We start from the raw sequence: 72,089 nt of genomic DNA on the forward strand, positions 1-72,089 counted from the left end.
AGCACGTTTTTTTGCGGCGGCCTGCAATTCGGTGTGAGCTTTCCAGGAAGTGCTGCAAACGACGAAAACTGGCATGTGGCTTTCAGTTGGCAATTTCTGGTGGTTCTTGCTACAACGCTGTCAACCTTGCATCCTAACACAGCGGCTAGCTAGTTCCTCGGGGTTGACCGGGAACGCGCAAGGGGTGGGGAGGTCCATTAACAGGGCGGAAAGGCAGGCTTCGGGTTTGGACGGGAGGAGGCCAGGCGTCAGCCGTAAAATATAAGCACAACTGAGTAAAGAGGCGTCCGTCCGAGGCGGGACGGGGGCTGCCACCAACATGAGGGAAAAGCGGGGCACCGGGCCGGAAAGCGGCGAGGCGAGGGGCCGCGTTCCGAGGGTAAGGCGGCTCCCAGCGAGCCCAAGGCCAGGAAACAATGGCGCGAGCGTGACGTGGGGCTGGGGGCGTCGCCGCGGCGCCGAGCGATGGGCTGCTCCGAGGCGGGGGCTACCTGGCGCTGGAGGCGTGCGGGGTCCACGAGCTCGCAGGCGGGCGCCTGGACGAGCGGGGCCTGAGGGGCGTAGCGGCCGGGTAGGGCCGGGGCGGGGGCAGGAGGGGGGCCCTTGCCCAGGTCGCGCGCTCCACCGCTCACCCTCCCTCGCTCCCTCGCCCGCCCGCTCCTCCCCCTCCCTCCCGCGGGCCCCACCGAACTCACCGGCCCCACCGCACGGCAGCAAACCCAGAGCGCAACTGCCGCAGCCACCCGGGCGCGCGCCCTCCCAGCCCCCACCTTCCCGGCACCGCCCCCGGCTCGCGCCCGGCCAGGGACCAGCGCGCTGTTCCGTCCCCCAGCTCCGCCGCAGAACCCGGCCTCCGCGACGCTCCCTGGCCGCGCTGCGGGAGTGGAACCGCGAGGCGGGCCTGCGTCCCGGTCCCTTGCGTGGGTCTGGGGATCTTCAAACAACAGAACATTGCCCGCTGCTGAGCTATGGGGTGACGCACGTTGACAACCCTTCCATGTCCTTTAGGTCTCCATCCCTGGGCCTTCTGCAGGGCCCTGGACTACCTCACTTACACTCCTACGCTTTCTCTTAGGGGGGTGGGGGCATCCGTTTTCCCAGCCACAGAATCTTACAGTCGAACGGACCTCAAAAACCCTCTGGTCCAGACTCCCATAACACGCCTGAATCCCAATGATGACTGAAAGTACCGGCTTTGGAGTTTGTCAGAAAGGGTTAGAACCCCAGTTCCACAACACGCCAACTGTGTCACTTAGGGCGATACACCTGACTTCATCATACCTAGTTCCCTCATCTTCAATATAGGGATGGATAACAACAGTACCTACCTCATGGGGTGGTGACAGGATGAAATAAGATAACAGAGGTAAGATCCTCGGCACAGTCCTGGCACATGGCACTCAAGAAATGTTCATTATTATATCAACTCCCACCCACCCACCACCAACTTGCACCTGAAAGAAGACTCCTCGGTGACAGAAAGCCACTATTTCCAGAGCAATGCATTCCTTAGTCTCGGCAGCTCTGACTAGCCAGAAGGTGTTTCTTAAGCGTCCACTCTCTAGCCCAAGTCCTATCCCTTGCAGCCTCAGAGAACAAACAGGTCTAATCTCTCTCCCACCTTCCACTTTTCAGATACTTGAAGACTTCTGCCCAAGGTCTTCTCTCTTCCAGACCAGTATCTCCCATTCCTTCCATTGTTTCTCCTTTGTCCTCGTTTTGAGGGTCTTTGTCCTCATTCTTTTCCCGCACCTACTCGGTTTGATTGTGGCTACTTTAGAGTACATTGCCCAAGACTGGACCAAATGTTTGTGGTACCATCAGAGCAGAGCAGGACTGTAGCTTCCTCCTTGTACTGCCTTGCATTCAAGCAATAAAGTTCTTTGTACCTGCACTACTGACTCATTGAACTTACAGTCAGCTAAAACCTCCAAGACTTTTTAATACGTGCTCTGCTGGAGCATTTCTACCCTCTCGTGTTTTTGAGCCAACTTCAGGTCAGCTGAGGACAGGGCTTGGGGCTCTCACCTACTAGATTTTTCAAGGATATGTGGGGAGAAGAAATAGGAGTTGGAAGGTAGTCTGACACTACCTTTAAACCAAGGACACATGGAAAAAGGCCAGAGTTTGTGTCTAAAGACCATGGCACTAAGCAAATAGAAAAAAAATATATATGCAATGTGATCTCATCTGAGCAAAAACTGTGCATGCACACACACACACAAGACTAGAAAGAAATATGTAAATAATTGTGTTCATAGTGGTTTTCTTTCAGCGATAAGACTTGGGGTGGTTTCTTTTGTTCTTTATACTTTTTCATAAATTTCCCAGATTTTCTACATTGTTTATATTACTTTTTTTTTTTTCTCGAGGTACATGGGCCTCTCACTGTTGTGGCCTCTCCCGTTGCGGAGCACAGGCTCCGGACGCGCAGGCTTAGCGGCCATGGCTCACAGGCCCAGCCACTCTGCAGCATGTGGGATCTTCCCGGACCAGGGCACAAACCCGTGTCCCCTGCATCGGCAGGTGGACTCTAAACCACTGCGCCACCAGGGAAGCCCTGTTTATATTACTTTTATAATCAAGAACTTTGTTTCCAAAAGAAAGAAACCAGAAAAAAATTTTTTTTAATCAGAGAGATGAAATAACTTGAAAAGAATGGGAAAAAAAGTTAAGAGATAACAGACTAGGAGAAAAGATTTGTAATATATAAAACAAAGGATTTGTATGTGGAACATATAAAGGACTCAACAAATCAATAAGAAAAAAATTCACTAGAAAAATGGGCAAATGTAAATAGGCAGTTCACAGAAAAAAAATATAAATTGCCAATAAGAATACAAAAAGATGCCCAACCTCAGTAGTAACCAGGGAAATGGAAATTAAAACAGAAACTGGCAACAATTTTCAAGCTTCATGATATCAAAAGAATGTAAATTGTCACAGCCATTTAGAGGGCAATTGGACAACATCTATTAAATCCGTGTCTCAGCAATGCCGCTTCTAGTTATCTACCATAACTCCATGTTATGGAGGTATGTACAAGGATAATTACTATGATACTGCTAATAAAGAAAATTTGGAATTAGCCATAATGCCCAGCAATAGGGGAATGGCTAAATAAAATGTAGAATACTCATAAAATGGAATTCTGTAGAGAATTTTAAATAAATGACCTTGATCTACATATGTAAATATAGATCTATCTCAAAAGCATATTGGTTTTTTAAAATTTTTATTTATTTTTTAACATCTTTATTGGGGTATAATTGCTTTACAATGGTGTGTTAGTTTCTGCTTTATAACAAAGTGAATCAGTTATACATATACATATGTTCCCATACCTCTTCCCTCTTGCGTCTCCCTCCCTCCCACCCTCCCTATCCCACCCCACCAGGCGGTCACAAAGCACCGAGCTGATCTCCCTGTGCTATCAAAAGCATATTGTTGAATGAAAACAGCAAACTGCAGCATGAGATTGATTGACTGATTTGATATTTTTAAAAAACTCTCCCCAAAAATGAATAACTTTAGTTTAATCATGAAAAATCATCAGACAAGCCCAAATTGAGGGATATTCTACAAAATACCTGACCTGGACTCTTCAAAAGTGTTAAGGTCATGAAAGCCAAGAAAAGACTGAGAATTATTACAGATTGAAGGAGACTAAGGAGACAAGACAACTAAACACAACATGGGATCCTGGATTGGATCCTGGAAAAGAAAAGGGACATTAGTGGGAAAACTGGTGACGTTCTAATAAAGTCTATAGTTTAGTTAATAGTATTGTTCCAATGTTAACTTCTTCGTTTCGATGACTGAACTGGAGTTATGTAAGCTGCTAGCACTAGGACAGGCTGAGTGAAAGGTACACTGAAACTTTCTGTACTATCTTTGTAACTCTTCTGTAAATCTTAAATTATTTCAAAATAAAAAGTTAACATAAAACACAGAAATACCATTATTTCTTATCCTCCCTGCTATAGACAATATTTGTGTCCCCTCTAATTTCATATGCTGAAACCTCATCCCCAATGTGATGGTATCTGAAGGTGGGCCTTTGGGAGGTAATTAGGTCGGGAGGGCAGAGCTCTCATAAATGGAATTAGCGTCCTTATAAAAGAGATCCCAGAGAGCTGCCCACTCCGTTCTGCCCTGTGAGGACACAGCAAGAAGACAGCTGTCTCTGAACCAGGAAGTGGGCCTTCACCAAACACTGAATCTGCTAATACCTTGCTTTTGGGCTTCCCAGACTCTAGAACTGTGAGAAATAAATTTATGTTATTTATAGACCACCCAGTCTCTGGTATCCTGTTATAGCAGCCTGAACTAAGACCATTACATATTAAGTTTGTAAAAGATTTTCAAAACAGATTGTAAGGCTACCTGCCAAACTCTTTTATCAGAGGTTATCTTTAAGACAGGGATAAAAGACCAAGATTGTGGATAATGTTCAAAGGGAGTATTAGCTTTAGTTTTAATGTTTTAGAAGATAAATGTACTCATGCATTGCTTTTTAAAAAAAATAATAAATTTACTTATTTTGGTGGTATTGGGTGTTTGTTGCTGAGCGCGGGCTTTCTCCAGTTGCGGCGGGCGGGGGCTACTCTTCGTTGAGGTACGCGGGCTTCTCATTGCGGTGGCTTCTCTTGTTGCGAAGCACGGGCTCTAGGCGCACGGGCTTCAGTAGTTGTGGCGTGCGGGCTCAGTGGTTGTAGCACACAGGCTTAGTTGCTCTGCGGCATGTGGGATCTTCCCGGACCAGGGCTCGAATCCGTGTCCCCTGCTGCGCCACCAGGGAAGTCCCATGCATTGCTTTTTTAATCAAAAATTAATCTTACAAATGCAAAAGGACAAGATACCTGGTCTCATGACTTTCAGGAGTAAGACAAGCCATGCCAACTATGAAACAACCTTCTAACAGAGGGTTGGGGAGCCTGAGGAAGCAATGAAGAGCCTTAAGTGGCTTGCTTGGTGTCTCTGACTTGACATTGGCAGAAGGGCCCAGGCAGTACTTGGCAAGAAAGGCCATCCCACTGTGGCCTTGGATGGCTTCTCACCAAACTTTCTGCCCAAGCACCCACATGGCTACACTACCCCTCTGATTAACACAATTTCCCCCTAGAATACCATAAACTCTGAGTCACCCAGAATGTGAGCTGCGTTTACAGGTCACTCATCAGTTTTCTGCTTCTTGGCAGAATCCCTCAGAGAAACGCAAGCATTGCCCAATACCCTGCCCTATGGCCTAGAAACAGCCTGCCCCCAGATCTTTCTCCCAGGAAGTATTCAGTCATAGATCCAATCAGCCACCTTGGAAGTCCCCTCTCTTTTTCACCCATCTTTCTCTAACAGCATAGGGTCAGCACTTACTGTGATAATGCATTATTCGAGGAGACAATCAGAAAACATTTAGTCCAGCTACAAACATCTAGTCCAATTTGAGAGACAGGACATCCATGTAAGACTTAGGAGCACCTACATGTCTTCAAAAATGTGCACTGAACTCCTTCCATATGCCTAACACTGATCAATAAAGACATGAGTTTCTGCTCTCATGTAGGTTTCTGACTGCCTGGAAAGATGGACTTTAAACAAACAAATAATTATTTTACTACAATTAGTAAGTGCTATGCAGGAAAAGTAAAAGATGCTTTGAGGGAGAACAAAATAGGGGCTCGGCTTTGGGGTAGGGCGAGGGTCAGGAACATCTCAGCTGAGCCCTGAAGGATGAATAGGACTTTTTTAAGTAAAAAAAAAGTGAGAGAGGGGCTTACTTGGAAGAGTAGAGAATCCCTGAAAAAGAGACCAGTTGGCACAAAGTCCCTGAAGTAGGGATGAGCCTTGGATTATCTGCAGAATGATCAGCAGCCTAGAGGGAAAGGGGGAAAGTGGCCAAAAATGGTCCGTAAGGAGGCAGAACCAGACCTCACAGGGCACTATAGACCATATAAATCATCGGCAGCCTTATCTTAAGCGCAATGGAGAGTACTTGATGGCATAAAGCAGAGGAGGGGCAGAGATCAGGTCTGCAGTTCAAATGAATGGAATGTAACCAACCGATCAATTGCCTCATATACTCATGAAAATTAATTCATTTGAATCAAGCAAAGATCTCTGAGGTGCCTGTTGGAAACTTCCACTGGGTGTTTACAACATGAGAGAGATAAGATCTGCAACCTCTATCACAATTGTTCTATTTATCAAACATCTACCAGGTAGTAAATACTGGAAATCTAAATTGATCCCCCAGGACTTCCCTGGTGGCACAGTGGTTAAGAATCCGCCTGCCAATGCAGGGAACACAGGTTCGAGCCCTGGTCCGGGAAGATCCCACATGCCGCAGAGCAACTAAGCCTGTGCACCACAACTACTGAGCCTGTGCTCCCCGTGAGCCACAACTACTGAGTCCATGTGCCACAACTACTGAAGCCCATGCACCTAGAGCCCGTGCTCCGCAACAAGAGAAGCCACAGCAATGAGAAGCCCGCGCACCGCAACAAAGAGTAGCCCCTGCTTGCTGCAACTACAGAAAGCCCGCACACAGCAATGAAGACCCAACGCAGCCAAAAATAAATAAATAAATAAATAAATTGATTCCCCACCCACACTTTACCCCAGAGTTGCTGAATATCTATTTAGGAAATTAAACCCTTGGGTAAAAGAGGAAGGCAGGTCGTTATAAGCCCCATGCCAGATTAGTGGTCCCGAAAAACTTCCCGAGTTTTGGAAGAGATGGATTCCTGAGGAGACAGAAGAGTCAGAATCGAATACACAGAGATACTACTTCATACCTACTTTAAGGAAGAAAAAAAAAGGAGGTAAGTGTTGGCAAGGATGTAGAGAAACTGGAATCCTCCTGCATTGCTGGAAGGAAAGTAAAATGGTGCAGCCTCTGTGGTGGTTCCTCAAAAAGCTAAATATAGAATTACCATATGACCCAGCAATTCTACTTCTAGGTATATTCCCCAAAGAACTGAAAACAGGGATTCAAACGGACACTCATATGCCAACGTTCATAGTAGCATCATTCATAGTAGCCAAAAGGTGGTATCAACCCAAATGGCCATCAACACATAAATGGATAAACGAAGTATGGTACATCCATACAATGGACTATTACTCAGCCATACAAATAAATGAAGTTGTGGTACTGCTACAACATGGATAAACCTTGAAAACATTATGCCAGGCGAAATAAGCCAGACACAAAAGGACAAATATTATGTGATACTCCTTTTGTGAAGTACCTAAAATAGACAAATTCATAGAGACAGAAAGTAGATCAGAGGTTACCAGAGACTGGGGCAGTGGGGAGGAATGGGGAGTTATTGCTTAATGGGTCCAGAATTCCTGTTTGTGATGATGAAAAAAGTGTTGAAACAGGCAGTGGTGATGGTTGCACAACACTTTGAATGTACTCATGCCACTAAGTTGTACACTTAAAAATGGCTAAAATGGCAAATTTTCTGTTATATATATTTAACCACAGTAAAAAAAATTCAAGGGAGGGTGGGCTGGAAGTTTGGGATTAGCAGATGCAAACAATTACATATAGAATGGATGAACAACAAGGTCCTACTATATAGCACAGGGAACTATATTCAATATCCTAAGATAAACCATAATGGAAAAGAAAAAAAATAAGTGTCTATTACACAGATAAAAAATTATTTTAAATAAAATGGAAAAAAAATTCAAAAAAAATTAAAAGAAATCAAATACATAAATAGGACCATTTCCTCCATGTTCACTGAGCTCCTTCCAAATTGCCACTTTTCAGTTGCTGGCCCCCATGTCCCTCTATAAAAGCTCTTTTTACGTTTGGACTCTATTCATCCTTTCGGCCTTAGCTCAAATGTAACTCAGAGAGGGCTTCCCAATCTCCCTACCCCAGTATTCTTTCATGTTGCCCGCACCTTCCCTTCCCTTCCCTTCCCATCCCACAATTGCAATTAAATAAATATTTGTGTTATTATGTCTTTAATATCTGCCTTTTCATTAGGTTGTAAGCTCCAGAGGAGCAGGGACAGTCTTGTCCACTGTGTCTGTCTCATCCCCTGAGAGAGGATACAGCACATAGCCCAGGGTCTGGCACATTGGGGATTCCATATATATTTTTACATAAATTAATTAATAACTAAATGAATGTGTGGTAGGATTATTTTTAATTTTAATGCCTTTCACAATGCTTTGAGTTTGATTAAATTATTTAAAAACCAAAAAAAAAGTACATCAGGGCTTATATCCCTGTGTTCTACCTTGCAAAGTTGTCAGCAGTCTCTTGGAGCAGGAACCTGAGTGAGACAGTAGTACAATTCGTTTCCAGGTAGATCTGCTACAACACCAACCATTCCAATCTTGGTCTCTAAGTGGTAAGTTGTTGGGCTTACGATGGAACCCCTCTTCACTGTGGGACCAGACCTGCCAGCCCCCTATAGAGCATTTCACGTGTTCAGGTTAAGCAGCATCTATATTAGGACCAAAAAGTAAGGCATACTAATGTCAGAATGAGAAAGAGCGTTCACTCGTTTATTGGGAAAGCCACTTCTCTGATAAGCCTAGGTAAGTTTAGGCTTTATGCCATTAGTCAATGAAGGCACTTCCTACCTGAATGTCCCCATCTTAGCACTCTGCATCAACCTCAGTAAACAACATTCTGTGCTAAAAGGAAGCTAGACACATATAATTAATTTTGAGACAAGAAATACAAAAAGAAAAAAAAAGAAACTGATTTAATGAATTTGTCTTCTGGATGTGGACACCTGTGGGAACTGAAAGGCGTGATAATACAGGAAGAAGCACACAACTCACAACAGCTTTTATATAAACAAATTTTGTCCCACAGATCATTATTCTCTCAGCCCACAATCTAATCTTCTTTCTTTTTACTTTTTTACGTGTTACATATAAAATGCATAAACCAGAGAGTACAAAGCAAACAAGCAACTGTAGGCATTAGGAGATTTTTTGACCATAAGTAACAGAAAACCCAGTTAAAACAGGATTAAACAATAAGAAAATCCAGAGGTATTGTGGACTCCAGGGTACACGATTCAGTCACTGACATTGCCACAAGGAACAGGTTTCATTTCTCTGTCCTGCAACCTTCAGGATTGCCTTCATCCTAAAACATGTTCCCCTCATTGCTTGTAGGATGGCTACAAGTATCCTTGTTTGTGTCAACAAAAGATTCTAAGTCCTTCCCTTCAACCGCACTGGGATGAATTAGGATACATGCAGACCCCCAGGACCAATAATCATTGCCGAGGAAGGATCATACACTGATTAATCAGATTTGTCCCTGGGTTTTGGGGACGGAGAGGATATCTGAGCAAAACTGGGATTTTTGACAGGGAGAAGGGGTGGGGAATGGATGCTAGGTAGGCAGTCAAGAGTGTTCACTACAACTAGCAAATCAGAATTTGCCCACACCTTGAGTTACAAGTATTGCAGTAGTATTAGAGAAATATAAAACACTTTGAATTTCACACATCCACTAATCCACTTGTTCTTAACTCATGTAAGGGATAAGAACACATTCTCATCAGCAACAGTGGCTCATGACAGCAGTGATTCTTGGAAAAATCAGGAAGCCTGTGTGGTGTTCTTTATGTATACGTGATAGTCCCAGCTTCCTAGAGAAAGAATGGTATCTCTCCATCATATTAGAGGCCCAGTCCTGCATCTTAGCCATCCTCTCCAGTCCTGGGTTCATATCGAAACCTGCTTGGCTCCCACCCTAGTCCTTCCCAGTGGTCAGCATTTCACCCGTTTGGGAAATTTATTTTGGGAGTCCCAAAGTATATTTTGACATGACTAGTTCTGTGAGATGTTACTAGCTGTTCCTTGGGGGGAAAAAAAAGTTCCATTCTTGCAGAAATCATGAAAGGATTATTTAAACTCTTAGCACTTGCAAAACTTGGGCATTTGTCATTATCAATTCCTGGGACAGCACATCTACTTTGTCTTTTGAAGATTGGGCCTTCGTAAGCAAGAAAGTGGCTCTGGTTTTCACAGCAAAGAGGTGAGGCCTCATCCAACGATACACAACAAGGGTTTGTATAGGGACTTGTAACAGGGATGCATTATTTTCTTCAATCAATGGTTCTTAAGCTACAATCAAGAATAAGGGTTGGGCTTCCCTGGTGGCACAGTGGTTAAGGATTCGCCTGCCAATGCAGGGGACACGGGTTCGAGCCCTGGTCTGGGAAGATCCCACATGCCACGGAGCAACTAAGCCTGTGTGCCACAACTACTGAGCTTGTGCTCTAGAGCCCATGAGCCACAACTACTGAGCCCGTACACCATAACGACTGAGACCGCGCACCACATCTACTGAAGCCTGCACACCTAGAGCCCGTGCTCTGAAGCAAGAGAAGCCACCGCAATGAGAAGCCCGTGCACCGCAACGAAGAGTAGCCCCTACTCGATGCAACTAGAGAAAGCCTGCGCACAGCAACAAAGACCCAACACAGCCAAAAATAAAATAAATAAATTGAAAGAAAAAAAAAAGAATAGGGGGTTGCCTTTCAAAAAGGCAGACTCCAGATCTCATCCCAATCTCTGGCTGTGCAGCCTGGGAATTCATATTTAAACGAACTCTCCAGGTAATCCTGATGCAGGTGGTCCATGTGTTCTCTGAAGTTGCTATCTACCTACCACATGCCTGCCTGTGACGGTAATCAATGTTGCCATAGCAGCAGCCAGTCTGAGCCACCTCCTGCTGCCTGCTGCCTGGGCAACAGCTGACTTTTTGGGTCTCTTCCTTCTCTGCTAGTCCAAGGAGCCACTGTGAACAGCAGTTTTTCAATACTGTGGAAATTATTCAACTGACCCAAACAAGGAAACTGACTCATACTTGTACGATCAGGGATTACAAACTATGTCACCCCACCTTCAGAGCACCAGTCTTTTAATCCCCTTTCTTGGCTCCACTTCAGATGTCAGATACTAGCCCTCAATGATTACATTTCATTGGCACGAAGAGGGTGCAGTCCCTAAGACCCACACAGTTTTCCAAGCCTGCCACAAACTGGGGTCCTCCCTTATCTGGCATCTATAGCACTCTTGTAACAAGTGTCCTATTGGATTAAAAGTAAATAAATCTCTCATTTGAGTGACGGATAGTTGAGTTCATTACTTTTACTTTCAGCAAACCCAAAACAATTATTTTCAACTAATTTTTTGGTCAGATGCTAACTATCTGAAAGAAAACCCATGCTAATAGAAGAGAGAATAGGTTAAGTACTAGGATCTGTATCTAATCCCTTAGCAGGTGTGGTAAACAGAATAACGGCCTAATCCCTAGAACCTGTGACTGTGTCGCAATTATAGAGCAAAGGAGAATTAAAGTAGCAGATGGAATTAAGTTTGCTAATCAGCTGACCTTAAATAGGGAGTACATGCCGCAGGGCAACTAAGCCCAGGCACCACAACTACTGAGCTCTCGGGCCTCTACTAGAAAGCCCATGTGCTGCAAATTACAGAGCCCACAGGCCACAAATACAGAGTCCATGCACCCTTGAGCCTGTGTGCCACAACTAGAGAAGAGAAAACCAGTATTCCACAACTAGAGAGAAGCCCACGCACCACAACGAAGGATCCAGCGTCCCTCAACAAAGACCCCCGCGTGTGCAACTAAGACCTGACGCAGCAAAAAATAAATAAGATAAATAAATAATAAATAAATCTTTAAAAGAAAATAAATGTAGAAGAGAGAAGGACAAGAGTCAGCGTCAGTGATGCGATGTGAGAAAGAGTTAGCCGGCCATTGCTAGCTATGAAGATGGAAGGGGACCATGAGCCAAGGAATACCTGCAGCCTCTAGAAGCTGAAGAAGGCGAGAAGACTGATTTTCCCCAAGAGCCTCCAGAAGGAATGTAGGAACATAGCTGGATAAGACCTTGATTTTAATCTGCTGAAACCCGATTCAGACTTCTCTGATCTCCAGAATTTAGATAATACTTTTGTGTTGCTTTAAGCCACGAAATTTGTGATAATTAGTTACATCAGCAATAGGAAACTAGTACACAGGGAATTAGGAATGAAGACCAGAAACAGATACACACTAGAGAGTCAAATAAATGTGGGCCTCCTTGCTCAGTGCATACTATAATACCTTTTCTCTAGTGGTGGTCCAGGGGAAACCCTTCATCCTATGAGTTTTCCAGGAGGCCTGCCTTTGAACCAGATAACCTGATTCAGAGAACCTGCAGTATTAAAAATATATATATATATATTTTTTTTTTATGAGTTAAATTCATGTACATTTCTTTTTTGGTACCTTCAATGTTGGTACTTCGTTTGCTTTTCCCTTTTTTTCCCTGAAGCATAACATAAACATATATATGCACAAATCATTTTCATGAAGTAAACACACTTATGTAACCACCACCCAAATCAAGATATAAAATATAACCAGAAGCTTCAAAACTCATCTCACGCCCCCTTCCATGCGCTATGTCGCCTCCCACCTCATACAGTATACATGCCTTTGTGTCTGGCTTCTTTCACTTACTAGTATGTAGTAAGATGCATCCATATGTAGCAATTGTTCGTCTATTTTCATTGCTCTATAGTATTGCACTGTGTAAATATAAAATGATTCACCCATTTTTTTTCAATTCATCCACTTTTTTAAGAGGAAAATTGTGGATTCAAAGTGGTTTCACCCCCTTCCAGATTTTTCAGACTCTTTACCCACTAATAAGTAACTGTAAATCACAAAGCAAGGATGAAACAACCTGGGCTTCCCAAATGTATTTGACCATGAAACTTTTTTTTTCCTACAAAGCATCTTACAAGACTAATATTTTGTAGGACACGCTCCAGGAAACCATGGTCTGGAGCAATGGCTTTCAAACTGTGCTCCTCAAAGCTCTAAGTTCCCAGATAGTGACTCAATACTGCATAAGGGATCAGAGTAAGATCAACTGTATCCCCACTTCTGCTTCAACACACCCTCCACTTGTATCTGCTTTAAGAAGGGATTTCACATAGATGGGGTGTATGTGTATATGTATTAACTGCCCATGTGTCTATGATTGAGAAAAGTGTTTGGTTGCTTTAAAAAATGTGTTTGAGGGGCTTCCCTGGTGGCACAGTGGTTGAGAGTCTGCCTGCTGATGCAGGGGACACAGGTTCGTGCCCCGGTCCGGGAAGATCCCACATGCTGCGGAGCGGCTGGGCCCGTGAGCCATGGCCGCAGAGCCTGCGCGTCCGGAGCCTGTGCTCCACAACGGGAGAGGCCATGGCAGTGAGAGGCCCGCGTACCGCAAAAAAAAAAAAAAAAAAAATGTGTTTGAAAACCACATGTCTAAGCTCTAGGGGACCTTTCAGAAGGCCTTTGCACAGACCCAGGTTCCAAGCTACAAGGACTTCCTGACCTTATCCAAAGTTCACTGCTTTCACAGTTGCTTACTTGCCAGGCTCTGTCCAAGAGCCATCTGCCCACTGCTTCTGCCAGTGGTGTTGTGGAAGGGCTCAAAAGAGATCACTGACAGCTGCTCAATACAGATCAGGCAGCTTAGTCCACAGGCAGCTTCTGTCTATGGAGTCAGAGGCTGAAAATAGATCATTACATGCCACAAAAGTCTGAAATTGCTTCTAACCAGGCAGCATGCTTTAGGGATTAAGAGCATGGACTCCAGAGCCAAACCCCCTGGCTTAGACTTCTGGCTCTGCTGCTAAGTAGCTGTGACCTTGGGCAAGTTTCTCAATGCCCTCACATTTCAATTTCCTCATCTTTAAAATGGAAGTGAAGATAATAATAGCATGTACCTCAAAGGCTTGATGAGGATGAAATGAGATCATGTTTGTGCAGCACTTGAGACTGGGCTGGGCATCTAGGAGGCACGATGTAAATGTCTGTTAAATAAAACCAAAGTGGTTCTGCGAACTTATAGGTGGCAAAGCCCAATTCCAGGCATTTTACTGTTCAATTTTTACCACCGCCCTCGAGGTGAGGCGCTCTCTGTGGCCCCCCACGCCCCTGAAGAGTTGAGATCGCATGGCCCTCCAAAATGGTGAGTGTTACCAAACTCAGGATTCCTTGGATCGATAACATTTCAAAAGCAATTTTGGGAATCCACATAGGGTGGCTATTTTAACTATGCCATTCAGGACATTAAAATAAACTGCCATCTACCATTACCACTATTTTATGAAAGGTAATTTTAAGACCAAAAAAAGTAGGAAAGACATAATCTCAGAAAAAAAAGACGGGGCTTTAAATTAAATTGAGCTTAGTTAAAAAAAAAAAAAAATCACTACCCTGTTCTGGTTTTCCCATTTCATCTCGAGCCAGTGGCCAAGGGCCAACCCCTGTCTGTGACCCAGCATTTGCATTTGACTAACAGTGCTCTACAGACCCTTGTGAGTGTCCCTGGACACATGGGCCATTATAACTAAACACCTCCCTGAGTGTCCAAGCCTCAAAGCTAGTACTGAACACCCCAAACTGCAGAACTGAAGGCATTTGCTAATGATCCCATTTAACACTGCTATGCTCAGAGGCGAGGGATCACAGGGGAATTGGGCAGAGTTATGTCAGTTATTCGCGGTAGCATTTGATGGGGCCTTTTAGAACCACAGCTCCAACTCCAAGGAGCCAAGAAAGACTGAGCTACCTGGGTGTTTTAGATAAAACCTCAGTCTTTCCACCTGTGCTTCATTGCTCTCACACCACTACCACACTCACAACACTTCTGACACCACAGGTGTGGGGTTTTCCCCCACGCCAAGCAATTCTCTGTGACACACCAGGGTGTTCTACAATTTAACTCAATCCTGACACCATCTACTAGAGACAGCGTCAGATACCACAGGTTAAGGGCTCAGTCCCACGAGACTTCCCCCTCCCCCCATCCCCACAACCAAGATTCAGATGCCAATCACAAGTAGTAGGCCACCAGGATACCCATATCTTCTGTCTGACTTGGCTACAAATTGGAGGTTCCCATGACGTCTTCCTCCTTGGATTCAATTATTTGCTAGGGTAGCTCACAGAACTCAGAGACACACTTACTTACATTTACCAATTTATTAAAGGATACAGATGAACAGCCAGATGAAGAGATACATAAGGTGAGGTCTGGGAGGGTCCGAGCACAGAAGCTTCTGTCCCAGTGAATGCGGGGTGTATCACCCTCCTAGTACTTGCATGTGTTCACCAAACTGGAAGCTCCCTGAGCTCCATACCTTTGGGATTTTTATGGAGACTTCATCACATAGGCATAGCTGGTCATTAACTCCACTACCAGCTCTTCTCCCTTCTTGAGGGAATGAGAGGCAGGGCTGAAAATTCCAAGCTTCTACTCATGGCTTGGTCTTTCCAGCTAGGTCATCCAGTCAGGTCATCCAGGAGCCACTCAGGACCCCACCCAGAGTCGCCTCATTAGAACAAAAAACACTCCCATCACCCAGGAAACTCCAAGGGTTTCGGGAGCTCTGTGCCAGGAACCAGGAGAAGAGACCAATATTTGTTTTCTATTATCTCACACTGGGTGTGCAGACATAGTGAGAGAGGCCAGCTTGGGGAGTCAGGACACAGGGGCTGTCATGCTGGTCCTGCTGCTAACCCAACCGTGTAATTTTTGGTGAAGTCCTCAACCATTTAGAGACTTGTTTTTCTCTTCTACAAAATGGGGGCAGTAATGCCTGCTTTGTATTTCTCAAGGTTGTTCTGGGAATCATATAAGTAGTGGCTGTGAATGTGGTGTTAAAGCACCCTAAAGGAATGCATATTTGTGACTCTCAGCCTCCACCCCCTTCTAGTCAGGGCCCCAAGTTTCCCCACTAAGTTTATACCAAGGATCTTTCCCTCCAGCCTGACGAGGACTCCACAGTACAGCATTCCAGGGTAGACTCCAGGGCCTTGGTTTAGAGCAGTGGGGTAAGGAGAAGCCAATTTTTTTCCTTCTCAGAGCTCTGGTCCCCCAGGTCACTCCAGGATGGAGGGAGCTGCTAAGTATAAACACTCAGGAATCCACAAATACTCTTGGAATTCCAGCTTAGTGAGCCTGTTCAGTAATGCTTCCTGCTAAACTAACAAAGAGTGATAGCAGAAGAATGCTGGGAGACATTCCATCCCCTGGCCTCCAAAGAATCCTGGCAGCTCAACTTGTTATATCAACGTGTTATATCTGGAAGAAACTTTAGATCAGTGGTTCTTAATTCTGGCTAAACATTAGAATCACCAGGGGAGCTTTTAAAAGATACCCTTGCCCGGCTGTACCTCACACCAATTAAATCAGCATATTTGGGAGAGGGACCTAGACATCAGTATTTTTAAAGCTCCCCAGATGATTGCAATGTGCAGCCTAGTTTGAGAACCACTGCTATAGAGGATCCAGGTCAAACACCTCACTTTACAGAAGGAAAAACTGAGGCCCTGGGAGTTTAAGAATTTTGTCTGAAGTCATACAACTGATTAGAGCTTGAGATATCAATTCAACAAGTTGATGATAATAACAGCTCTTTTTTTGTTGAGCTTTTACTCTGGGCCAGAGTAAGCACCAAGCACCTTACAAATATAATGTCAATAAATCCTAACGATTTTATGAGAAAATTGAGACCCAGGGAGTTTAACTAGTTTTCTCAAGGTCAAAACAACTGAACAGTGGCAGAGATTCCAGTTCAATTGTTCAACTTAGTTTGAGCAGCACGCAGATGACAAGACAGGGATAGAGCCCTGCCCTTAAGGAACTTACAGTCTACCTGGAGGGACAGGACACAGGTGAGCCAACATTTAAAACACATTCTGATAAGTGTTACAGTAAAAGTCAACAATGGAAAGACAAGGAAGGCACCTAACTCTGGGAAAAGTCAAAGAAGTCTTCTTAGAGGAGGAGGTATTGAAGAAGTCTTAAAAGGTGAATGAAAGGTAGTTTAGTGAAAAACGAAGAGGGAGAGAAAGTGGAACCAGCCAGTGTAAAGAATGGTGAATGCTCAGAGCTATGCAGTAATTCATAGTGACTTGATAAGTATATTTGGGTGGAGCTACTGCCAAGAGGTGAGATTGAAGAAGTACAGAGACTAGATCATTAAGGAGTTTAAAAGAGGGAACCATAGCAGGATTATAAACGGACAGTGGAAGGATATAAATGTATGTATTTAAAAGGTTATTGGAGGATATGATAACAAAATCACAGGCAACAAAAGAAAAAAACAGATAAAGTGGACTACATCAAAATTGAAAACTTCTGTGCATCAAAGTACACTCTTAACAGAGAAAAAGGGCAACTCATGCAATGGGACAACAAAAAACAATCTGATTCAAAAATGGGCAAAGGACTTGAATCGATCTCTCTCCAAAGAAGATATACAAATGGCCAATAGGCACATGAAAACATGTTCAACATCACTAATCATTAGGGAAATTCAAACCAAAACCACAATGAGGTATCACCTCATAGCCAGTAGGATGGCTATAATCAAAAAAATAGAAAATAATAAGTGTTGATGAGAACGTGGAAAAATTGGAACACTTGTGTACTGCTGGTGGGAGTGTAAAATGGTGCAGTTGCCGTGGAAGACAGTAGGGCAGTTCCTCAAAAAAGTAAAAATAGAATTACCATATGGTCCAGCAATTCCACTTCTGGGTATGTACCTAAAGGAATTAAATGCAGGGTCTCGGGCTTCCCTGGTGGCACAGTGGTTGAGAGTTCGCCGGCCCATGCAGGGGACACAGGTTCGTGCCCCGGTCCGGGAAGATCCCACATGCCGTGGAGTGGCTGGGCCCATGAGCCATGGCTGCTGAGCCTGCGCGTCCAGAGCCTGTGCTCCGCAACGGGAGAGGCCACAACAGTGAGAGGCCCGTGTACCGCAAAAAATAAATAAATAAAATAAAAGCAGGGTCTCAAAGAGATATTTGTCTACTCATGTTTATAGCAACATTATTCATAATAGCTGAAAGGTAAAAGCAACCCAAGTGACGAACGAATAAATAATCAAAATGTGGTGTACATATATACAATGGAACGTTATTCAGCCTTAAAAAGGAAGAAAATTCTGGTACATGTTACAAGGTGGAACCTTATTGTGGTAAGTGAAATAAACCACCCACAAAAGGACAAATACTGTATGAAGTACCTAGAGTAGACAAATTTACAGAGACAGAAAGTAGAATTATGGCTACCAGGAAGGAGCCAGGGAGATGGGTAACGGAGTGTTACTGTTTAATGGGTACAGAGTTTCAGTTTGGGAAGATGAAAAAGTTTTAGAGGTGGATGGTGGTAGTGATTTCATAACAATGTGAATATACTTGATGCCACTTACCTATACGGGTTAAAATGGTAAATTTTATGTTATGTGGATTTTACCACAAAAAAATTATGGCAATAGCATTAAAAGATTAGTGGGTGAAAACTCAATGAGGAGACCAGTTAAAAAGCTAATGCCCAAAAAAAAAAAAAAAAAAAAAAAAAAAAAAAAAAAAAGCTAATGCCCAGGGGCAAAGAACCCAATAAGAGCCTGATAATGTAAGACAGTGGCAGGGGAGACGTAGGGGACAGACACTAGAGATCTCTAGGAGGTGAGTGGCTAGCTAGATGGGGCGTCAGGAAGAATGAGGAGCCCCAAAACGCTACTCCCAAAGTCCTGACCTGAGGGAGTGATGAACAGTGGTGTCCATCACCAAGACAGGGCCCACAGAGTTGGTGGGGGAGGAACAGGTTTCTGAGAAGGTGGTGAGTTCAGCTTTTTTTTTTTTTTTTTTTTTTTTTTTATGCGTTACGCGGGCCTCTCACTGTTGTGGCCTCTCCCGTTGCGGAGGACAGGCTCCGGACGCGCAGGCTCAGCGGCCATGGCTCACGGGCCCAGCCGCTCCGCGGCATGTGGGATCCTCCCAGACCGGGGCACGAACCCGTGTCCCCTGCATCGGCAGGCGGACTCTCAACCACTGCGCCACCAGGGAAGCCCGGTGAGTTCAGCTTTGAACAAGCTGAGTTTGAAGTACCTGGAGAATATCCAGGTGGCAATATCTTAAAGGAATCAGATACACTACAAATTGATCTCAGAAGGTTGGATATTTTTTTAAGTATGATAATAGTATTATGGTTATTTTTTAAAGTTTGTATCTTTTGTAGAAAATATGGGTGAATGGGGCAGGGCTGGCCATGGGGCAATGGTTGTTAGGGCTGAGGCATGGTACACAGAGGTTCTTTGTGCAATTCTGTCTACTCTGGGGACCAGTCAAAATTCACCATAATAAGAAGTTTAAAAAACAATAATAGCCCTGCTCGCCATTCCCGTAATGGCTGCTTCCTTGAAGGTGCTGTCACATGGAACCTCTTAGCCTCAGCATCCTGAACTGATAGAATTAAACAGATACTACTTTCTTTGAAACCTTCAGCCTTTAAGAACCAGTCACCTCAAGATCTCAACATCATGATCTCAGTTTCAACCCAATTGTTCCTAGTTCTCTTTTCATTGCTTTTGGTGCTGCCTGTTGTTGAAGCAGTAGAAGCCGGAGATGCAATCGCTCTCTGCTCGGTGTGGTTCTCAGCATTACAGGCATTTGTGCTTGTTTGGGGGTGTATGCATGAAAGAGAAATGGACAGATGAGACTTTGAAGGGCCTCCCGAATCAAACCTTGCCCTGAAAACCTTCGTGCTATTGAGGTTCAGAACTGAGTTTTGGTCACTGAAAGTTCCCAAGAAACAGTAAATAGGGTAGTTCATAGTCTTGGTTATTTCCCTATAAATAGGAACAAACTGATATACTATGTTAAATGGAAAACAAAACGTTTTCTTCACAACAAATAATGCACTGAAAAATGCCTTAGAAAGAAGGTCAAAGAAGTGAGATGGCTGAACTTTGCATATTTCATAGTTTCAGAATTCTCAATAGGAAGAAGAAAACTCTTGCCCAGAATCCTGGGAAATTGCCACTGTTTAAGTTATAATCACTGCCTCCTGCATCATTGAGGAGTCTTTTCTCCATATTTTTAATGGATTTTTGTGTTGTTATCTCCCAAGTTAATATTGTACCTAGATATTAAATACAGTAGGTCAAAAATTAAAACTTATGTCTTTGGGCTTCCCTGGTGGCACAGTGGTTGAGAGTCCACCTGCCGATGCAGGGGACACGGGTTTGTGCCCTGGTCCGGGAAGATCCCACATGCCGCGGAGCGGCTGGGCCCATGCGCCATGGTCGCTGAGCCTGCGTGTCCGGAGCCTGTGCTCCGCAACGGGAGAGGCCACAACAGTGAGAGGCCCACGCACTGCAAAAAAAACAAAAAAACAAAAAAAACAAATCTCTTTGTGGGGGAAACGTTTAGAAAATGTATTCGATGTATCTAACGTTGAAATGGAGAAAAGATTTAATGTAAAAAAAATACTTTATATTGACATTGAAATGGAGAAGAGATTTAATGTTTAACAAAACCAAAAAAATCTTTATATTAACTGGTAACATCTCCATGGTGAGAAGTACTATATATCAAATATAAACCCATTAGGTAAGTTAAAAAAATAATAATAATAAAGAGATGTAAACCTATAGGGCAGAGATAAAGACATTATTTTATTATTAACAATAATAATACAAAGGACTACCATTTAGGGAGTCTCTACTCTGTGGCAGGCACTTTGCTGAGCCCTTTGCATGCCTATGTTGTACTTTTCATGACAACTCTCATTTTACTAAAGTTCAGATGTCTTGCATACCAAGTGGCAAGCTTCAGATTATATGAGGTATATCAGAGGGAACGAATAAAACAAGAAGCTAGAAGGGCTAAACAAGGAGAGGTATGGACTGCTGACGTCTGAGAATAGGAAAAGGACCCCATAAAGACGGTGGTAGGTAGAGTGCTTTGCAAACCGAGGAAGAACAGAGATTCAAGAAGAAAGGAGTGGGCTTCCCTGGTGGCGCAGTGGTTGGGAGTCCGCCTGCCGATGCAGGGGACGCGGGTTCGTGCCCCGGTCCGGGAAGATCCCACGTGCCGCGGAGCGGCTGGGCCCGTGAGCCATGGCCGCTGGGCCTGCGCGTCCGGAGCCTGTGCTCTGCAGCGGGAGAGGCCACAACGGTGAGAGGCCCGCGTACCGCAAAAAAAAAAAAAAAAAAAAAAGAAGAAGAAAGGAGAGGCTCCTTGTGTCAAATGCCACACAAAGTGCAGGCAAAATAGCAACTAAAAACTGCTCAGTGAATTTTACAGTTAGGAGGCTGGGAGTACCTGGGGTCTTGGAAAGAACCACTGGAATGGTGGGGACAGAAACTGGGTTGGGAATGAGTGGGTAGCAAATTAGGCCTACTCTTGATAAGCTATGCTGTGAAGGGAACTTGAAAGATTGCTGTGATATTGTGATTTATAATAAGAAATATATATTTGGTCTTCATATGTTTCTGGCAGAGCTTCTAAAGCCCGTGGAATTTCCTAAGTGATGAAAGTGATAAAGATGTCTTTTGTTAATGAGGTCTCTTGGACCACACCTAAGGATGGGGCTGGCTGCCAGGAGAATCAACCATGTTTTTAGAGGGGTGGAAACTTTCCACGCCCCTGACCTCTGGGGATGGGAGAGGGGCTGGAGGTTGAATCAATCACCAATGGCCAGTGATTTAATCAATCACGCCTATACAATGAAGCCTCCATAAAAACCCAAAAGGATGGGGTTTAGAGCACTTCCAGGTTGGTGAACATCTCTTTCTATCTGGCTATCCATGAGTTACATCCTTTTAAAATAAACGGGTAATCTAATAAGTAAAATGTGTCTCTGAGTTCTGTGAGCCACTCTAGCAAATTAATCAAACCCAAGGAAGGAGGGGGTCATGGGAACCTCTGACTTACAGCCAGTTGGACAGAAGCACAGGGCACAACCTGGGCTTTCGATTGGCATCTGAAGGTGGGTGGGCAGTCTTGTGGGACTGAGCCCTTAACCTGTGGGATCTGATGCTATCTCTGGGTAGATAGGGTCAGAACTGAGTTGAATTGTAAGACACCAGCAAGAATTGCTTTGTGGTGTGGGGAAACCTCCACACAATCAGAACTGGTCCCAGGCCTTAACTGACTAATAGCTAGAGGAAGGTAGCCACAAAGGTGAGAGGAGCTTGACTGTGTTGATGTGTGGTAGGAAAACAGCAGGGGAGAGACTGAAGATGGAGGAAAGGGAGGTGACGACACGACGCAGTGCTGAGGGATTGGGAGGGATGCAGTCCAGCGCCCAGATGATGGATTGCCTGGGATGGGAGCAGGGGCACCTCCCTGTGGAAGGGGAAGAAGAAAGGCGGCTACTTGTGGGTTGGGGCTTAGGAAAGAGATCAGGGAGTCATGATGTCAGAGAGCAGGTGAACTGGGAGTGGGGGAAGTGAGTAAGCTGAAGACAAGGAAGGTCTGGCCAGAGACTGGCATGGTGGCATTTCTGAGCTGAAGCAGTCATGACAAGGTCCAGGGTGTGCCTGGCTGAGGTGGCAGGTATGGCACTAGAGTTAAAAGGTCAAGAATTATGAGATGGATGATCCTGAAGAACAGATCTGAAGTGGAGAAAAAGTCCGGTGAGTTCTATCCTCAAAGCGATCAGGAGAGAGCAGTTCCTTGGCTTAAGACAGAATCACATTTTGAGATTTAAAAAAAAATAGTAATTCTCAGTCTTAACTCATGGCTAATCTAAATAGCTCTTGCCAAAACGTAAATCTGTAGCTTCCTCAAGAGCAGACCAAATATTTAGACCAAGAAACAGACTGAAACTGTGAAGCAGGAAACCTGCACGATTAATCCTGACTCTGTCAGTTACAAAATGGGTTAAATATACCTTTCTGAGTTCGACTGGAGCCTGGTCTCCATTCATTCACATTCATCCAGCAAACATGCTTTCTGTCTGCCAGGTACTTTGCTAGGTCTCGGGAATTCAAAAACGAATTATCTATGGTCTTTATGGAACTCACAAACAAGCAGAGGAACCAACCCTGACAGTATGAAAATTCTAGGGCAGAGGTAGGTAGAAAGTGCAGTGGGGTTGTGTGAGCACAAAGAAAGGAACCTAGATTTGGGGTGAAGGAGCACAAAAGAGCTAACATGAGATAAACCTTAAAGAAGGAGCAGAGTGCACCCGCCTGGGAAGGAGAGGAAGGGCATTCTAGGAAGAGGAACAGCATGAGAAAGGGCACTGAGGGCCCAGATAGTCATGAAATAACAATCTGGTTTGGCAGAGCAGTGGTTCTTAAATGGCAGTCTGCACAAGAATCAGCCTCGGTATCATTAAAAAGTAGGTTCCCAGGCCCCGGGAGCAATGGATCTGGTAGGCCTAGGAATCTGCATTTTTAAAAACAAGTGTGCTCGGGCTTCCCTGGTGGCACAGTGGTTGAGAATCCGCCTGCCAATGCAGGGGACACGGGTTCAAGCCCTGGTCCGGGAAGATCCCACATGCCGCGGAGCAACTAAGCCCGTGCGCCACAACTACTGAGCCCGTGAGCCACAACTACTGAGCCCGCGAGCCACCAACTACTGAAGCCAGCACTCCTAGAGCCCGTGCTCCACAACAAGAGAAGCCATGACGATGAGAAGCTCGCGCACAGCAATGAAGAGCATCCCCCGCTCACTGCAATTAAAGAAAGCCCGCGTGCAGCAACGAAGACCCAACATAGCCAAAAATAAATAAATAAATTTATTTTTTAAAAAAACAAGAAAACAAGTGTCCTCGATGCTTCTGAGGACAGTTCATGCTGCAAAACCCTGGGCTAAACGAAATTGAGCTATTTGTAATGAGGTGGATGGATCTAGAGTCTGTCATACAGAGTGAGGTAAGTCAGAAAGAGAAAGACAAATACCGTATGCTAACACATATATATGGAATTTAAGGGGAAAAAAATGTCATGAAGAACCTAGGGGTAAGACAGGAATAAAGACACAGACCTACTAGAGAATGGACTTGAGGATATGGGGAGGGGGAAGGGTAAGCTGTGACAAAGCGAGAGAGAGGCATGGACATATATACACTACCAAATGTAAGGTAGATAGCTAGTGAGAAGCAGCCGCATAGCACTGGGAGATCAGCTCGGTGGCTCTGTGACCACCTAGAGGGGTGGGATGGGAGGGTAGGAGGGAGGGAGACCCAAGAGGGAAGAGATATGGGAACATATGTATATGTATAACTGATTCACTTTGTTATAAAGCAGAAACTAACACCACTGTAAAGCAATTATACTCCAATAAAGATGTAAAAAAAACCAAAAAAACCCCTGGGCTATAGTACAGGGTACCTGGTGGGATGAAGGAGTGGGGGTTGTGATGAGGCAGAAATTTTGGTCAGGACCACATTGTGCTAAGGATGACAGCTCAATTTACAAGCAGTGAGGCATCTTTTGGGAGTGCCCTGATGACACCTGTTCTAGAAATCCCAGTCTGGAGATGGCACTGACAAGAGCCTGCAGAGAAGGAGGGTTGCGTATCCAGACAAAACATGAAGGGCTTCTTCAAGGGAAAGTACATTATTTAGAGATGAAACCATAACGAGGACCCTGGTCCTACCACCCACTTATTAGCTGGGGGGTGGCCAGGACATCCTCGGGCTCCTAGGAGACAAAACCTCCCCTCAGGAGACCTACAGTAACAGCCACGGTGGCCCACATAGTGCACACAGGCCTACGCAGAATCCAGGCTGCGGGACACTCCCTGTGGTTCTGAGGCCTGTGCTGAGTCACCTCTCACTGGAACAAGCTTCTCAGAGCCCCTGGGATCTTGCTTCACATGGCGCTGCTTGGATTCCCCTTGGTTTCCAGCCCAAGGAAGGAGAAAGAATAAACATCAACCAAAGGTGTTGCTAGGGCTAGGTGCCCAGAGCCCCTCCCCTTGCCTCTCTCGCCTCACTCCCTACCCTAGAAGCTAGGATAAACAGCTGATTTCCCAGTTTCACGATCCTCTTGGCTGCTCCTGCAGAAAAAGGGCAGAGGCGAGTGCCTCTCAGAACAAACCCAAGGCTGGAAGGGACTTGATGACAACCTGTTTTCTGGGAGAGGCCCCAGGCTGGCTCATGTGAAGCTCGATCATCGCCACCCAGGCCTGGCTCCAGGGGCGGGGCTCTCGCCCCCAGACTCCTTCTCAGGGTAACTTCCTGGCTGACTGACACAAAGGGTGACCTCGCACAAAACTACTCCCTTTCTTGGGCTTTGGCTTCCTCTGTAAAATGATGGAGTTGGACTCAAAGAAGCTTATCCAGTCCTATCATTCCTGGACTGATTGGGCTAAACTGATTGGGACAGAATATCCTCCCTCTAACGTGCCCAGGAGGGCCAGGAGCCATTTCAGGTACTCTCAAGACACATCGATCCATTTACTTATTATTTTCTGAACACACTACTATGTGCAAATAATAAGAACGGCCATCATTTTCAAGTGCTTACTACGCATCGGCATTATGCTAAGCATTTTACACTTCTTTGCCCATCGCAACAACCCTATGAAGAGGGTACTATTATTATCCTTATTGCATCAGTGAGAAAATGGAGGCTCAGAGAGATTAAGTATCTTGCCCAAGAACATGCAGCTGGTAAAGCAGCAGAGCCCATATCCGCTCCAGGTGGGTCAGTTTCAAAGACCATGGCCTTTCCACTCCATCACAATTTAAAATGCTGGTCAAACAAGGATTAGTTAGGTGCAGATCATAGCCTATACTGGAGTTGTTGTGGAGGAGGGAGGGAGGAAGGACAGACCAAGTGATGAAATTATTTTATTTTATTTTTTGGCCGCACCGCACAGCTTGCAGGATCCTAGTTCCCCCAGCCAGGGATGGAACACGTGAGAGCGCGGAGTTCTAACCACTGGACTGTCAGGGAACTCCCAAAATTCTTTGTTAAATGGGAATAAGAATAGTACCTGCCTCAACTGGTGGTTGTGAGAATTAAATGATTAACACCTTCATAAGTGCTTTAAAAAGACAGCTACTAATATATAACATTAACTACTGTTATTAATGAATGTTTTAAAATTGTGGTAACATATGCATAACATAAAATTTACCATTTTAACCATTTTTAAGTGAACAGTTCAGTAGCATTAAGCACATAACATACTGTTGTGCAACCATCACCACTATCCATCTCCGGAACTTTTTCATCTTCTCCAACTGAAATTCTGCCATTGGTTTTTAATAATTATTAATACAACTCATTATTATGCTAAATATCTATATGTTCCTATCCCCTTGACAAAAGGCTGTAGGTTGTAGCAGAGGGCACGGGTTGGAGATCGTAGCCCTGAGTTTAAATTCAGACTCCCTCACAGCCGGTTTGAATTTAAACCCCTCAACATCAGTTCCTCCACGGGGATGAGACAAATACACGGAGATCACACAGGATTGTGATTAGTATTAGATGAGATCACCGAGGAAAAGGTACATTGCAACCTCCATGCAAAGAGCTCCACAAACGTTAGACCCTTAGATTGGTGGATAGATACTTTTAAGCTCCCAGCTCAGCTCCTGGCACAAAATAGGAACTCAGAAAAAGTTCTAAACGAACCGGAGAAGCTCTAAGTTGTTGAGCCATACTGCCCCCTGGTGGTAGCCCAAAACGGTGCAGCGTCTCTGGCCTCCCCGGTGCTCTTTGGGGCTAATTGGGTAAGACCATGGGGGCCGTCTGGGAACGCAAGGGAAACCAAAGGTTACTGCCTGGAGGGGCTTTTCCTGAAGACTCTCGTTATCCCAAGACATCCTCCAGGCTCAACTCTATGTTCCAAATGGGCTGGTCTCCTTTTTGTACTGCTGACTTTCTCTTACCGCTTTTGCTCATGTTGCACCACCTTCCCACCGGTGGCTCTTTCAAACCCTAAATCTCCCACAGACCTGCTCAAATCTCACCTCCTCCAGAAGGCCGCCCTGTAGAACTCCAGCCAGGCTCTCCTTCACTCCTTTTTTTAACCTCTACAGAACTCACAGCCTGTACTTAATTATGTGCTGTGTGTATTTCTCTCCAAACTTTGGTTCCTTGATATAATTTCCTTGTTTTCTAATGTTTCCCAGGTCTACAGAGCAAGAACTGAAGTGATGGATAGAGCTCCTTAAAAGCTATATATTTTTTTGGAGATACAGTTGATTTACAATATTAGTTTCAGGTATGCAACATAGTGATTCAAAATTTTTATAGATTATACTCCATTTAAAGTTATTAAAAAATATCAGCTATATTCCCTGTGCCGTACAATATATATCCTTATTTATTTATACATGGTAGTTTGTACCTCTTAAGCCCTTGCCCCTGTCTTGACCCCCGCCTTCCCTCTCCCCACTGGTAATCACTAGTTTGTTCTCTATATCTGTGAGTGTTTCTGTTTTGCTATATTCATTCACTTGTTTTTATTTTTTTAGATTCCACATAGAAGTGATAACATACACTTTTTCTCTGTCTGACTTATTTCATAATACCCTCCAGGTCCATCCATCCATGTTGTTGCGAATGGCAAAATTTCATTCTTTTTTTATGGCTGAGTAGTATTCCAGCGTGTGTGTGTGTGTGTGTGTGTGTGTGTGTGTGTGTGTATCATATCTTCTTCATCCATTCATCTGTTGATGGACACTCAGGTTGCTTCCATATCTTGGCTATTGTAAATGATGCTGCTATGAATATTGGAGTGCACATAGCTTTTCAAATGAGTGTTTTTGGTTTTTTTCAGATATATACCCAGGAGTGGAATTGCTGGATCACTGGGAGTTCTATTTTTAATTGTTTTAAGGAATCTCCACACTGTTTTCCATAGTGGCTGCACCAACTTACATTCCTACCAAGAGTGCATAAGGATTCCCTTTTCTCCACATCCTCACCAACATTTGTTATTTATTGTTTTTTGTTTTTTTTTTTTTGCGGTACGCGGGCCTACTCACTGTTGCGGCCTCTCCCGTTGCAGAGCACAAGCTCTGGACGTGCAGGCCCAGCGGCCATGGCTCACGGGCTTAGTTGCTCTGTGGCATGTGGGATCTTCCCGGACCGGGGCACGAACCCGTGTCCCCTGCATCGGCAGGCGGACTCTCAACCACTGCGCCACCAGGGAAGCCCCTATTTATTGTTTTTTTGATGATAGCCTTCCTGACAGATATGAGGTGATACCTCATTGTGGTTTTGATTTATCAATACATTTTTCTTATGATTAGCAATGTTGAGCATCAAAAGCTATACATTTTTGAGTTCAAAATACAGACCAGGTACAGCACTGGGTACCTGGTACTTTTACAAACATAACAATCCCATGATAATTCTAATGCAACTCTAGTGCAAATTACATGTTATTTCAATTTATAGGTAATAAAACTGAACCTCAGAAAGGTTAAGTGACTTGCCCAAAGTCATACAGCTAGCAAGCAGTAGAGTATGGGTTTGAACCTATGTGTGCCTGCTTACAAATTCACAGAATAAATTTTATCTCCCCTGTTGACTCCTCTCAGGTTGTTGGCACATGCCTGGAACAGTGACTTGGGAAAGAATTCAAAACACCTAGGCTTGGAGGGTTACATGGTGGGTTTGATTAGCAATGTCTGCCGTGAGTGACGAATGGTGAGTGGTGACGTGTGCACCTTGTACTTGCCATCCTTTCATTACCCCATGCTGGATGGGTCTACGTGAGGATACTCCACCTTATTCTGAACATGGTTTTAAGAAGGCATACTATGTTGAATAAGCATGTGCTTTTTTTTTTTTTTTTTTTGCTGTACGCGGGCCTCTCACTGCTGTGGCCTCTCCCGTTGCGGAGCACAGGCTCCGGACGCGCAGGCCCAGCGGCCACGGCTCACGGGCCCAGCCGCTCCACGGCATGTGGGATCCTCCCGGACCGGGGCACGAAGCCGTATCCCCTGCATTGGCAGGCGGACTCTCAACCACTGCGCCACCAGGGAAGCCCAAGCATGTGCTTTAAAGTAAGACTGACCTGTATTAAAATTAAGCTCCCTCCGTTTCTGGAACTTTGAAACGTTAGTTGGTCCTTTCTTTATGCCTTAGATTCCATATGTGTGAAATGTTTATAATAACCCCTGAGTTGTTATGAGGGTTTAATGGGATTAATTCTGTAAACACCCTTGGCATGGTGTCTGGAATACAGTAAGTGCTCAACTGGTGTTACTTCTCTCTCCCTTCCTATTAGAAATAGAGAGCCCGATTCCTCTTAGGCAGTAGTTTGGAGGGCACTGTCCTTCCTAGGAAATAATAATTGTATGTCAAAACTGTCACAGGATAAAAGTTTTAACCTGATGAGACCATCTGGTATCACTAGCCTCCAAACGTGATGCACCAGGAAGGACATAACATTGTCTATGTAGTACTCCTGCCCAAAGTGTCTAACTTGAATCTAAACACAAGGAAAGAATCAGACAAAGACAAAACAACTGGCCTAGATGCTTCAACAAGATCAATGTAAGAAAAAAAAACAAACAACATTCTAGATTGAAGAAAATATAAGAGATATATTAACCAAATGCAATGTATGATCCAAAACCAAAACAAAACAAAAAAAAAACAGCTATAAAGGACAATCAGGGGAATTAGAATATGGATATATCTTAAATATAGCCTTGTATCAATATTAAATTTCCCAAGGGTGATAATTATGTTTCAGCTACATAGGAGAACGTCCATGTTCTTAGGAGATACTTGCTAAAGTATTTGGAGTGAAGTGTCATGATGCCTACAACTAACTCAATGGTTTGGGGAAAGCTGTATGTATGTATATGTGTCTGTATAAACAGTTAAAGCAAATATGGCAAAATGTTAACAATTTAATCTTAAGGAAAGGGCATCCAGTGTTCATTGTATTACTCATAACTTTTCAGAAGATTTGAAATATTTCAAAATAAAAAGTCAAGAATAAAATATATATTCTAGTTAGCAAAGTTTTAAAAGTATAATGCTTCATGTTGGTCAGGGCATGGTAAAATAAACACACTAATAAATTCCAGACGATACACTAGCACAACCATCTTAGAAAACAAGTTTGCAACAAATGTCTGTGCACTTCATTAACACAGTGATTCTGCTTCTGGGAGTCTGCCTTAAGCAAGTAATTGAAAAGAAAAAAAAATGGGGAAAAGTATTCACTGCAGTGTTTTTTACAATGGTAAAAACTGAAGAACAAAAAAACCTAAATGTCTAGCTACTGAGGAATGACTAAGTAAACTATACCAATCTGATGGGCTACAATGCAGCTATTAAAAGTGAAAATTATGAATAATAATCTTAAAATATTTGAAGACTATACAGCAACATGAGAAATAGGAAGTACAAGTTAAATTTTTAAAAAGCAGAAGAGAGAATTAGAACAAAGAAATGGGAGGAAAAAATAAACTTTTGTTCTTTTCATAAGACTGGGCGGAAGCTCAGTTTGAGACTTATTTCTCTAATTATCACAAGAGCCCTGGGAGTCCCCCGTGGTCTAATGGTTGTTAGGATTCTGGGCTTTCACTGCCGTGGCCCCGGTTCATCCCCTGGTCAGGAAACAGATTCCGCAAGCCACGTGGCGCAGCCAAAAGAGAAAAAAAAAAAAAAAAAAAAAGCCCTAATTCTGAGAGAGTCTTTGAAGGAGTAGCTACAATCTACTTATGACTTTGAACCTATTTTTATGAGAGAGAGAGAGGGAATACATTGTTATAAATGAAGAAACAGAGGGGAAAAAAGCTTTTGAATTAGAGCCTGACACTGCCTGCATGTGCAGGACTTTAAATGCACCAAGTCATTAATCATGAGCTCCTAGTGCAGGAATAATCCATCCTAATTAATTTCTTAAAAAATGAATTTATTTGAGCAATAGAAATGATGGATCACTAAACATTCATTACAGGCCACTAAGCACGTGTCCACCTATGGGGACTGAGAAGAAGCAATGAGGATGAAAAGGCTAGGAAGCAAACTGTCTCAGATGATGAGAAAATCACATCCGTGGTGAGTGGGAAGGGGGCGCAGTCACATTTTACCGGATACTAAGATACACGGGGGCAGTCCTCTCTGAAGGATAAGGGCCCTTCTATTCACTTTAGAATTCTGGTTTTCCACTATCCTAGCCCTGTTCTCCGAAGAAACAAGGAAAGAAATAATGACAAAAGATACGAAGCAACTGTGTCTCAGAAGCCCAGCTTGAATTTATGGAACCAGCATAACCTGAAACAGCCAGAATCACCAGCCTGGAAGACACATAAGGTCACATGTTTTCTACTTTTCAAAAGAAAACCAGCTTGATTACCCACATGCCAGACAAACAGAAAGTCCAATATCCCTTTCTCCCTTTGAATTGTCCTGTATCCCCGGTTCTACACAAACCAAAGAGGCCAGTGTTGCTAAGGACAGAGAATGGAAGACACATTTCCATTCACCAGAGAACCTGTTTGGGGGAGCAGCTGCCTCTGTCACTGCTACACGTGTGGCTGATGAAAACCCTCCATGCACAGCCTGACACATGCCTGCCTCTTCCTGCTGCAGGGAGCTTGCTGCTCCGGATCTCTGTGGTGTTCCGTGCCGGGCTCCCAAGGTCACCCTCACATACTGAAGTGTGCACCCCTTCCCCACAATTCATGTATTGAAGTCCTAACCCCCAGTACCTCAGAATGTGCCTGTATTTGGAGATAGGATCTTTACAGAGGTAATTAAGGTTAAATGACATCATTGTTGTGGGCCCTAATCCAATATGACCGGCCTCCTTATAAGAAGAGGAGATAATAAAACAGGGACGCATATAGGGAAAACAGAGGGAGAAGATAGCCATCTACAAGCCAAGGAGAGAAGAAATCTACTCTGCCAACATCTTGATCTTAGACTTCTAGCCTCCAGAACTGTGAAAAAATACATTTCTGTTGTGTGAAGACATCCAGGCTGTACTATTTGTTATAGCAGCCCTAGCAAACTAATACAGGTCAGCTTTGTCCTTTTGTATGCATCTATACAGTAGACCCAAAATCACTTGTTGAAAAGACTATTCTTTCCCCATTGAATGGTCTTGTCAAAATCAAGTGACCTGAGATGTATGCGATTATTTCTGGACACAATTCTAGTCCACTGATTTATAAGTCTATCTTATGCCAGTACCACACTGTTCTAGTTACTGTAGTTTTGTAGTAAGTTTTGAAATAGGGAACCATGAGTCCTCCAACTTGGTTCTTCTCTTTCAGAATTGGTTTGGCTATTCAGGGTTCCTTGTAATTTCATATGAATTTTAGAATCAGTTTGTCCACATCCAGCTGCAAAAAAGGCAGCTGACATTTTGATAAGGATTGCATTAAACCTGTGGATCAGTTCAGGGAGTATTGCCATCGTAACAATGTTAAGACCTCGAATACATGAACATGGGATATCTTTTCATTTATTTAGATCTTTAATTTCCTCCCATGATGTTTTGTAGTTTTCAGTGTCCTGAATTTCTTCTGTTAAATTTATCTCTAGGTACAGTTGACCCTTGAACATGGGTTTGAGCTACATGGATCCACTTACATATGGATTTTTTTCAATAAGTACTACAGTACTATACAATCCACAGCTGACTGAATTTGTGGATGTGTAACCCCATGGGGCCAACTATAAAATTATACATGGATTTCCAACTGTGTGCTTGGGGCAGGGGTTGGCACCCCTAACCTCCATGTTGTTCAAGGGTAAACTGTATTTATTCTTTTTAATGCTATTATAAGTGACATTTTTAAAATTTAATTTTCAGATTGTTCATTGCTGGTTTATAGAAGTACAAGTGATTTTTGTACATTGATCTTATATCCTGCAACCTTGCCAAACTTGTTTAGTAACTCTAATAGGTATTTTGTAGATTCTTTCAGATTTTTCATATCTGAGATTATGTCATCAGTGAATAGGAATAGCTTTACTTCTTCCTTTCTAATCTGAAGGCTTTTAAATTTCTTTTTTCTTGCCTAATTCCTTGGCTAGAACTTCCAGTACATGTTGGATAGACATGGCAAGAGTGGATATCCTTGTCTTGTACTTGATCTTTGGTGGAAAGCTTTCAGTCTTTCACCATTGTGGTGTTAGCTATGAGTTTTTGTAGATGGTTTTATAGGCTGAGCAAGTTCCTTTCTATTTCTAGTCTGTTGAGTATTTTTATCATGAAACGGTGTTAGATTTTGACAAATACTTTTTCTGCATTTATTGAAATGATCACATGTAGTTTTTGTCCTTTATTCCATTAATGTAGTGTATTACATTGACTGATTTTCATATGTTGAGCCACCACTGCATTGCTGGGATAAATCTCACTTGGTCTTGAGGAGTAGTCTTAATGTACTGCTTGAATCAGTTTGCTAGTATTCTGTAGAGGGTTTTTGCATGGGTATTCATATGGGATATTGGTCTGTAGTTTTCTTTTTATGTGTTATCTCTGGCATGGTATCAGGACAATACTGGCCTCATATAATGAGTTAGGAAGTGTTCTCTCCTTTTCTATTTTTTGCAAGAGTTTGAGAAGAATTAGTGCTGATTCTTCCTTAGATATTTGATGGGACTCACCAGTGAAGCCATTTGGTCCTGGGATTTTGTTGTTGTTAAGAGTTTTTTTGATTACTGATTCGATCTCATTATTTATAGGTCTATTCAGATTTTCTATTTCTTCTTGAATCAATTGAGATAGTTTGTGTGTTTCTAGGAATTTTCCCAATTATTCTAAGTTATCTAATTTGTGGGACTACTCTTGTTCACAGTATTCTCTTAAAATCCTTTTTATTTCTATATAGTCAATAGTAATGTCCCTGCTTTCACATCTAATTTTAGTAATTTGAGCATTCCCTTTTTTTCTTGGTTAGTCTAGCTAAATGTTTGTCAGTTTTGTGAATCTTTTTGAAGAACAAAATTTTGGTTTTGTTAGTTTTCTCTGTTGTTTTTCTGTTCCCTATTTTATTCAAGTCCCCTGTAATATTTATTATTTCATTCCTTCTGTTGCTTTGGGTTTAGTTTGCTGTTCTTTTTGTAGTTTATTAAGGTAGAAATTTAGATTATTGATCTGATATCATTCTTCTTTAATGTATGTATTCACAGCTATAAATTTCTTTCTGAGAACTGCTTTTGTTACATACCATAAGTTTTGGTATGTTGTGTTTTCTTCTTTGTTCATCTCAAAGGATCTTCTAATTTACCTAGCGATTTAGCTTTTTGTTATTTAGGAGTGTGTCATGTAATTTCCACATATTTGTGAATTTTCCAAACTTCCTTCTGCTATTGATTCTAGCTTAATTCTATTATGGTTGGAAAAGATACTTTATATGATTTCAATTTTTAAAAACTTTACTGAGATTTGTTTTCTGGCCTAACATTTGGTCTATCCTGGAGAATACTCCATGTGCACCTGTCTAGTTGTTCTATTCATTATTGAAAATGGGGATAATAAATCATCCAACTATTATTATTGAACTATTTTTCCTTCCAATATGGTCAGTATTTGCTTCATTTAGTTTGAGGCTCTGTTGTTAAGCGCATATATTTTTATAAGTGTTATATCTTTATATCATTATATAATGTCCTTCTTTGTCTCTTGTAACAATTTTTGTCTTAAAGTCTATTTTATATGATGTTAGAATAGCCATTCCAGCTCTCTTTTAGTTATTATTTGCATGGAATATGTTTTCCATTCTTTTAGTTTCTACCTATTCCTGTCTTTGAATCTAAAGTGAGTCTCTTGTAGATAGCATACAGTTGAATCACTTTTTAAAAATCCACTATAGCACTCTCTGCCCTTTCATTGGATTTACATTTAATGTAATTGGTCACAAGGTAGGAATTTTATCTGTTATTTTTCTATTTGTTTTTTATATGTTGTATATCTTTTCTGTTTCTCTTATTTCTCCATTACTGTCTTCTTTCTTGTTGATTAGCTATGTCCTAGTGTACCATTTTAATTCCCTTGTTTACTATATTTTTGGGTTAATTTCTTAGTCATTGTTGTTTGACCATGGACAATGTATAACTAGACAGTTATAATTGGAATTACAATGAACATCTTAACTAATAACAATTTGGTTCTGATTAATGCCAACCAATTTCACTATTATACAAAAATTTTGCCCCCATATACCTCTGTTCCCTCTCCCCTTCTTTGTACTATTGTTGTCATACAGACTACACTCTTAATATGTTGTGTGCCCATCAATGCAAAGTTATTATTATTGCTTTATGTAGTTATCTTTTAAATAACATAGTAGAAAATAAAGAGTTACAAAAAATACATTTGTACTGTCTTTTGTATTTACCTATGGAGTTACCTTTAATGGTATTCTTTATTTTTTCACGTGGTTTCAAATTAAGGTAAGTCCTTTGAGCCAATTCTTGAGGGAGCCACCAGATAGGTCAAAACAAACAACGACAATTTCTTGTGAATGAGATCCATTCTGTTCTTTCTGTTCCCAATACCTGTATGGGGAATGCAGCTATTTTCTTCAAGGCCACTGCCAACCCTGGATGGGACCAGGATAAGTTAAAACACCACAAAGGGGCTTCCCTGGCGGTACAGTGGTTGAGAACCCGCCTGCCAATGCAGGGAACACGGGTTCGAGCCCTGGCCTGGGAAGATCCCACATGCTGCAGAGCAACTAAGCCCATGCACCACAACTACTGAGCCTGCGCTCTAGAGCCTGCAAGCCACAATTACTGAAGCCCGCGTGCCTAGAGCCCGTGCTCCGCAACAAGAGAAGCCACTGCAATGAGAAACCCACGCACCGCAACAAAGAGTAGCCCCTGCTCACCGCAACTAGAGAAAGCCCGCACGCAGCAATGAAGATGCAACACAACCAAAAATAAATAAATAAATAAAAATAACAAAATAAAATAAAATTTTAAAAAAACAAAAAAACACCGCAAAGGGGCTTCCCTGGTAGCACAGTGGTTAAGAATCTGCCTGCCAATGCAGGGGTCACAGGTTCGAGCCCTGGCCTGGGAAGATGCCACATCACACAGAGCAACTAAGCCCGTGCGCCACAACTACTGACCCTGCGCTCTAGAGCCCGCGAGCCACAACTACTGAAGCCCGAGCACCTAGAGCCCGAGCTCCGCAAGAAGAGAAGCCACCGCAATGAGAAGCCCAAGCACCACAGCAAAGAGTAGCCCCTGCTTGCCGTAAATAAAGCAAGCCCAAGCGCAGCAATGAAGACCCAACGCAGCCATAAATAAATTTAAAAAGAGAAACACCACACAAAGCTTGCTATTCTTACTGAAATTCAGCTGGTTTTTCTTGAAAACGTTCCCGATTGTTGGAGGCTTTCAGTTAGTGTCCAGTGTTCTGAAAAAGTTGATCCTGACAGTTTTTGCTGCATTTTTTGTTACTATTATGAAGGGATCAACTTTTGGTGTTCTTCCTTTGCTGCTCTGCTGACACCACTTCAATATGACTTATTACTGGCAATGTTAACCTTGATTATTTGGTTAAGGTGGGGTCTGCCAGGTTTCTCCACTGCAAAGTTACTATTTTTTCCTTTCCATGCATTATTCCAGAGGTCAGCAAACTATGGCTGGAAGGCCAAATCAAGCCCACTGACTGTTTTTGTAAATAAAGTTTTATTAGTACACAGCTGCACTCATTTTTTTAAAACATATTTTCTGTGGCTGCTTTCATGCTACACCACCAGAGGTGAGTTGCTGTGCAAAAGGCTGTATGGCTCACAGAGACTAATATAGTTCCTCTTTGGTTCTTCGCTGGTTCTTGCTCTATTTGTTAGAAACATATCACTAAACCTAGCCCACATCCAAGGGGAGAGGAATTAAGCTTTACCTTATGGAGGGAGCAGTATCCAAGCATTTTTGGACATATGTTAAAATCAAGATAATTAAATGTTTGGGAGTCTATACTTTGAGGCCATGCAAATATCATGTTTCTCCTTAAACTTTTGCTCACTAATATTTCCTTCATCAGTAGGTCTCACCTACAGCAATTATTACTGTGGTGCTTTAATCATGATTTGCTGTTTCTCTCATTCCTTTTACATGTCTTAATTTGAATTCTTCTGTAAGGGAGATTTGTTCCTTCTTCCCCACTTATTTATTTACTCAATCTTTTAATTACATCAGTATGGGCTCACAGATACTTATTTTGTTCTTTGGGTCATAACCATTACTATCATAATTTACTTCATGGCATGGGAGTTGAGGTACTTTCTCTTGTTGGAGGTTTTATGTTAGAGCCCTGAATGTGATTTTTAGGCAAGTCCCTTGACCTCTCCTTCTTTTTATCATCATCAGAATAAAAATATTAATAGCCACCTCACAGCGTTCTTGTGAAAATGCTGTTTGAACTAGGAGGTAGGATATAACTGTTAGATTCTTTGGTAATGTACTTCCTTTACTCCCATTTCCTTCTTCACTTTCCTTCTCTCCCTCTTTCCTTCCCCTTTTCTCATTCCTCCTTTTTCCTCCTCAGCCTGTGTGTTGCACCCACCAGGGGTCCCCTGTGGCACTAGGGCTGAAGCCAGTGGGGTCTGAGTCACAGCACTTCTTTGAAGGAGGGCTGTACCAAGGTCAGCCCAAATAACCAGTTTCCCTTTGCTGTGTCCCCAGAAAGCCACTTCAAGGACTCCTTTGCTGTTCTAAGCAGACCTCTTCCTGCACACATGGGCCCTGCACCCTTCATCCCCTGGAGGGCAGGGACCTTGCCTTACACCTTTCATAACTTCCTTACATCCCTTACTGCACAATGACTTTCAGATAGTCTTTCATCAACCTTGAATGCAAATCTGAACATACACATAGTCTGCATGTTTCCACCATGCAGAACATGGGCGTGCTAACTGCCAAACATCATCACTGAAATTCACTGGGTGGTTTCTATCACTTTCTTAGGGTTTCATTCCTAGTTTGGAGATATTTGATGTTCTATGTCAATAGTCGTTAACTGTGTGGGAGGCTATAAAGTGAGTCAGACATGCATGGTTCTGAAACTCGAGGAGCCCACAGTACAGTTGCGGGGAGAGAGCTCTGCACAAATAACCAACCATAGATAATCAAGGACTTCAAATGTCAGACATCACATGGATTTTGTTCAGTAGGCAGTGGGCAGTTAGTGAAGGCTTTTGAGGAAGAAGATGACATAATCTATAGTGAAAAACTAGGAAGGCTGAAATGCATGAGCCTGGAGACATGGGTAGGGAGGGGGCAATTAGAAGGCTTTTGGAATAACCTGAGTGAGAAATAATATACCTCAATGGCAGTAAGAATGGAAAGAAATGGACAGAAACCTCTCCCAGGAGAAGTCAACAGGACATGGTCAGCTAGCAATCAGAGAATCTTAGAAGGCGACCTTTGAGACTATCTGGGGCAAGCTGAAGGTTTGTGGCAACCCTGCATCAAGCCAGCCTACCGGTACCATTTTTCCAACAGCATTTGCTTGCTTCATGTCTCTGTGTCACATATTGGTAATTCTCACAATATTTAAAACCTCCCATCAGCAAAAAGACTGTGATTCACTGAAGCCTCAGATGATGATTAGCATTTTTTAGCAATATATTTTTTATTACTTTATTTTTTTAAAATATTTATTCATTTATTTGGTTGCACCAGGTCTTAGTTGCAGCAGGCGGGCTCCTTAGTTGTGGCTCACTGGCTCCTTAGTTGTGGCATGCAAACTCTTCATTGCGGCACGCATGTGGAATCTAGTTCCCTGACCAGGGATCGAACCCAGAACCCCTGCATTAGGAGCACAGAGTCCTAACCACTGCACCACCAGGGAAGTCCCTAGCAATTTTTTTTTTTTTTTCTCGGTACGCAGGCCTCTCACTGTTGTGGCCTCTCCCATTGCGGAGCACAGGCTCCGGATGCGCGGCCATGGCTCACGGGCGCAGCCGCTCCACGGCATGTGGGATCTTCCCAGACCGGGGCACGAACCCGTGTCCCCTGCATCGGCAGGCAGACTCTCAACCACTGCGCCACCAGGGAACCCCAGCAATATTTTTAATTAAGGTATGTACATTGTTTTTTTTTTAGACAAAATGCTATTGCACATTTAATAGACTACAGTATAGTGTAAATGTAACTTTTATATGCACAGGAAAACCAAAAAATTCGTGTGACTTGCTTTATTGTGATATTAGTTTTAGATAGTCACTTTATTACAGTGTTCTGGAACTGAACCCCCAATATCTCTGAGCTATGCCTGTATATTCTAAAAGTATGTGTAGAAATATCTGCATAGTACACATTAACCCAGACATTTACACCTCTGATCCATGACTTGAGAAGTCACAGAAGTAGATGCAGGCCATAGGGTTAAAGTACAATAGACAGCTCCACAGCAGAGTGTGAGAGAGCTGATGTAGAAGAATTAAGTCAATGATTCTCTGGGTGCCTGCCTGCGGTGCTCTCAACCTCCTCCTGAGAGATGCAGGGCTTTACCATTAAGAACCATAGTTTAATAGCACGTGACTTATCATGCTGGCCACAAGTGATCAGAGCAGGGGAAGATGCTTGACTCAAGGGCAGCTAATTTCTGGGCAGGCAGGTGGCTTATGAGATATGAGATGATTGGAGACTAACAAGGCCAACAGAAAAGAGAATCAGATTTTTGGAGAAAGCTTGTCCGTTGACAGTGGGCACAGGAGATGAAGGTCACAGAGGGATAAAAGACAGCATATCACTGAAGTGGTAGAAATCTGGAGTCAGCAAAAGCCTGAGCATTGCTTTTCAGAGAGTAAGCAGCTGGTGGTTCGTAGTGCCAGACCATACAGGAGCTGTGGAAGCAGATTGCTAAGGTGGCAAAATGGCCAAGTATCAGAAAACAGCAAACTCCTGTCACTATCGGGGCAGTAAGATATTTTGGTCCCTAGAGCTGTGCTGATCAGATCCTAAATTGTATTTAAGTCCAGAGTAAGCCCAGCCATATGGCTGTTCCTGAACTTCTAGCCTGTGGCTGAGATTTCTGTCTTCCTTAATTCTATAACGTTGCTTACAATAACCTCTCATTACTCCTGGTGGCCTGAGTGAATCTGTCCTTTGCAACCACAAGACCTTATTAGGCCATAAAAAGAAACGGAACTCTGGTGACTGCTACAACACTGATGAACCTTGAAAACATTACACTAAATAAAATAAGCCAGGTATGAAAGAACAAATATTCTATCATTCCACTTATATAAGGTACTTAGAATAGTCAAAATCAAAGAGACAAAACATAGAAGTTACCAGAGGCTGGAGTCTGGGAGGTGGCAAGGGGAGCTATTATTTAATGGTTACAGAGTTTCTGTTTGGAGTGATGAAAAAGTTTTAGAAATAGATCGTTGTGATGATTACACAACATTGTGAATGTAATTAATGCCACTGAATTGTACACTTTAAAATGGCTAAAACAGTAGAATTCACGTAAAACAGTAAAATTCATGTTATATATATTTTACCACAAGCACACAAAGACCCTGTTAGAGATGCGGTGTCATGGAAAGAACACCAGCTTGGAGTCAGAGAAACTGAGTTCAAGACCCAGCTCTGCATTTTCCAGCTGTGTCACTTTGGGCAAGTTACCCAACCTCTCAGGGTCTCAGTTTATTCATTTGAAAAATGCAAATAATAAAACCCTTTCTAGGGTTTCCCTGGTGGCACAGTAGATAAGAATCTGCCTGCCAATACAGGTGACACAGGTTCGATCCCTAGTCTGGGAAGATCCCACATGCCGCGGAGCAACTAAGCCCGTGTGCCACAACTACTGAGCCTGCGCTCTAGAGGCCACGAGCCACAACAACTGAAGCCCGGGTACCTAGATTCCGTGCTCTGCAACAAGAGAAGCCACCGCAATATGAAGCCCACACACCACACCAAAGAGTAGCCCCTGGTCGCTGCAACTAGGGAAAGCCCGTGTGCAGCAACGAAGGCCCAACGCAGCCAAAAATAAATAAATAAATAAATTTTAAAACCCAAAACAAACCCTTTCTAAGTTTATTGTGAGGAACAATGAAGACAAAAATGCATTAAATCATTACATAAATATCTTTTGAAAAGGAGTCTGGTGACTTTTGCTATGTGTATTTGGAAGAGGAGACAACAGGCCTCTGTATTCTTCTTAAGAAAGTGTGAGGCTTCTCCTTGGACTGTGTGTTCAGGGTACACTTGGGGCCAACAGTGTGAAGCTCACCACATCTGCCCAGACTTCTCTGAATGCCCCTCTTCTTGACTTCCTCCTGCCACTTCCTCTCCAGCCCCTTTTGGGCTCCCAATGCTCTGGGCTCTCTCTTCCTTTAGTACCCTTCGAGACAAGCCCTCAGGAGGGATTATTTTCTCATTCAAACTGGAGTCCCTCTGTTCCCCTTCCCACAGCATATCTGTATTTAGGCCATACCTCTTTCCAGGGAGGAAAAAGCTTGATCCACATAATTTTGCTGAGTTGAACTGAAGGATTTTTTTAGGCATCAGCAGACATGTAGATACAGGAAATGCCGGGGGTGTGGGAGCCCTCCAACCCCTTTGTATCTCCCACAGCCAGGCAGTTAATAATCCTGAAACATTTGCTGAGTGGGATCCTTTCTCTAGGCATCATCAAAAGGCGGGGGTGGGGTGGGGACCAAATGGCTTCTCAAACTTGATTGCCTTCTGACGTTCTGTGAGGTCTAAAAAAGTAGGCGCCCACACCAGGAAGGCTGAGGAGCTGTCCTAGGTCCTGAAGTGCAACTGAGCTGGCAAGCCTCCCTGTTTCTCCTAACCCTGGGGCTCTGGCAACTCTGGTTCAGCCTGAACTCGGATTTAGAAGAGGTAAACAAAGAGCTAATTCTGGGAAGGGGGAAAGGATGAGAGAGAGAAGTATGCAAACACACAGAGCCTTCTGGATCAGCTTAAGCATGGAGAGATTGCTAAGGCCAAAACATAGAAACTTTTGTTTTGATTTTATTTTTAAATTAGAATGGTCACCAAGAAACCTCTAAGCAAAAATATGGAACAAGTACAAGGGGACAAAAAGCTGTGCAACAAACAATGCAATGCAAAACTGTGTAAACACCAATTTGTAAGCAAAACTACACCCACATAGATTGACGTGTCACCATCAACTGAGCCATACCAAAGGACTCAGAGCTCTTTTGCCTTTTCTTGTAGATAGAAACAGTTTAATTTTTATGGACAGAGGACAAATAAGCATATGACTTAGCTTGATGTCATTCATGCTCTTTCACGTGTCTTTGTTAAAAAAAATTTCCCGCTTCTCCAGGAAGTTTGGGGCATAATCCTCTCCACCTGCCTTGATGACATGCTCATGCAAGCATGTTTTCATGGGGCTGAAGAAACTAGGCTGAACAAATATTACTAGTATAAAACCAGACACAAAAAAGGGGTGGGCTTCCCTCTAATTACTTAACACACATGGTCTGCAGTTAAATACATCCTGCCTTATCGTAGTCCATAAGTTAGGACCTCAAATTAGCCATAACTCTTCAACTTCACTCCTTAGAGGTAGTGACCACATCACATGTCTTTTCCTACACAAACAGACACAAGCAGCAAAACATTTAACTGGACACACAGTAGGTGTTCAATAAATGTCGGTTGGTTGGCTGTTTAAGGCAAAGTAGACGTGGAGGCTGGATTTCACTCAGGTAATATGTTTTCTTTTTCTTTCAGGTCATTTATTTTTCTTTCTTTTTAAAAAATTATGGTGTTTTTAATAGTGGAAAAATTAAAAATAATATGAGTCCAACACGAGATTGACTGAACAACTTATAGCACATCCATATAACTGCACACCACACTGAACTGTGAAATGAAGTAAACAGATCTACATAACTGATGTGGGTAAATGACTACAATTTATGAAGTAAGAAATGAAAGCTGTAGAACATATATAAAATGTGTATGATTCTATATTTACTAAAAAAAATTAATCTGAGAAAAGGACACTTTTTATCACTTCTAGCTATATTCGTTGCTATAATTCCAGCAGCTGGCACATAGCCAGGGTTCAGTAAATATTTGTTAATTGGCTACGGTAACACCAAGGATTCAGTATAGCACTTAAAATACTCCCAACAGAGTGTAAATTCTGACCTTTTTTTGGTTGTTGTTACTCCAGAACAAGCAGGATTTTCCTATTGTTGGGCAGGAGGGGAGTGGGGAGAGCTTTGTTATTAGACAAAGCTGGTACAGCATTAGATTGAAGGTTCTGGATAATACATTCTTTTTTGCTTATTTTATCTTTCTACCTATCTACCTATATATTAATCAATTTTCATAACTTTTTATTTTGAAATTTCCAAACCTATAGAAAAGTTGCCAGACTAATACAATAAACATCTGCATTCACCAATTGTTAACTTTTTGCCACATTTGCTTTATCTCCTCTGCATCTGTGTGTGTGTATGTGTGTGTGTACTATTTTTGCCAAACCATCTGAGAGTACGTTATATAAATCATGACATTGCAAACCTAAATACTTCAGCATATACCTCCAAAGAACATTTGCCTATTTTTGATATGTATATAATTTTCAAAGAACTATTTCTTACTTTGAAATAGTTTAAGACCCAAAAGAAGTTGCAAAAATAGTACAGAAAGTTCCCAGGTACCATGAATCCAGCTCACTCTTCATGATAATATCTTACATAACCTTAGTACATTATCAAAAACAAGAAAATGACACTGACACAACAAATTAATTCAACTACAGACTTTATTTGGATTTCACTAGGTTCCTCCCTCTCTCTCTCTTTCATTCTATGAATTTTTATCACATGTATAAATTTGAGTAACAGAACTCAAAGTTACAGAACAAAACAACCTTCATGTTACCCCTTTATAGTCGTATCCTCCCCCTAACCCTAATCCATCAACCATTGATGTTTTCAATCGCTACAATTTTTTCATTTCAAGAATGTTACATAAATGAAATCACATAATATGGAGTACTTCTTCACTCAGCATAATGCCCTTGTGATTCATCCAAGTTGTTGAGAATTATTCATCAATAGTTGATTCTTTTTAATATAGATTAGCATTCCTTTAGATGGACGTATCACAGTTTGTTTATCCATTCACCTGTTGAAGGACACTTAGGTTGTTTTCTGTTTTTGTCTATTATAAAGAAAGCTAATGTGACCATTCGTTTACAAATTTTTCTGTGAACATAGGTTTTCATTTTTCTAGGCTAATTATTCAGGAGTGAGATTGCTGAGTCATACAGTAAATGTATTTTTAACTTTATAAAAAACTGCCGAAGTGTTTTCCAGAGTGGCTGTACTGTTTTACAGTCCCACCAGCAGTGGATAAGAGATCCAGATGCTCTGAATCCTTGTAGGCACTCGATACTGTCAGTATTTTGTCTCTGCCACTCTAATAAGTATGTATCATTGTGGTTTTAAATTGCATTTCCCCAAAGGCTAGTGATGTTGAACATATTTTTTGTATGCTTATTTGCCATCTGTATATTCCCTTTGGTAAAATGTCTGCTCAAGTCTTTTGTCCATTTTCTAATTGGAATGTTCATTTTCTTACTGCTATGTTTAGAGTTCTTTATATACTATGGATATACATCCTTTGTTGGATATGTGATTTTCAAATACTTCCTTCCAGTCTGTGGTTTGTCTTTTCATCTTCTTAAATGGGTCTTTTACAGAGCAAAAGATTTTTTAATTTTTATGAAGTTGATTTCCTTTATGGATCGCACCCTTGGTGTCATGCCAAAGAGTTTTCCCAAGTGGTTGTACAGGAAAAAATTCAACCATCTTTTTCTCCTCACATGTGTTTAATACTGTGACAGATGCTGAGAGAGATACATAGATACAGAAGTTGTGCTCAAGGAGCTTCCAGTTCAGTTTAGACAAACACACAAATAATTACAGCAGAAGATGGGAGGCAATTATGTCATGTGAATACTACAAAGGCTGTGGGTAGGAGGAGGAGAGCTCATGAGAGGGAAGGATCACTTTACATTGGAAATATCAGGGAAGGCTTCACGGAGGAGGCAGCATTTGAGCCTTAAGGATTTCAACAGCTGAAGTGGGGGCACAGGAAAAAAATTCCAAGGAATTTCTTGAGCATGCACATGGCAGGCACTGTGATACCCACTTTGTATACATAATCATATTTACACCTCATAGTAATCTCATGAGAGAGAGGTCAAGGGTTCTCAAACCTAAATTCAATGGGTCTGGGGTAATGCCTGGGAATCTGAATTTAAGTTCCCAGGTACTTCTAATGAGCAGTCAGGTTTGGAGACCCCTCAGGTGGATGGTTTTATTGAAATTTTACAGATGAAGAGACTAAGTAAGGTTCAGCAAATAATAGCAACTTGTTCAAAGTCCCATGGCTAGGAAGAACTGTGATGCAAAACTAGAGCTCTTACGGAGAGAACTTTATCACAAGGCTCTCTGCCTCTGGGAGGCAGCATACCTAAAAAAGAATTTATGAGGGAAGAGCAGAGGCCAAAGACTAAGTCCTTGAAACCCAGGAGAGTAGTGAGCACTGCCAAATGCAGAGGCCACAGAGGATGTGGCATGAAGGAGAACCTGGGGATAACTGAACAATGTGTCTGCCTGAGTCTGACATTACAGGAAGATGAATACACACCCCTTGCATAGGGCAGGGCACTCCCTCAGGAGACCTGGCCAGATGGAAGGAGTTGTGGTTTGAGACTCAGCCAAGATCACTCCTTGGTAGTACAGCTTTGTGCTAAAATGATTAAAGCCAAACATGTGGGCCTACGGAGTGGTATGTCAAGAAAGGGGAGGCAGGGAGACACAAGTCTCACTGGGGAATCTCAGTATGGAATCTCAGGTAAGCTATTCAGAAATTACAAAATGCAGCCCACTTTAGATTTTCCAGGGCCACTGCCCCTTTGATGGATTATTCAGGCCTTTTGCCTCATCTTCTGCTCTATGTGTGTCTTGCCTTTGGATTACTGCTTCTATTGGAGGATGGAAAGGAAAAGAAAGGTGAGACTCCAACTAGGACATTTTGCTGATTTTTGGTAGTCCTGATAACATGGTTAAAATGAGATCGGAACAACAGCCCAGATGTAAGATCTTCTAACTATCTGTGGGTGTTTCCACTTAGCCACACTCATGTTGGTCCCTGGTAGCACAGTCAAGTGGGCTGTATTCTCACTCCCAAGGGCAAGCCTGGAGGCCTGTGCAAGGATACTGTGGACAATTCCATCACGAAACCCAACTCATTTGCTGTTGACAGTAGATGCAAAGCAATGTCTGTTATTTGAAAGAGGACAATGATGACAATAACCCCTTATACCTGAATAAAGCACCTTCACATGCATCAACTCAGTTTTTTATGACCTTGGCGAGGTGGGCGTTGTTATCCCCACATGCTTAGGAAGTGGCAGCAGCCACAATTCAAACCCATCACCTCTGATTCTTTGAATTACAAACCAGCCTGCTACTTTGTTATTGGCCAAAACTTTCCTGAAGCCTACTTAGCTTTATTCTGGCTGCATGGAAATTAATAAGACTTCAAGAGTCTCATTTTTCTAAGAAGTAGAATTATGCAGCGAGGAAAGAATGTTTGCTTGCTAGTGACCTTATGCAGAGTGCTGCAGCTAAGCCTTGGTTTCTTATCTGTAAGATGGGGGAAAGGGCTACCTTGAAGAGTGGCCAAAAGGAGGTAAACCTATGCAAAATTCCTGGCACAAAGGCTGGCAGAGAATATTCATTCTGTGATGTTAGCACTCTTCCATCCTTCACATCACCAGGAATTTCTGAGCCCACTGAACTCAGCATTGAGTCCCTCCAGCTCAGGTCCTGGTCTCTGATGAGGAACCACAGAGACAGGCTGTGGCAGGGCCTGACCATCTTACATGACATAAAGCACAAAGCCAAGAATACGCTCCAAAGTCCCATAGGCCTCTATTCCCCCCTTCCTTTAGTGGCCTGTCTCAGGTAATATTTCCTCCATGAAAGTAAAACTTATCCTAGAACTACATCCTTGAGATTCCAAGATCAAGAAAGGCCTTCAGTTTGGAATTCTGGAATCTACTAAAAAGTTCTTCATCCTCCCTCTTCAAAGCCATAGCCACATCCTGAGAGATTATAAATTTGAAGACCCCACCCGACCTCCTCCCAGCCTTCATCTTTACAGATCCCATTCTTGGAAATCCACCACTGTGTAGTGAAGGAGGCCAGCTCAGTCATCAGCACTCTTCCCCACTTTTGGAGTTTAATCTGTTCGCAGGGACCTCTTTTGTCCAAAGACAGATCTCCACAAGAAGGGGCCCTCCCTAAACCAGATGAACATTTACACAGACTGAAATCTCAAATGCCTGCCTACAGGGCGAGACAGGTAAAGTAACCAAATTAAGAAGGTGGACGTTATTCAATGGAGAGTGGCGGGGGACTGTGGTGAACAGGAGAGCACGCTTATACAAGTGGCAGTGGCACCTCAGCTCTGCCCATCGTGGCCATCCCAGCTCTTTCCTCCGCTTCTCTCCAGTCTCTGCAACTCAGGCCCACTCCCTTTACCTTCCTCCCCTCTCTTCCCGGGCGTCACAGGCTTTCAGCACAGCCACCCAACCCCGGGCGCTCCGGAGAGCTGCAGAGGAACAGCTGATGAGATGCTCTCTGACGTAGACCCACTTCTCCCCTGGGAACCCCAAGCGGGCAGAGGGAGGGGCCAAAGCCGCGCCCCGAGGGTCCACACTCTGTCTGGAAAAACAGGACCTCACGCTCGGGAGCTCCAGGGTGGCGATGAGCGTACAGCATACCTCCCAGAAAACACTAACCTCCCAGTGGATTAAAGGGGGCAAGGAGGACAGGGTCAAGGGACGCGACGGAGCCGTGTGGTTTCCGGATGGGAAACCCCCATCGTTTAGGCACCCTTCCGCACAAGTCACTTCCAAACCAGATAACTCTCGGGGACAGACGCTTCAGACAGGCGGTGGCTCCTACGCAAATGGCTCTGTCCCCGCGCCCTCGGTCCGCGGCGCGCGCAGCTGCGGTAGTCACTGCGCTTCCCCGCCCCCGCTCCTGGATGCCCCCCTCCCTCTCTCCGCCAGACCCGGAGCAGGAGCTCCGCCCACAACGCGCCGCCCCAGGCACCCCCCAACCCCGCCACCCCACGCCTTAAAACCCGGTGCACACCGCTCCGCCGCGTCCGGGCCGGCTCACCTCTCTTCTCCTCGTCAGCTCCAGCGCAGCCGCTCTCCCGGTCCTGGTCCCGGCACCATGAGCTTCGGCTCGGAGCACTACCTGGGCGCCGCCTCCTCCTACCGCAAGGTATTCGGAGACGGCTCGCGCCTGTCCTCGCGCCTCCCCGGGGCCGGCGGCGCGGGTAGCTTCCGCTCGCAGTCGCTGTCCCGCTGCAATGTGGCCTCCTCGGCTGCCTGCTCCTCGGCCTCGTCGCTCGGCCTGGGCCTGGCCTACCGCCGGTCTCCGGCGTCCGACGGGCTGGACCTGAGTCAGGCGGCGGCGCGCACCAACGAGTACAAGATCATACGCACTAACGAGAAGGAGCAGCTTCAGGGCCTCAACGACCGCTTCGCCATGTTCATCGAGAAGGTACACCAGCTGGAGACGCAGAACCGCGCGCTCGAGGCCGAGCTGGCCGCGCTGCGGCAGCGCCACGCCGAGCCGTCGCGCCTCGGAGAGCTCTTCCAGCGCGAGCTGCGCGAGCTGCGCGCGCAGCTGGAGGAGGCGAGCTCGGCGCGCGCGCAAGCCCTGCTGGAGCGCGACGGGCTGGCGGAGGAGGTGCAGCGGCTACGGGCACGCTGCGAGGAGGAGAGCCGAGGGCGCGAAGGGGCCGAGCGCGCCCTGAAGGCGCAGCAGCGCGACGTGGACGGCGCCACGCTGGCCCGCCTGGATCTGGAGAAGAAGGTGGAGTCGCTGCTGGACGAGCTGGCCTTCGTGCGCCAGGTGCACGACGAGGAGGTGGCCGAGCTACTGGCCACGCTGCAGGCGTCATCGCAGGCCGCGGCCGAGGTGGACGTGGCTGTGGCTAAACCAGACCTGACTTCGGCGCTGAGGGAGATCCGCGCCCAGTATGAGTCCCTGGCCGCCAAGAACCTGCAGTCAGCTGAGGAGTGGTACAAGTCCAAGTTTGCCAACCTGAACGAGCAGGCGGCGCGCAGCACCGAGGCCATCCGGGCCAGCCGCGAGGAGATTCACGAGTACCGGCGCCAGCTGCAGGCACGCACCATCGAGATCGAGGGGCTGCGCGGGGCCAACGAGTCCTTGGAGAGGCAGATCCTGGAGCTGGAGGAGCGTCACAGTGCCGAGGTGGCCAGCTACCAGGTAAAGGTTGGAATGCTGCGTAGGGAGGGGAGTCCTGTTCTCTCCCGCGCATACTTCCCGCACAGTTGGGGCTCTAGAAACCAAGGAGAGGATAAGGGAGGGGACAGAAAGAGCCCCGCCTGGAGGCATTAGCAAACAAAAAGCCCTGGAGCCTCTCTCGCTAATTTTAGGGGCCTGGACGCCCTCTTTCCCTGCCCCTCACTTAACGTCCCTATCCAAGCCCTTCTAACAAAGAAGCCCTCAAGCTTCTGTTCTTCGGAGTCTTAAAATCTACCTCATGCCTCCCTGTCAGCAAGTGGGCATAAACACGCTGGCCACCTGAAGAACAACACCCACCCAAAGTAGGAGTGAGCCCAACGCGGGTGGGTCACAGCCTCTCCATGGCTGGTGGTGCTGTTTCCGCTGTCTGGCTTGTTTGATTGACTTTGAAAGGCTTTCTGTGCGCCCTGGAAATAGTCCTGCCCTTGGGTTGGGGGAAGAATGAGGGACTAAACTGGGAAGGGTTCTATCCCATTGTCTTGACTTTTGCCCTCAAAGGAGTAGAGATTGGGAGCCAACAAGATGAGTGATTGGGCTAGTAATAACCGCTCTGCTCTGTCCTCCCCCAACACATATACACGGTTCCCTCCTCCACCGAGTAATGTTACTACTTCCTAAAGAAAGCTTTGCAGCTGTCAGCAAATGAGCGTGGTCGGTCGCTGTCCTCGGTGCTGATCTCTCGTTCTTCCCATCTCAGAATTTCCCTCTTGTCTCATGTCCCAGTTATGAGTCTCTAGGCAATTAACTGCTTTGATTTTTTTTTTCTCTTGCAACACCAACACATCAGTCTTGGCTACCTGCAATCAAAAAGGTCACCTCGTGGACAGCATCAATTTTCACTTTCATGGATGGCTTAGCACTTAACAAAAACCACTTAATCTGCTCAGCAGCAGTGAAGTCCCACTCGAAAATGCCCATTTCCTTAACATTTTTCCATCCTAAGTGCATGTGATAAATCACAGAGATGGGTTCATCTTTGTTATAGGTCACTTATTTTTTTCCGTCTTTGCCTGTCCTCTAAGCCCCAGTGAAGGTATCGATTGGCTCTTTCCTCCTTTTCTCTCCAAACAAAGGCCACTGCATCTTCAGTTTTACCACATAGAACATTCTGGGCTTATGACCACAAAGGACACAGAGGCAGGAGAAAAGTGTAGAAAAGAATCTAAATAGTGTGGTTCAGTTTCAAGGTGCAATAAAAAAGTCCATGGGATAGAATGCTAATAATTCAGAAACTTGCTATAATTCATTCTAGCCAAGATCAAAGTTTACATTTGATAAAATTAATGGGGTTTGGGAACATTAATAAAATACAATCAAGAAAGGAGTGAAACCTCAAAATGCTATTTGAGTCTGGAGCTATTGATATGCAGTATTTGCTGTTCATTATAAATTACTCCCTTTGATAAAGGAAGGAAGCTTGCTTAGATCATTTGTTTTGGTGTTTGGAATTACAGTAATATTCAAATACTTCTATTCCACTTCAATATCTGTAACTTGAACTTTTCACTATGTGGCCTAGGTCCCAGATGGCCTGAACTAATCACATTTAGTTAATTGAGACTTCATGTTTTCTTCTAGAAGCTTCAAAGGATGAGTTAGGTGGTCTTCTGGAGGGCTAGCCCAGTATTTCTCTAAAAAGGATAACTTACCCACAACCTCCATCTGAATTGGGCTTTGCCATATCCTCTGTTTGCTCATTATAGCCCCTGTATTCTGAGAGGTAGCGACAGTATTGTCTGGCTTGTTTTGTTTGCTTTAAAAGGCTTTCAGTATTAGACAATAGTAGGGTCATGGAGATGTAGTCTGCAGAAAACAAAAAACAACAGAAATTGCAGTTCCTGCAGCTCTGCAGTGCTGCCCCCGTCAGCTTTAGCCTCAGAGCCTCAGTGGACCTGCTTTGAATGGAAGAGAAGATCAGACAACATATATAAATGTATATATGTATATGTGTGTGTGTGTGTGTGTGTGTGTGTGTATCCTACCTACCTCGTAGGACCTAAGGCTCAGGTGGGGCTCACATCTTCACCTAGGGATCCTGAAGTCCTGAAGCCACAAGGGAGTCATTGGGCTATTCTCTGTAGCAGTCTTAGCAGTGCTGACTGAGATGAAAAGCCTCCTCCACAGTGAGATTCAGCCATTGTTTTCTTGCCCTCTAACCCCCTCCCCCTCCCCTTTCACTGCAGTAATGGAGGCTGTTCTTTCTTCTGCTTCAGAGATTAGTGGTAGGTTCATCTTCCTTTGCAAGTTTGCCACCCTCTTAGAGGCAGAGGAGGGCCCCATTAAAGTCACGTTTTCCCTGCTCCTGAGAGCTAACAGCCTGTTTGAGGAAAGAAAGCTTATCACACTTTTGAAAGGGTGATGAATGATTCAAGGTGACATAGTAAGTGTACAGTGGTGTATGAGAGAGCCTGAATCGGGTAACAGGAAACATTATGAGGAGTTAGGGCTGTTGTCCTCAGAAGCCAAACAGAGCCACCCTCTTTAGCTGAAGGTTTTCCATTTCTGACACAGGGTGATTCTGGTTCCTGCATAGCTGCTTCACCACCATTAGAGTCCTTGCTCTGCCAAAGATGTCGAAGGACATTTTTGTAGGGTACTGGGGGCCCTGGCCCTATACTGTGGTCAGTCTTGGAAAGCTGAAGCTTTCCTTGAAAGACCTTGCTGAACAATCAAGATCACACCATTAGTTAATGCTCTCCAGGGAGATGAGCCAAGTCTGCCCTCTTCTTTCCAGTATGAGATTGGAATGCGGCCTAATTAAATAGGAGGAAGGGGCTGGCCCCTTGGAGATTGGGGGTGGCAGTGGCTGAGTAAAAATCTATAGCTTGATAGATCCATTTCTGAAATTAGAATTCAAGAAAAAAGCTTCATTTGGTCCCTCTCTCTTTTTTTTTTTTTTCCAACTCATCCATGTGCTTTTTGCTTTCTTTTGTTCTGTTTTTGCCCCCTCTACTTCACTGTATTATTGTTACCTGGGCCATCCTGATAGAGCCTTTACAGAAAATAAAAAACTAGTGGTTCCTAAACCCATTGACCCACCAAGGTTACTTGGGCGCTTAACAGAAAGATTCTCAGGCCCACTCCCAAAGATATGGATTCAGCAGTTTGTAGGTGGGGCCCAGGAATACGCAATTTCGATAAAAGCACCGTCATTCCTCAGACTGATTTGGGTGTGCATTGACTTAAACCACATTTCCCAGTGTAAACCAGCCTATAGAAATACATATAATGCAACATTTTGAAGTATGGTAGGAAAAAAAAAATATGGGATGAAGCAAAGACAGGAGTGAGAAAAGGCAGCACAGTGACCTGTGAGTGTACCATGCATAGAAATCCTCTCTCCCCACCTTCATTTTTATCAGGCAGAGCGGTAATTCTGAACAGCCTCTTTCAATCAGTGAGTGCCGCACTCATTACTGCTCACCTGGCTGAGGGCCCCTCAAAGTGATGAAACCCACAGCACCGTCTGTTGTTCCTATGCTCCACTGCAGATGCTAGTGTGGCCAGTTCTCTCTCTTTACTCCCAGCCCGCATCCTTCCTTCCGGCCCTGAGGAAGACGCTCAGCACTTGGTTTAGCCATTCCAGGAGAGACCCCCGCTGGAGCTGGGAGTGCCTCTCTCCCACTCCCTCAGGCTAATCCAGCAGTAGCTGCGTGGTTGGGGGAGGGAGCAGTCTGCAGCGCTCTGCTCACATTTCGAGCTGGAGGCCATCTTTGGCAGGGCTTTTGAAGGGCAATGCAAGACAGCCTGGTGTGGGGAAGAGAGTGCAAACAAGAGACTGGACACTGAGGAGCAGTGGTCAGCAGTCAGCACAGTTCCTTCTAACAGGAGCAAAGTCATGCTTTCTGTCTACACTGATCCATAAAATAGACATGTGAAATGTGTAACAGAAAAGTTTAAGGAAATTTCATCTATCTGGAACTCGGGTCCCCAACAACCTCTAATTCAGAAAACACAGCTGTGAAACAAAAATAATTTTTTTAAAAAGGACCTAATTAACCTGCTGATGTGACAAAATGTCTATCTCTAAATCACATATTGGGAAGTTGGCCCTTTTGCTGCCCCCAGCCTGTTTATTGTTAACTTTACATGATTCTAAAGTACTTTGCTATTTGGATTTCAAGCCTGCAGCAAGATAAAGAAGAGGAGCCACTGGAGTCAGGCATTGTCAAGAATGAGTAGAAACAGATCAGTTAAACTTTCAGGACAAAGAAAACCAATACGTAGCAAACACTAACTCAAACACTGCTCTATGAATTGGGAGATTGGGATTGACATATATACACTAATATATATATAATAGATAACTAATAAGAACCGCTGTATAAAAAATAATAAAATTTAAAAAAACTTTTTTAAATTACAAAAAATACTGCTCTAAGGGGCCATTTAGGATAGAAATAAACAGTCTGATATATCTTAGTTGACCTAAAAATCACATCACAGTATTCTAGGAAAATAGTTGGTCATTGTCTTAATCTTAGTTGCTGAGAAAGGTTGCATTGTGTTTAGTGTCCTAGGTAAGAGTACTACAAACCACTTTAGAAAGGTTTTTATTTAAAATTGTGATTTTTAAAAAATCTGTTACGGAGATGTACATCTTCGTGAAAAACAAACAAAAAATAATAATGTGGTGCTTTAAGGGGTTTGCCTCCAACTCTCCAACATTAAAATTTTATTTTACGTTGCCTTCCTTAGTTATCTAAAGGGTTGTAGGGAGGGCTCGTGATTAATTTGTCCATATCATTACAAGGGTAGAGAGTTAACAAGGGTAGAGATATTAACAATAATAAAAATCACTAACATTTATTGAGCATTCCTAGGTGCCAAATGCTGTTCTAATGCCTATTATCTAATTTAACAGATAATGGATTCATCACATAATAATGTGAGGTGCATTAAATTGGCATCCTAACTTGAGGATCTCAGAACACTTCAGAAAAGAATAAACACTGTAATTTCCCATATACAGAAATGGAAGTTTCAAAGAAACTAAAATATAGAAAACTGAATGAGGTATGTTAGATGTTTGTGGCAGGGCAAGAAATGCAACCCAAAGATCCTGATGAAATCCTCTTTTTTTCCTCATATAACATTTCTCTTGCTCCTTTGCATAATGAGTATACTCCCTCCCCTTTCTCCTTTTTCCTTCACCCTAGATGCTTTTCCCCCTTACCACAATAATATTGATTCTCTTACCTCTAATGCGTCACTAGCAGACTTACTTGTAGGCTAGTTTAACCTCAAATATAGCAACCATCCAGTAAAATTTCTTGGTAAAAATCCTTTTAAACTCTCATGATCTCTTAACACACTTTGGAATATTTTCATCACTGTCCAGTGTATTATGTATTTTCCCCACTGCTTATCATCCCTTGCTCTGTACCCATCAGTTAATTGAGTTTCTTCTTTGTGGTATTCCTGTCAATATTTATAGAACAGGTAGGTGGTATGAATTTTTGTTCTTTCTGCAGATTCTCTTGATTTGGAAGTTTGTACCCCCAATGTGTCAGCCCTGCCTTTCACCATTGCTTCAACATCCCCACAAGGGAAGTTCAAAGGTTCCTCAGCTCTTACTTTCTTGAGGTTTCTGATATTTTTATCTGCATCACTACTTCATAAAAATAACTCTCAGTCATTGTGCTCTTCATGTTGACAGAGATGCAACTGGATTATATAAATTATTTGCTCAGAATAAGAAAAGAAATGCTTATGTAGCATCATTCATTCATTCAACAGTCATTCATTGAGCATCTACAATGTGCATTGTGCTAGGCTGTGGGCTTCCAGAGGAGAACTAGACAGAAGGGGTCCAGGTTTCCATGTAAATTACATCCTGGTTCAATTGTTCTCTAATAGTGATTCACCCTCCCAGGGACGTTTAGCAGTGTCTGGAGACATTGTTGATTTTCACAACTGGGAGGCAGGGCACGTGCTACTGGCATCTAGTGGATAGAGGTCAGGGATGCTGCTAAAAATCCTACGTTCATAGGACAGCCCCCCACAACAAGGAATTACCCAGATAATGATAAGAGCTAAAAAGCAGAGTGGGGACTTCCCTGGTGGCGCAGTGGTTAAGAATCTGCCTGCCAATGCAGGGGACACGGGTTAGATCCCTGGTCCGGGAAGATCCCACATGCCGCGGAACAACTAAGCCCGTGCGCCACAACTACCGAGCCTGCGCTCTAGAGCCCGCGAGCCACACCTACTGAGCCCGCGTGCTGCAACTACTGAAGCCCACGCACCTAGAGCCGGCGCTCCGCAACAAGAGAAGCCACCGCAATGAGAAGCCTGCACACTGCAACGAAGAGCAGCCCCCGCTCGCCGCAACTAGAGAAAGCCCACGTGCAGCAACGAAGACCCAACGCAGCCAAAAATAAATAAATAAATCTATTTTTAAAATATAATAAATAAATAAAAATCAGAGTGGCCAGTTTCAAATGGGGGCTTTTTTCTAAGTTGTCTTCCCACTGGAGGTGCCTTTTTCTAATCTACACAAAGTTCCTTCATGGGCTAGCAGCTGCCCTGGTTTAAGGTAAAATCACGTGCTAGATTGGTGTGGAAAGAGTACTTAAACTGGATGCTGAGGAAGACCTGTCTTAGTAAAGGGCATTTGAACTGAATCTAGTTATGACATGATGTCAGTCATGTGAAGACCCACCACAGAGCATTCCAAACAGAGGAAATAGCTAGCCTAAAGGGCCTGGGATAGCAATGAACTTGGTAAGTTTAAGGAGCAAAAGAGAAGGCCAGGGTAGCTGAAACACATTGAGCAAGGGGAAAAGTAGAGGCCATGCTGAGGAGTTTGGACTTAATTCCAAAACTGTTGGAGGGTTTTAGGAAGATGAGCAATGGGATCCACTGTGTTTTTAAAAGATCCTCTGGTTTCTCAAGAATCACAGATTTAAAGCTATTTTTCTTCTGTGCCTGGGTTTGCACCTGGAGGAACTTAAAGCAAAAGGATTATATGAACTTAGTTTCTTTTTAAAAAAATATTATAATTTCAATCTGCCATTTGGATTAAAAAAAAAATCCTTGGAGTGTTTATGCTTCCTCCTATCTGTCATGAAAATGCTTTCAGTAAAGTGACTGAGTAGCAGACTTCCAGGAAACCATCAAAACAAATGGAGGCAGAGAAGACTTGCCATCCCCTCTGTGCTGTCCACAGTTGGAATGTTCTGAATCTAAGCTCCTAACCTGAGCCTTTGGTTTGGGAAAGTACCTGTAACAACTGAGTGATTCAGCAGTAATACAGCAAGCAAGGGAGGGACGGTAAGTAAGTAAAAAATAAATATTTCCCCAGTATTCAGTTTAGAACCGTGTGCTCCGTGGTAGAAATGTATCCAAATCTCCTGGGGACCTTTATGAAAAAATGCAGATGCTGGGACCCCACCCTAGAACAAATGAATCAGAATCTGGGCTGGGGGACAGGTCTGGATTTTTAATGTGTAGGCAGGGTTGAGAATCCTTGCTTTCTCAATCTCAGTCTCCATGAATGTCAGCTGCTTTGGCCTAAATATGTTGGACATGCGTTGCTTTTCAGGATAACATTGGGCAGCTGGAGAATGATCTGAGGAACACCAAGAGTGAGATGGCCCGTCACCTTCGGGAGTACCAGGACTTGCTCAATGTCAAAATGGCTCTTGACATTGAGATAGCAGCTTACAGGTATGTCACAGGGCATGCTCACCCAAGCAGATCCCATCACCTGGGGCATCTCTACCCAAATAAGTGGTTTTAGTCTCTCTGATTTCTGATGGGTGAGGAGGGGCGGGGGTTAAGGAAAGGTATCACGGGCTCCTTCCAGGTGAGCTGACCCTTATGTCCCTCGACTTGGTTATATCCCAGTTCCACCTTACTAGGCCTGGAGTAGTCTACCTACCTCTGCAAGGATTTAAGGGGATAATGTGAGTGCACAGAGGTTGAAATAAAATCCATCAGACTCTAACTTTAAAAATAAGGTTCATGTAACATAGAAAGTCCCAAAAGGTGACTGGATTCCTACTCAAGCAATATGTAAGTGAAAGTCCCAAAATCCCCCTGGATTCCTACTCAAGCAATATGTAAGTGAACATTTACCTCTAAAAAAAATAAATACAGGGTGGGGGTGGTGGTGGTGTGATGAATTGGGAGATTGGGATTGACATGTATACACTAATATGTATAAAATAGATAACTAATAAGAACCTGCTGTATAAAAAAATAAATTAAATAAAATTCTAAATAAATAACAGCAGCTACTATTTTTTGAATGACTACTGCGTGCCAGGCACTATATTAGATACTGCATATAAATTATCTAGGTATCAAGTCATATTATTCCCATTTTGCAGATGAGAAAACTTGAACCACAGACTGTGCAACATGCTCAAAGGCACAGTGCTGGTAATGGAAGAGCTCAAACTCAACCCCAGATCTGTCTGAAAATTTTTTCTTTTTTTCCTTACACTATGTATACTACTTCAAAACAAAGCTCCAAGAGGAGTTGATAGTGTTTTGAGTTTCTGATTTTAAAAAAAAATGATAAAAATTATTAGAGTTATGAGAAAAAAAGGTATTGGGGCCATGCTTTTATGATGCTGTTTAAGCCAGGCTGGGAAAAAGCTTGGTATCTGAAACAGTTTAATTCACTGGTTTCTGTTATTGCTGATTCCGTTTCCTTTGTACCCCTCCCTACACGTTGAAAAAAATACAAATCTCAAGTTCAGGCTGATTAGGCAATTCCTTTGTGGACTTCTTACCTTCTTATCCCAGTTGCACTTAAGGTGTTAATTAGTAAAATTACTTCTCCTTAGAGCTTTGTAGACTCTTAAGTGCCAAAAATGGGTGTGACGAAACCAAGGGGAGTTGTAGGGTTTTTTTAAATGTATTTGCGAATAGGATAGGTTTCCCCTTGACAGTGCTTTAAACGCAGCTTGTGCTAAAGATTTGTGAGTGTGTGTGTGTGTTTGAGTGTGTGTGTGCACGTGCCAGATAAAGTCTAGGTCTTTGAGCCTTGAAATTCAATATTTATTGGCCTCAATCTCATGAAGAAACTGTGAAATCTTTCTAATCTTTCTAAAATGAATAGAGGCTGGAGGGTTAAATTCTTTAAAAGTTTCAAGTTGACTTCCTGAGAGTTTTTCTCTGTTGGATTTACAGGAAACTGCTGGAAGGCGAAGAGACACGTTTTAGCACCAGTGGAGTAAGCATTTCGGGGCTGAATCCACTTCCCAATCCAAGTTATCTGCTCCCTCCTAGAATCCTCAGTTCTACCACCTCCAAAGTCTCATCCACTGGGCTGTCTCTTAAGAAAGAGGAGGAGGAAGAGGAGGCTTCTAAGGTAGCCACGAAGAAAACCTCCCAGATAGGGGAAAGTTTTGAAGAAATATTGGAGGAGACAGTGATATCTGCTAAGAAAACCGAGAAATCAAATATAGAAGAAAGCACCATTTCAAGCCAAAAAATATAATTCTGTTGCTTGAAAAAAGTTAATGCTTAAGAGGGGATAATATGCATTTGACTTGTTAAACAGCCTATTCCTGATCCAAAACACCTGTCGCCACTATACAATGTTTTCAAGGCTTCAGTCTCATATTTAGCATTGAATACTTACTTTCTCTAATAAGAAAACCACACCTTAGATTGGAGCAAATGGCAGTCCTAGAGCAATCACAGAGGAGTTATCTAAGAATGCAGCTTTCTCACAGCAATAGATGATTCAGGTACAGAGGAAGTACAGACTTCACAGCAATAGATGATTCAGGTACAGAGGAAGTACAGACTAAGGTACTAAATCTGTGATCATCATTTTGCTGTGAATTGAAATTAAAACCTGTATTCACTCACCACACCCAGCCATTACCCAGCTATTTAATCTCACTCTAGATACCTAAAACATAAGGTCACTGCCAAAGATAAACCCACGGTCCACACCTGACACCACTCTGATAGAACTGTTTCACAAATGATAGGTGTTTGTTTAATGGACTCTTTCCCTCCCATCCCCCCTCATTTCCATATATCCTTTTCTTCCATTCAGAAGAAAAAAAAAAAAGGCTAGTGTAGTATTTATCCCTTTGAAATACATTTCGGTTCTTCTCAAAAGAACTTACCCCCTTTAGCTCTCTCTGCTCAATAGGTAGAATTAGATGCATGCTGACCATTTCTGTGATTTGTGTAGTGACTTCTCCCTGTCCATTTCATGTCCTTCTATTGCTATAGTTTAAAAGAAATGGCAGTGATAAGTTTTATGGGTTGCCCCCAACAAATAAAATATTGAAAAAGGTCCCTAGATTTTAGGCTTTTAGCTTATTCAAATCCACTTAATCAGGAAAAAGGAATACTTCATTGAGTGTAGCTTTTCACCTTAACTTTAGAAGCACAGTCATAGTTAATCCCAAACTGTGATTAAGCTGACCTTAGATTTAGTAGTATAAGCTAGAAGAGGTATTTGTATGAAGGGGAAAAGCCAAGGTCTCATTTATCTGTGGCAGTTCATTTGTGGTGATAGAGAATTAGCTGTTTCATGCCTTTACCCTTAGACAGAATCCACATATTCCCCTTCCCACTAGTCTAGGTCCTAAGGAGGCCTTGGTTTCACTCTTACACCTTTTAAGAGTGCTAAGTATAGATTATGTTATCACCAGGACACAATGCTCCTGCCCAAAAGTAAAAGAAGACACTTCTGGTCAGTCAACACCACCAGCGAATACAAAAAAGAAATATTTCTCTTTTCTAAAAGAGTCTTGCCCAAACAGTTTTCCCACTGCTGCATGGTTAGTGGGGTCTCCCTTCCCTGCTGGAGACGAAGAGATACTCAGACCAGAGAAGAGGCACACATGCTCCTACTCACATGCTAGGAAGTAGATTCTGGAGAGTTCAGTTTTCATCTGCCCAGCTGTGTAGCAGCTGCATTGCCCAGTCTTCCATGTGTGCCAAGTTTGATGTAGAATTAATTCTCTGTTGGAGTCACTTCCACCAGATCTAAAGAGTTGCTATATCTCTGCCACACATCTCCATTAGGAACTCTGTGGTGAAAAGGACATGATGCTTTTACTGAACTTTCTTATCCTAGCACATGCTTCAGTCGTTCACGGAACTTGAAAGAATACTTTTCGCTTCTTCCTTTCCCTTACTCCACCCCGTCTTTACTCCCCACACTTACTGTAAAATGTTAGTAAAATGAGAATTAAAAGTCACATGAATCCCACCAACATAACTTGTGTTTCGTGGTTTTTGCTGCTTTAACTGAGAGAAGCACTGTTTTGGTTCAGTGAGACAGGTGTACCCCCAAGTCATTCAGAAACCATATGTTGTCTGTTTCCTGCATCCACATTTAGTTTCGTTTAATGTTATTTTGTTTGTTTGTTTTTTCCCTGCCAAGGCCTTCGGGCAGTCTGCAGACTGTCTGGTCTGAAACACATAATGCACTAAGTGGACAGTTCATGGCAGGAAGTGGGGAAATCAAATCAATCAAATGATGAAAGACAGTGTATTCTGTACCTGGATAATAATTTTTTTTGAATTTTATATTTTTTTAAACAGCAGGTTCTTATGATCTATTTTATGCATATTAGTGTATACATGTCAATCCCAATCTCCCAATTCATCCCACCACCACCACCACCCCCCGCTTTCCCCCCTTGGTGTCTATACATTTGTTCTCTACATGTCTCTATTTCTGCCTTGCAAACCGGTTCATCTGTAGCATTTTTCTAGATTCCTCATATATACGTTAACATACAATATTTGTTTTTCTCTTTCTGACTTACTTCACTCTGTATGACAGTCTCTAAGTCCGTCCACATCTCTACAAATGACCTAATTTCGTTCCTTTTTATGGCTGAGTAATATTCCACTATGTATGTACCACATCTTCTTTATGCATTTGTCTGTTGATGGGCATTTAGGTGGCTTCCATGTCCTGGCTATTGTAAATATTGCTGCATTGAACATTGGGGTGCATGTGTCTTTTTGAATTATGGTTTTCTCTGGGTATATGCCCAGTAGTGGGATTGCTGGGTCATATGGTAATTCTGTTTTTAGTTTTTTAAGCAACTTCCATACTGTTCTCCAGAGTGGCTGTATCCATTAACATTCCCACCAACAGTGCAAGAGGGTTCCCTTTTCTCCACACCATCTCCAGCATTTGTTGTTTGTAGATTTGCTGGTGATGCCCATTCTGACTGGTGTGAGGTGATACCTCATTGTAGTTTTGATTTGCATTTCTCTAATAACTAGTCATGTTGAGCAGCTTTTCATGTGTTTCTTTGCCATCTGTATGTCTTCTTTGGAGAAATCTCTATTTACGTCTTCTGCCCATTTTCTGACTGAGTTGTTTTTTTAATATTGAGCTGCATGACCTGTTTATGTATTTTGGAGATTAATCCTTTGTCCGTTGATTCATTTGCAAATATTTTCTCCCATTCTGAGGGTTGTCTTTTCAGCTTGTTTATAGTTTCCTTTGCTGTGCAAAAGCTTTTAAGTTTCATTAGGTCCCATTTGTTTATTTTTGTTTTTATTTCCATTACTCTAGGAGGTGTGTCCAAAAAAGATCTTATTGTGATTTGTGTCAAAGAGTGTTCTTCCTATGTTTTCCTCTAAGAGTTTTATAGTGTCTGGTCTTACATTTAGGTCTCTAATCCATTTTGAGTTTATTTTTGTGTATGGTGTTAGGGAGTGTTCTAATTCCATTCTTCTTACATGTAGCTGTCCAGTTTTCCCAGCACCACTTATTGAAGAGACTGTCTTTTCTCCATTGTATATCCTTGCCTCCTTTGTCATAGATTAGTTGACCATAGGTGCATGGGTTTATCTCTGGTCTTTCTATCCTGTTCCACTGATCTATCTTTCTGTTTTTGTGCCAGGACCATATCATCTTGATTACTGTGGCTTCGTAGTATAGTCTGAACTCAGGAAGTCTGATTCCTCCAGCTCCATTTTTTCCCCTCAAGATTGCTTTAGCTATTTGGGGTCTTTTGTGTCTCCATACAAATTTTAAGATTTTTTGTTCTAGTTTTGTAAAAAATGCCATTGGTAATTTGATAGGGATTGCATTGAATCTGTAGATTGCTTTGGGTAGTATAGTCATTTTCACAATATTGATTCTTCCAACCCAAGAACATGGTATATCTCTCCATCTGTTTCTGTTATTTTGATTTCTTTCATCAGTGTCTTGTAGTTTTCTGAGTACAGGTCTTTGACCTCCTTAGGTAGGTTTCTTCCTAGGCATTTTATTCTTTTTGTTGCAATGGTGAATGGGGTTGTTCCCTTAATTTCTCTTTCTGATCTTTCATTGTTAGTGTATAGGAATGCAAGAGATTTCTGTGCGTTAGTTTTGTATCCTGCAACTTTACCAAATTCATTGATTAACTCTACTAGTTTTTTGGTGGCATCTTTAGGATTATCTATGTATAGTATCATATCATCTGCAAACAGTGACAGTTTTATGTCTTCTTTTCCAATTTGTATTCCTTTTATTTCTTTTTCTTCTCTGATTGCCATGGCTAGGACTTCCAAAACTATGTTGAATAACAATGGCGAGAGCAGACATCCTTGTCTTGTTCCTGATCTTAGAGGAAATGCTTTCAGTTTTTCACCATTGAGAATGATGTTGGCTGTGGATTTGTCGTATATGGCCTTTATTGTGTTGAGGTAGGTTCCCTCTATGCCCACTTTCTGGAGAGTTTTTAATCACAAATAGGTGTTGAATTTTGTCAAAAGCTTTTTCTGCATCTATTGAGATGATCATATGGTTTTTATTCTTCAATTTGTTAATATGGTGTATCACGTTGATTGATTTGCATGTATTGAAGAAGCCTTGCATCCCTGGGGTAAATCCCACTTGATCGTGGTGTATGATTCTTTTAATGTGATGTTGGATTCTGTTTGCTAGTATTTTGTTGAGGATTTTTGCATCTATATTCATCAGTGATATTGGTCTGTAATTTTCTTTTTTTTTTTTTGTAGTATCTTTGTCTGGTTTTGGTGTCAGGATGATGGCGGCCTCCTAGAATGAGTGTGGGATTGTTCTTTCCTCTTAAATTTTTTGGAAGGGTTTGAGAAGGATGGGTGTTAGCTCTTCTCTAAATGTTTGATAGAATTCACCTGTAAAGCCATCTGGACCTGGACTTTTGTTTGTTGGAATATTTTTAATCACAGTTTCAATTTCATTACTTGTGATTGGTCTGTTCATATTTTCTATTTCTTCCTGGTTCAGTCTTGGAAGGTTATACCTTTCTAAGAATTTGTCCATTTCTTCCAGGTTGTCCATTTTATTGGCATAGAGTTGCTTGTAGTAATCTCTTATAATGCTTTGTATTTCGGCAGTGTCCATTGTAACTTCTTCTTTTTCTTTTCTAATTTTATTGATTTGAGTCTTCTCCCTCTTTTTCTTGATGAGTCTGGCTAAACGTTTATCAATTTTGTTTATCTTCTCAAAGAACCAGCTTCTAGTTTTATTGATCTTTGCTATTGTTTTCTTTGTTTCTATTTCATTTATTTCTGCTCTGACCGTTATGATTTCTTTCCTTCTAGTAACTTTGGGTTTTGTTTGTTTTTCTTTCTCTAGTTCCTTTAGGTGTAAGGTTAGATTATTTATCTGAGAGCTTTCTTGTTTCTATAAACTTCCCTCTTAGAACTGCTTTTGCTGCATCTCATAGGTTTTGGATCATCGTGTTTTCGTTGTCATTTGTCTCTAGGTATTTTTTGATTTCCGCTCTGATTTCTTCAGTGATCTCATGGTTATTTAGTAACGTATTGTTTAGCCTCCATGTGTTTGTGTTTTTTACGGGGTTTTTTCCCCATAATTTATTTCTAATCTCATAGCATTGTGGTCAGAAAAGATGCTTAATATGATTTCAATTTTCTTAAATTTACCGAGGCTTGATTTGGGACCCAAGATGTGATCTATCTGGGAGAATGTTCCATGTGCACTTGAGAAGAAAGTGTAATCTGCTGTTTTTGGATGGAATGTCCTATAAATATCAATTAAATCTATCTGGTCTATTGTGTCATTTAAAGATTGTGTTTCCTTACTAATTTTCTGTCTGGATGATCTGTCCATTAAGTGAGGTGATAAAGTCCCCCACTATTATTGTGTTACTGTTGGTTTCCTCTTTTATATTTATAATTGTTATATCTTCTTCTTGGATTGATTCCTTGATCATTATGTAGTGACCTTCCTTGTCTCTTGTAAACAGTCTTTATTTTAAAGTCTATCTGATATGAGTATTGCTACTCCAGCTTTCTTTGATTTCCATTTGCATGGAATATCTTTTTCCATCCCCTCACTTTCAGTCTGTATGTGTCCCTAGGTCTGAAGTGGGTCTCTTGTAGACAGCATATATATGTGTCTTGTTTTTGTATCCATTCAGCAAGCCTGTGTCTTTTGGTTGGAGCATTTAATCCATTCACATTTAAGGTAATTATCAATAGGCATGTTCCTATTACCATTTTCTTAATTGTTTTGGGTTTGTTTTTGTAGGTCCTTTTCTTTTCTTGTGTTTTGCACTTAGAGAAGATCCTTTAGCATTTGTTGTAGAGCTGGTTTGGTGGTGCTAAATTCTCTTAGCTTTTTCTTGTCTGTAAACCTTTTGATTTCTCCATCGAATCTGAATGAGATCCTTGCCAGGTAGAGTCACCTTGGTTGTAGTTTCTTCCCTTTCATCACTTTAAATATATCATGCCACTCCCTTCTGGCTTGTAGAGTTTCTGCTGAGAAATCAGCTGTTAACCTTATGGGAGTTCCCTTGTATGTTATTTGTGGTTTTTCCCTTGTTGCTTTTAATAATTTTTCTTTGTCTTTGATTTTTGTCAATTTGATTTCTGTGTGTCTCGGTGTGTTTCTCCTTAGGTTTATCCTGCCTGGGACTCTCTGTGCTTCCTGGACTTGGGTGGCTTTTTCCTTTCCCATGTTAGGGAAGTTTTCAACTATAATCTCGTCAAATATTTTCTCTGGTCCTTCCTCTCTCTCTTCTCCTTCTGGGACCCACTATAATGTGAATGCTGTTGCATTTAATGTTGTCCCAGAGGTCTCTTAGGCTGTCTTCATTTCTTTTCATTCTTTTTTCTTTATCCTGTTCCGCAGCAGTGAATTCCACCATTCTGTCTTCCAGGTCTCTTATCCATTCTTCTGCCTCAATTATTCTGCTATTGATTCCTTCTAGTGTATTTTTCATTTCAGTTACTGTATTGTTCACCTCTATTTGTTTGTTCTTTAATTCTTATAGGTCTTTGTTAAACATTTCTTGTATCTTCTCCATCTTTGCCTCCATTCTTTTTCCAAGGTCCTGGATCATCTTCACTATCATTATTCTGAATTCTTTTTCTGAAAGGTTGCCTATTTCCACTTCATTTAGTTGTTTTTCAGGGGTTTTATCTTGTTCCTTCATCTGGTACATAGCTCTCTGCCTTGTCATCTTGTCTCTCTTTCTGTGAATGTGGTTTTTGTTCCACAGGCTGTAGGGTTGTAGTTCTTGCTTCTGCTGTCTGCCCTCTGGTGGATGAGGCTATCTAAGAGGCTTGTGCAAGCTTCCTGATGGGAGGGACTGATAGTGGGTAGAGCTGGGTGTTGCTCTGGTGGGCAGAGCTCAGTAAAACTTTAATCCACTTGTTTGCTGATGAGTAGGGCTGAGTTCCTTCTCTGTTGGTTGTTTGGCCTGAGGTGACCCAGCACTGGAGGCTACAGGTGCTTTGGTGGGGCTAATGGCAGACTCAGGGAGGGCTCATGCCAAGGAGCACCTCCCAGAACTTCTGCCACCAGTGTCCCTCTCCCCACAGTGAGCCACAGCTTCCCCCTGCCTCTGCAGGAAACCCTCCAACACTAGCAGGTAGGTCTGGCTCCATCTCCTATGGGGTCACAGCTCCTCCCTGGGTCCTCATGCGCACACCACTCTGTGCTTGCCCTGCAAGAGTGGAGTCTCTGTTTCCCCCAGTCCCGTTGAAGTCCTGCAATCAAATCCTGCCAGCCTTCAACGTCTGATTCTCTGAGACTTCCTCCTCCTGTTGCCGGACCCCCAGGTTGGGAAGCCTGACATGGGGCTCAGAACCTTCACTCCAGTAGTGGGTGGACTTCCGTGGTATAATTGTTCTCCAGTTTGTGAGTCACCCACCCAGCAGTCATGGGATTTGATTTTATTGTGATTGCGCCCCTCCTACCGTCTCATTGCAGTCTCTCCTTTGTCTTTGGATGTGGGGTATCTTTCTTGGTGAGTTCCAGTGTCTACCTGTCGATGATTGCCCAGCAGTTAGTTGTGATTCCGTTGCTCTCATAAGAGGAAGTGAGCACACATCCTTCTACTCTGCCACCTTGAACCAATCGCGTTCTGGATAATAATTTAACTAGCTTAACTTGGTGAAGATTTCTGAGAATGAACTGGCAGAAGTCACATGATAAAAAGTTCTTCAAAATGATAAGAATCTTTTCCTTCTTTGAAAATGAGGCTATACTTTTGCAGAACCCAGATGTCTAGGTAGAACATGGGCAGCAGTAATAGAATTTTCCTCTACTATAATGATTCTTAACCTTTTTTGGGATTCAACACCCCTTGGAGAAAGCTATGGATCCTCTTCCCAAAAAAGAATGCACACACAAAACTGTAAAGATCAAGGGGTTTGTGACTCCTTTAGGACTATCTACTTGGGGTATCCAGGAGTCCATGGACGCCAAGTTGAGATTCCCTAATGCCATCCCAGGTTCCAGGATGGAGACTGCAAATGAGGGGATATATGGATGCAATTCACAGCTGGTGCTAGTGGTTGAAGCTGGAGCTTGCTGAATCCCGAACAATACTGTCATTCTTAGTCCATCTGGCTAAGGGCGGTTTCATGCCACTTGAAGATACATTAGTGGTACTGCTAGTGAAAAACATTAGTGGTACTGCTAGTGAAAAAGATGTTAGTTGCACATTAACTATGAGAGTTGTGTAGTAATCAAAACATCTTTCAGGGCCTATTAAGGAACAACAGTCTCATCAGTACACGGGTTTGTAATGTAGGTGTTGGTTGCCGCTTCTAAGAATAGTACTAGATGGTTAATAGATCCTTCTCTATGCAAGACCAGAGTCCTTTCATTAATTTATATAATTTCTGGCTCTGACTCATTTGTATCTTCTATTTTCAATGAGTCACCACTAATTGCCATGAGCTCGTTTATAAAAGAAAGACATTAAAAGCATATTATGGGGGACTTCTCTGGTGGCGCAGTGGTTAAGAATCCGCCTGCCAGTGTAGGGGACATAGGTTCAAGCCCTGGTCCGGGAAGATCCCACATGCCACAGAGCAACTAAGCCCGTGTGCCACAACTACTGAGCCTGCACTCTAGAGCCTGCGAGTCACAACTACTGAGCCCTCGTGCCACAACTAGTGAAGCCCGCGCACCTAGAGCCTGTGCTCCGCAACAAGGGAAGCCACGACAATGAGAAGCCCGCGCACTGCAACGAAGAGTAGCCCCTGCTCGCCGTAACTAGAGAAAGCCCGCCCGCAGCAACAAAGACCCAACGCAGCCCCCAAAAAAGTGTATTTGTAAAAAAAGAGAGAAAGAATGGCAGAAGTAACACTGTGATTTAAAGAAAAAAAAGCATATTATGGAGTTGATAAATTATTAAATCAGAACAATTATAGTAACAGGGAAAAATGGTGTTCAGACTCGTAAGTCAGGGAGGAGAAGGAAAGGGGAGCATCAACATCAACTGTTATGATGGAACAGGACAAGAAAGTGAGTCTGTGAGATTGTGGGGAAGCCTGTCCACAAAGCACATTAATGATATCCAATATGACTTTCAGAGTCACTAGGCAATGTGATCCTCTGCATCCTGAGATGTATTAATAACAGCTATTATTTATTCAGTACATACTTACTATATGCCAGCCACTGTACTAGGCAGTAAACATAGAATGATCTCATTTAAGCCTCACAACCCTCGTTAGGTGTAGTATTTGTATACCCATTTGACAAATGAAGGAATAGATCCTTGGAATGACAAGGTTAAAACCCTTGTCTGATGCCACATAGTGAGTAACAGAGCTGGGAATTGAACCCTGGTCTTCTGACGCTACAATGCTTGCTTTTCTTTCCTTCGTTGTCTTTCTATGTAAAAGAAAGTCCACTCACTTGAGGGAATAAAAATCTTTCTTTTTATCTTCTTTTTCACCCCTTCCTCCCCAGGTTTCACTTAAGGTTTCTCTGCCCCAGAAATCCTTAGCAACACCAAGTCTCAAAGGCAAACCGCTACACTTTGCAGACTTCCTGAGCCTACTGCCTTCCTGTATTGCAGTAAGATGGTGGCAGACCAAAACTGGGCTCTGGGCCCATCCAATCATGAGTCTCCCCTTGCTCCTGCTAAAAGTTATATAGAATTGGGGGCTATTTGCCTATTTTTTAAAAAGGAGTTTTAAAAAATAATTTAAAGGACTTCTGTAGCTCGGTATCAAAGAGCCTGGAAATAAGGGAATATTAGAGAAGGGACCACTCCTCAAGGGGTAATAAATCCAGGATACTTATAATTCATTCTACTGTACTGGCTAAAGATGGGGGCAAGATTTGAACCATAGTCTGGAAGCTAGAGTCCAAATTTTACTTCCAGAGATAATGCAAATTACACAAAGTCCTGGGGATGAACTTTTAGAACTTACCTGTGAACATAAGCAGGGAGCCCAGAACCACCATTCATGGATCTAAAGGCAAACATGAGACAGTTTTTGAAATGTATTTAAAATCCATCAGAACTGGAAGCACACTGGTAGTTGCTAGGGCTGGAGAAAGGGGTATAGGGATGGGGTTTTACTGTGGAATGATGGAAATGTTTTGAAACTAGATAGAGGTGGTAGCTACACAACACTGCGAATGTACTAAATGCCACTGAATTATTCACTTTAAAATGATTAACTTTATGTCATGTAAATTCACCTCAATTTTAAAAATCCATTGATAGACGATTTATGAAACTATCAGAAAAATATAATTATGAAGTCTACCATACCTTCTGCTCCAGCTGAGACCATTATGTACAGCCACCTGGGTCAAACCAGTTAGAAGCAATTCCATTAGGAACACATAAGCCAGATCTAATAAGAGTAGTATTGATTTCAAAACAGAGCCTGGAGAAAAAGCCAGAAATCTCCCTGGATGTAAACGAAAGAAAGAATAGCTAGAAATGTTGCTTGCTTATGAGTGGTGATCACTGATTTTCAACTAGCTTTATTTTTATTATTATATCGTCAGAAATCTCTAAGTTGCTTTTAAGCAACATCTAAATCATGAGAATACATTTTGTTTCTTAGAACCAAATAAATTGGCATACCTGAAAGCACAGTACTAATTTAAAATGGAAATAACTGAGGGGAGCTTTGCAGGATCTTAAAACAGAGCTCCTATGTGAAATTTTATTTTTCTTTAGAGACAATACATTACTGGCTCTGCTGCATATTCAGATTTAATGTACAGGTTAGATTGATGTCACCCATGCCTTTGCTATTTTCCAATATCTCACACGGCTACGCCATTTGCAAATGGGGTGAGTGCTCGTGAATCCAGCCAAACAAAGGACTGTTTTTATTACATTACCAACCCCTGCCACATACACTTAAAGGGAGAAAGGAATGGTTACTATGTAGATCAGAAGGCTTCTCTACTCCTCTGTCCATCTCCTAGAAGATGACTTGGTTGCCCTCATGTTTTATGCTATTTCACAAGCTTACTAGGTGGGGGTGGGGACGAACTAAGATTTATACATTCTTTGTTTCAATCCCTTGAAATATACACACACATCCACACACACCAGGATTGTCATAAAACAGTGAGTCACACGACAGATATTTGAAGAATTATGTTTCTACAGTGCTTCAGTGATTCTGAATAAAACAAAATAGAGAAAGCTCAGGCTACAAAGAAAAATGAAGATTGATCTTGGAAGGGTCTCCAGGCTCCCTTCCTCATTGATTAATTACTGTAGATCACCACATGGCTACTCTCTCCCCTGATGAGACAAGTGGTCTCTGTTCTGAGACATTGCATCCCAGTTTTATCACGTTCTCCTAGGGGTTAGAGAATGCTCAGCAGAGTGTAACCAAAATCATTAATATGAGGGCTGGAATTTTGGAATACAATCAGTAGCAGGTCTAGCTAATTGCTGATTATTACGCAGGGCAAAAAAAGCATTTTTCCTTAGAAGGGCTTATTAAAACAAATTGAACTCAGATTTATCTGCTATGCCATAAGTGTGAATAAATGAAAGGGGTAACTTCCATCTCCCATGATTTCCTGGCATAAGGACTCATACATGACATACAGAATTCTTGATGTCCTTTAGGGCTAGACAATCTTTTATCTTTATCTTAAGCCAGATGTAAGCTCAGCAAAAGGAACTCCTTTCTGGCAACTGAAATTGTCCACGGACTGACCTAGTCTGTGAAGTAGAAACAGCAGAGGTAAGATTAGAATTAAAGTGAAAGCAGAATTCAAGTCCAACCTCAGAGCCTGTATCCCCACCCCTCGTCCAGTAATTAATAGAAGGAAGTGAATAGAGAAAATATGTAAGAAAGAAAAAAGGGGGAAAAAGATAGTTTAACATCAATCTTTTAATAATAATGGACTACTTATTCATTAGAAGCTAACTCAGCAAAGTAATCTAAGAAGTGACTATATAGGGACCATATTTGAATTTGAAAATAGACTATATGCCAGCCACTGTTCTGAGTGCCTTAATTCTCATAAGTCTTTGAGTTAGGTACCAAGTCCCAGTTTACAGATATGGAAAACTAAAGCTCAGAGAAGTTATATAACATGTTCAAGATCACACAGCTTGAAAATAGCAAAGCTAGAAGTCAAAGTTGTGAGTCTGGCTTCACAATTCATGTCCTTAACCAGTGTGCAATACTGCCTCTGTGTCTTTCGGGGGGTAAAATCTGTTCCGGGCAAATACTGTCTTCTTCATCTTCTGATTTAAAATGTTATTTAACCAGATTTTCTTTTGGGAGAACACTTTCTTAGAAACAGAAGAAAAAAACTTTTCTCATTTAAATGAAAATAGTGTCACAATTATAACCTCTGTAAAACAATAGACACCAACAAACTGAAATCAAAATTCAGTAAAGATCAAACCATAATATCCATTCTATGTAAGTAAATACTTGGCAAGCTTTCAGAAGATCAATATGGCATTTCATTTATGCATGGACTATTAATGTCAATAGATAATAAAATTTAGATTTCATCAGTCCAGTTTTGAAGAGAGGCCAAAAATAAAACTCATGTACACAACAACAACATTGAAAAAGGTTAAAAATGAAGACCTACCCTTTGGTCATGATCTGCTGAAGACAGCAAAGATAAACATTCGGAACCAGCATCTGAATGAATCTTCTCTACCGCTAGGGCTTTCCAAGATAATGAAATACACCACAGATGCTGCAGCTATTAGAACTTGAAAGGGAAAAAAAAATTTTAGTCACACATGTATCTAATAAGCAATTATGACCTGGTCATCCTACAAGAATATTCATCTAGGATTGAACCACTGAGATTATACTTTGGGTAGACTGAATAGGACAAGTAAACTGGTCAATGGCATTACTTTCAAGAATTCAAAGCCGAAGTTGCTGTAGGAGAGTCACTGTGTGAGTGTGTGCAAGGTCTGTGTCAACTTTGAGTCCAGAGGAGAGATTGTCAGAAACTAGGTAAGAATGTATTTCACTCAATCAGGAAGGAAGGGCAATGCAGTGGAAGCAGAGGGGAAGCTCAGTGAAGCCCAAGGTCAGAGGAAATGACGATACCAGAGAGAAAAGATTGGGATGGCATTCAGGGAGGAACTGAGAAACCTGCCAAGCGCACATTCTGCCGAACTACTATTACCACAGCCCAGCCCTCTGGGCATCTTTGCTCAGAGAGGGTTTAAACAAAAGCAGAGGGACCTGCAAGATGTACCAACCAAACAAATCTTTCTCTAGCCATTGAAGTTAGGCTCTGGAGTCTGCACTTCATATCGTCTC

General features: G+C 42.7%; 1 protein-coding gene and 1 pseudogene across 1 annotated transcript; both read left to right on the forward strand.

Moving 5' to 3' along the window:
- Nucleotides 1-19,341: 19,341 nt before the first annotated feature.
- On the forward strand, nucleotides 19,342-19,574 carry LOC116741321 (annotated as a pseudogene).
- Nucleotides 19,575-47,950: 28,376 nt separating this feature from the next.
- INA (internexin neuronal intermediate filament protein alpha) lies at nucleotides 47,951-60,316 on the forward strand. The gene is made up of 3 exons (XM_032608269.1): nucleotides 47,951-49,082; nucleotides 56,665-56,789; nucleotides 58,263-60,316. The coding sequence occupies exons 1-3, from the start codon at nucleotides 48,018-48,020 to the stop codon at nucleotides 58,570-58,572; spliced, it is 1,500 nt and encodes a 499-aa protein (XP_032464160.1). The 5' UTR covers nucleotides 47,951-48,017; the 3' UTR covers nucleotides 58,573-60,316.
- The last annotated feature ends 11,773 nt before the right edge of the window (nucleotides 60,317-72,089 follow it).

This window comes from Phocoena sinus, chromosome 16, assembly GCF_008692025.1.
Source record: "Phocoena sinus isolate mPhoSin1 chromosome 16, mPhoSin1.pri, whole genome shotgun sequence".
NCBI lineage: Eukaryota > Metazoa > Chordata > Mammalia > Artiodactyla > Phocoenidae > Phocoena > Phocoena sinus.

Coding starts and splice junctions, on each gene's coding strand:
- INA (XM_032608269.1), top strand. CDS start 48,018: ATGAGCTTCGGCTCGGAGCACTACCTGGGCGCCGCCTCCTCCTACCGC. Junction 49,083..56,664: donor CCGAGGTGGCCAGCTACCAG/GTAAAGGTTGGA, acceptor GTTGCTTTTCAG/GATAACATTGGGCAGCTGGA. Junction 56,790..58,262: donor ATTGAGATAGCAGCTTACAG/GTATGTCACAGG, acceptor TTGGATTTACAG/GAAACTGCTGGAAGGCGAAG.